Source organism: Parambassis ranga, chromosome 3, assembly GCF_900634625.1.
Source record: "Parambassis ranga chromosome 3, fParRan2.1, whole genome shotgun sequence".
NCBI lineage: Eukaryota > Metazoa > Chordata > Actinopteri > Ambassidae > Parambassis > Parambassis ranga.
In genome coordinates, this window is record NC_041024.1 from 6,192,204 (window position 1) to 6,264,292 (window position 72,089).

At 41.6% G+C, this 72,089-nt stretch overlaps 1 protein-coding gene and 1 long non-coding RNA gene across 14 annotated transcripts; one reads left to right on the plus strand and one right to left on the minus strand.

Annotated features, from left to right (window-relative positions):
* The first annotated feature begins 25,426 nt into the window (after nucleotides 1-25,426).
* LOC114433926 (uncharacterized) lies at nucleotides 25,427-32,184 on the plus strand. Of its 2 annotated transcripts, XR_003670422.1 has the most exons (5): nucleotides 25,427-25,563; nucleotides 26,791-26,912; nucleotides 31,119-31,202; nucleotides 31,305-31,396; nucleotides 32,053-32,184. It is a non-coding gene; the product is annotated as an uncharacterized LOC114433926 (long non-coding RNA). The 2 variants fall into 2 exon arrangements; XR_003670423.1 differs by lacking the exons at nucleotides 31,119-31,202; nucleotides 31,305-31,396; nucleotides 32,053-32,184 and adding an exon at nucleotides 27,485-28,117.
* tle3b (TLE family member 3, transcriptional corepressor b) lies at nucleotides 25,452-51,039 on the minus strand. Of its 12 annotated transcripts, none has more exons than XM_028402731.1 (22): nucleotides 50,586-51,039; nucleotides 49,831-50,048; nucleotides 49,117-49,217; nucleotides 48,794-48,857; nucleotides 47,149-47,193; nucleotides 41,273-41,335; nucleotides 40,918-40,992; nucleotides 38,298-38,336; nucleotides 35,949-36,153; nucleotides 35,274-35,332; nucleotides 32,912-33,034; nucleotides 32,639-32,689; nucleotides 32,077-32,232; nucleotides 31,086-31,221; nucleotides 30,810-30,982; nucleotides 30,103-30,179; nucleotides 29,742-29,991; nucleotides 28,716-28,963; nucleotides 28,399-28,546; nucleotides 28,115-28,265; nucleotides 26,795-26,871; nucleotides 25,452-26,248 (listed from the first exon to the last, which is right to left on the minus strand). In XM_028402731.1, exons 2-22 carry the CDS (start codon nucleotides 49,852-49,854, stop codon nucleotides 26,141-26,143), a joined length of 2,373 nt encoding a protein of 790 aa, XP_028258532.1. In that variant the 5' UTR covers nucleotides 49,855-50,048; nucleotides 50,586-51,039; the 3' UTR covers nucleotides 25,452-26,140. The 12 variants fall into 12 exon arrangements, with proteins under 12 accessions (XP_028258532.1, XP_028258529.1, XP_028258534.1 ...); XM_028402728.1 differs by lacking the exon at nucleotides 38,298-38,336 and adding an exon at nucleotides 39,318-39,368; XM_028402733.1 differs by having other exon boundaries at nucleotides 35,274-35,290; nucleotides 40,888-40,992.
* Nucleotides 51,040-72,089: the final 21,050 nt, after the last annotated feature.

Here is a 72,089-nt window from a genome sequence, read left to right on the forward strand (position 1 = left end):
GATACTGATCTCTTTGAATGCATTGTATGAGCGTCATCGTAGACATGTTTACAGTATCACTCCAAGATATACACGTAGAAACTGTCAGAGCCAGATATAAGCAGATTACTTATAAGCTGTGAGAGTTAATGGCCAAGAGAGGGAGTGTGTGCAAGCTATGTGGACTTGTGAACTTGTCACTGAGAAGTTCTACAGAGCTATTGGGCTAAGAGGATTGCAGGCCACTAATCCAAATCAAAAGACATACCATGTGAATTATTACATTCTGAGACAGATTATTTTACCCCCAGATTAAGGGTCGATGCCAGCCAAATCTTCTCATGTCTTGCCTGATGAGGAGTGGAATATGCACATTTGGAAAGTCGGACAACCTTTTTACGTAAGTCGTCGCCGTCGTTACAGTGTTTGAGGTCAGCGCACTTACAGTGATCCCTGTAATAACGCCATGATACAACTTCTCCACATTCTGGGAGAAAGGTCAGACACACACACACGCATGCACATACACACACACAGAGGCTGTGACACAGTTGTGTTATTTTATGAGTCACTTGTCTGGTTCTTACTGTGGTAAAGGTTACAGCAACACATTTACAAATGTCCAACCAACCCAAATAACCTCCAAGTTAGAAATCATTTTTGCAATATTTTTTTTAAACTGGCCATAAAAAAGAATCCAAAGGCTGTAATTCTTCAAATGGCCACCTGAAGCTGGCTTCAAAATACATGGATGTCCAACTTTACAGCAGAAATAATCTTGGCACAAAACCTTCTCTGGTCTCTATAGGTCATTTCCCATTCATGCTTGTAGGGAGGTGAATGTTTCATATAGCTCACCCATTTTTAATCTTCATTCTACATAATTAAGGAAGTGGTTGCTGTCTGGCTAAACCTGCCGCATCAACTCCACTTCACACTCCACTGCTTTGCTCATAGTCGGGTTAGCCAGAAGTTAAATACACTCTTTCAATGAGTGTGTGCTTCAGCTGCTTCACACAGTCTGTATTTTTGCATAAATATGCATACTTTTATAAATGAGTTTATCATATGGAATGTAACTAAGTATTTGTACTTTGTTACTGTACTTAAGTACATTTTTATGTATTTGTACTTTACTTAAGTGCATACTTTATACTTTTACTCCATTACACTTTGCAGCTATTTTCTGTAATTTCTACTCCACTACAAATTTTCCAATGTCTGTAGTTACAAGTACGTTTATGAATACAGTTGTGTTCATACAGCTGTGCTGGACTGATGTGAGGTCAGACTCTGCATGGAGGTGGTGTCACGCTGCCAGCTGTGTTTCTATAATGAGCCTCAGTCATGATGCCGGTGCTCTGGTTAGCTGACTAGTTAGCTGCTGTCTGCTAACACAGGTCCATCCATTAATGTCTGATTAACATGAATCATAACATGAATCTACAGCAGGAATACTGACACAGTAAAAATGCTGAATGCCTGTTTTTTTATCAGCAGCCTCTAAGTTCACTTAATGCCCACAGCCTGCCTCTATTATTTTAACCTGTTCAGATATTCTTTGCAATGGAAATCAATAATATATATTCGGCGTGTGAGTAGTTTTACTTTTAATACTTTAAGTACATTTAAAATTACTTAAGACTTTTACTTAAGTAGGATTGTTGATGTAGCACTTCTACTTTTACTTAGTATATATGAGTATATATTTTTCTGGGTATTTGTACTTATACTTAAGTACGAAGCTTCAGTACTTCCTCCACCACTGATCATAACATTGTGCCTTTACCATTTGACTGCATCTCTGTATTTATGGGGGTGGGACTTGTTACTATAGTAGCAAAAAAGGTTTAATGTGATGAATGCATTATTTTAAGACAAACCATGATCTTAAACTAACACCTTAACCTGTTTTCTAATGGCTAACCCTAGTTTCCACTGCCTAACCCCAACTGTGAGTGGAAACAAAACAGCATGAGGTGTTTAGAGCAAACCCCAGAACCCTGAGTAAAGGTCTGCTGCACTGCCTTCACCACCACCTTACCTAACAATGACTTTTGCAACTATATGTCCTTAATCAGCATAAACATAACCATGCGTCATATCTGTGGGCTGTCATTATGACCAAATGTTGACATTTATATAATAATGACAAAATGATTGGTGCTATCTTTCTTTTTACAGACATTTACTTTGAGCTCATGTAGATACACTATGTTGATGTTTTTTTCTGTTTAATTAATCAGTGTTGTAAAGTAGCTTCCTCTGTGTAGATGATTATGAGCCAGAAAACCCTTTAAAGCATGGCTGACAAACATCAAAAGACATCCATTTTTATAGTCTCTAATATTTAGTATTGAATTATTTATTTTCACTAGCACTGAATTTTCCTACTGTTTGAGAGGTTTTGTCACAAAATAGTCCAAAAACAATGGATTAGAGACTGCAGAAAACAGCCCTCTGCATCAAAACATCTAGGTGACCAGGATATGCCTTATAGATATATAGATATAGGAGCACTAACTCCTACTATTTTCAAGAAATGTTATTATTTTACAGGAAAAACTCAAATAACATACCATACCTTAAAAATGAAACATGTATGAATAACTTACTCATGGTCATAATTCTCCCTCTGTGTACCACCAAATGACTCTTTGTTCGAGGATAAAAACTAAGCTGTTTTTCTCTTTCTAAACTTTGGAGATGTGAGATTTTTTTCCCCCGACAGCGACAGCATCGTGGTTACATGAATGATGCAGCTGTACAATAGAGAGTGACTGCAGGCCAAAGAAGGTATTTTTGGCAGTCTGTGGAGAGGGAAGTAATCCCCATGATGATTCACTCTGTCTCTCACTTTGTAGACAAGAGAAGTCTGCAGGAGACTGGAAAAAACAGGGTAGTGAAACACACCGAGGCTGTCAGACAGGGACAGAGTACTCTCACTCTCAAATCGTTGGATATTCTCTGTCCAGTGTCTGGACTACACATCTTGATCTTGTCCTTTGTCCCTTCTCCTGGTCAGTGGTTTCCTACAATGTGGATGAAAGTGCCTACAGATATGCAGGCTGTCTGTGAGTGATTAGCTGCTGAGAGGATTTACTGTAGCTGCACTGTCAGGTCCACTGACCCAGGTCTAGTCTTTGTTTACCGGATGTCAGGTCAGCTGGTCACCCTTTGGTGATGTCTCTGTTTTTGTTTTTTTAGATTTGGTCTTTTCCCACTGCAGAAACATATTCACACATTATTGAACTTGCAGAACCCACACACATTGCTCTGTCTCTACACACACACACACACACATGCACTCTGCTGCAGAGAGGTGGAAATTGAGTGACAGTTCAATTCTTTTCCTCTTTCCCTTCCTGAGCCATCATACTTAATTTACAGCCTGATAAATGAAAGTCAAATTGAACGTGATCCTTTTTTTTTTTTTTTTTGTATATCTAAACCACGGGATGTGAAGAGAGGCTGTGTTGTTGTGGCTTAGGGAAAGTGGTTTTAGGATGTCACTATCATGTTGAGGACAAAGTCAGAATAACCTCAGACGAACCCCATGACAGACAGAGTGCCTGCTGTTGTTTGTCAGCTAAATTTTCATTCACCATTACTGTTTTATTATTTGTTTCTTAAATTGATATTTGTTCAGGTCGGTGGGGACACAGCATGAGAGCGACTGCAAAGTAGAAGTAGTATGCACTCAGAAGGTTTAACAGGTCTACGTGAGATGCGTTGAGATGATGCTACTCTGGTTGCCATGGTAACTAAGCAACCAGCCAATCCTCTGGGTGGACCCTGCGCGGAGTATTGGCTGGTTGTCACTCTCTTCCTGCTCTGCGCCCACCAGAGACGTACGTGCATGATTGCCGAAGTCACAGCTCGTCTTCAGGTAATGCGCGTTCATGTGATTGGAGGCATGGCTTCAGGGTGAGCTCTGAGAGAAAGGGGCATGTGTTTACTTTTGAAATCTGGCGGACTCTCAAAATCTCCTACCCTACCTTTAAGAGGGCCACTATGATAAATGACCCCTTGAATTTGTTATTGAAAATAGAGTGAATACATGCAGCTAATATTTAAAGTAGAAAATGCAAATATACCTGAGACTTGCTCATATATGCAAGTGATACAATACAACTGGTACATATTTACATATTTGCTGTGATCTGCTCATCCCCTTCTGATTAGTGAGTCAGATGACATTGGTTTCAAATTTTTTAGTTTGTCTGTATAAAGTCGGTGTGAACACAAAGTAAACCCATTCTAGAAGGCAACAATGTCTTTAGTCCTGCCCAAACTGATCAAACAAATGATGCTTGTAACAGTTCTGGTGTCTGTCACAAGGAGCCAAGTATGCAAATGATTCTGAGGTTGGTTGTTTCTAAAGTGCCAGAAGGAAAAACATAAATGAATGAATAACATGCAGCTGCTGATCACAAAAAAGACAATTCAGTGGTATAGAAGGAGCATATCAACTGGTAAACAGTCTAATAATAATCCATTCAAATCCACTCAAACTCCTTCCTTATTTTCACAGATCTAGCACCTGCTGTTGGGTTAATTTGGGTTATAAAGATACTGTTGTATCCCGGCTTATCTTATCATCATGGAGCTATTTCCATGAAATACCACACCCCTGCTGCCCCCTTAGAATGTTCACACATGTGCTCTGTCCTCTCACACAAACACACAACACGCTGTTTAAACAAAAATAACTTTCAGAGTCTAAAAGTAAAAGATTTATTGCAGGTCGTTCGTCATTGGAATGCAGTGCATTGCACAGCTGGGGGCTCAATAAGCTTTGTGTCTCTAATGGCCAGAACCAATAACCAGTGTGTTAATCTACTGGAGACACTGTGTCATCTAACTTTCCAAACATCATTTGCATCTTCTATTTGGATGGCAGTTACAACGGGTGCAACAGTCACTCCTATGTACACACACCCCGCCCCCTCATTCCCAGCGTGCCCAGACCTGCCTGTCAAATTATCTGTTGCAGTTTTTAGTATCTTATTCCATAAGAGGAACTCTAACATGCTTATCTCCAGCTGTGTGTGTGTGCAGTTTAATTCATGGCTGTCGTCGTTTCGCTGATCGTGTGGGACATTCGTTTATGACGTCACGCTTGTTTGATCACTGACAGGCCAAATGCAAACAAAGTGCTTTGAATGCAAAATGAAAAAGGTGCTGCTGGCCTTGTATTTGCATAGATAGCAGATGACAGATGGCTGCTAGTAGATTTTCACATAAACGGCCACTAAATACAGCGGGATGTAGCTGACACTGTTACAGGAACAGACGGGAAGTATAGCAAATAAACATTTCACAGCTACATGATCGCACACGGACACACACATACACACACAGACATGAGCAAACGCAGTAGGAACCTCAGACTTTGAGAGCACACTGACAAGTGCAGTGTCTTTCATCGTGTACACAGACCACACAATACCCCCGCTAACAGTCATTCATGTCAGCCATTTTCTGTTGTTGGTTCAACTTTTTGTCTCTCGTTTCCATGGCTCCCACAGAGGCCTGTCAATCATGTACAGTTTCCTCTGTGGGAGTTAGCTGGCACAACTACTCTCTAACAGACGGCTCAGTGAGTGTGTATGTTGTTGTAGTGTTTGGTGTGTGGGTGAGTCAAAACACTGTGACCAGTGTCAGTACTTATGCACATAGTTTTACACTTGCACGGAAAAAGTGTGGATGATGATGATTTGATGTTTTGGATTTTTGCTCTACATAATTATTCAGATTCTCAACTGTCATTGATAAATTGGCTGCTTGCAGGAACATTTAGAGAGAGATGACATAGTGGAGATTTGTTTATGACTGAACTTTTATCTGCATTATCTTTGTTGTTTATTAGCACTGGGGATTGCATGACTGACACATGTTATCTTAAACCACAGGCGTCCAATCATTTTAGAGTTCGGTTCTCATTTTTAACCCTCAAGCAGTTTTTGGGCAGTTTTCACTACTGTCATTTTATTGGTCCCTGTGGGCTCATTTATTCACTGGAATATAAAGTGCTGCACCCCTATGGAAACATCACAATCATGGCTAGAAGGAGAGTGGAATAACATATAAATATTTTTTTTAAAAAGAAAGAAAAAACAAGGGTTTTGTTAGAATAGAGATTTACGGAAATTAAAATAAAATGAATTAGCATATCTGGTATAGGTGTATACCAGAAATAAAAAGCCACAAGCTATATGTATTTTGTATTTTTACATCTTTCTTCACATCAACTGCTGAAAGCCTGTAGAGCAACCAATAACATATGAATTGTAGTTATTCTTGGCCTCTCTGTTGCTCTGAGGAGTGAGTGTTTATTTACAGACAACAGTTTGTTTAATGCAGATTTTTAATGAAAGGCTTCGACTTGATACAATATCACTGTTTGATTGTATTTTTTGATGGAAAATTCAACTCTGCCTGTCTTTAAAGTTTCTTTCTGTGATTAGTGGTGTAATTTTCCAGCCTTCTGCATACATGTCCATAATCTGCTGTTTGAAGTACAGTCTGATCCCATAAAAACACTGCAGTGAGGGCTTTAACCAGCACTTTGTGTGGTGGCCCCGCCTCGGCCTCTAGTGTCACTTAGTTTAATCATGGTGCCTGTCTGTGCTGCTTAATTACCAGGACCAGCGTGGTGTCCACAAGGTGAAACCAGCGTGGAGCTGTGGCCGACGGCCAGGCACAGGGATTTGGCCGTGGCACTCTCCCCTGTTTCATCGCAAAGTCTTTGTTTATGTAAAAACAGTAGTGAGCCTTTTACCCCCAGATTACTCCCTGCTGGGAGGATAAAGATACACACACACAGCCTGGGAACGGGCCCTGGGCCAGGGCCAGCTCAGTCCAGGGATAAAGAGATTGAGGCAGAGAGACAAGAGGCTTGACTGCAAAACATCTACACTTTGCCACAAGGTTGCACTTGTTTGCTCTCAGTGAATACAGTGAAACAGTCTGCATGCTATGAAGCACTTATGAAGGCTGGAGTCAACCGTGAAATGAGTCATTTTCACATTATCAATCACTGCATGCCTATAATAAAAATCCTCCCCTTTTTTACCCTATTTTGAGGAAATCATGTTTATGCTGACACAGTGTCAAATAATAAAACATTTCTACTGAGCCACAAGCAACATCCGCCTGTCCCAGTAAGGCATCACATTACACAACGTTTACTGACATTACTCATTAGTCAGTTAGGCTCGTTCTTCAGGAGCTTTTTGATGGATGGCTTTTGGCTTGTGTCCTGACAACACATGTGTGCTGAGGGACAAAGTAAATTTGCTGAAGTCATGGCTTCTGCATAAGCTCCTCTTTCAGCACCTTGGACAGTGCCTGTTTTCCTGAGTGCAGGGAGGAAGCAGCAGTGTGTCCTCTGAAGCCCTGACTGTAACCCTAACCCTAAACCCTAACTAAACTGTAACTAAATAAACATAAAATAACACAATCATTTATAACCTATTGTGTGTACATGGCGTGTTTGTCCAAGCCAAGTTTATTTTCAACACATACTGCTGTGGGATTTAGCTAAAAGGGACAGCAAATCTAGTCATTCAGAGAAGAGCATGGACTATCTAACCAACCATATTGATTACTAGCTAATTGTTTTTTTGCAGTATGAAAATACAAGAAATTGTCAAGTGGACAGAGAGAGCCACACCTACTTTAGTAAAATCTCGAAATCACTCACTTAATCCCTAGTCCCTACTCCCCATATGGGGAGTTCAATGTATGGCACCATGTAGTGAACTCATTGTGAAAGCATTTTTGGACATTTCGGACACTACCTCCGTGATTTTCGGTCGCCGTTAATGACGTCATTGCTGTCGCAAATTAAACGAGACGATCTCTGCCGCCTTAACAATCTCTGTTGTTAGCAGTTATAATTTGTGCCGTTATAGCCCAATAAACGTTTTATGGCAAAACATGAATAAAGCAAACACAGCCGGTATCATTATATTTATAAGACAGGTGACGTAATGTCCGTTCTTGTACTTTTAGCCGGTCTGCGCAATGCATGATGGTATATATTGTTAAAAATAGTGACCATCGGATGGACACTACTTTTCAAGATGCATTGTGGGATACATTGAGGGCCCGATCTATAATTTCTCACTTAGAATTCGGACAGCACTACAAAATGGCGAAGGCACTATATAGGGCCCTATATAGTGATTAGGGAGTGATTTAGAACACAGCCTCAGTCTCAGAGAGGTGGGATGGCTGATTGATTGATTTAAAATGATTTTCCACATTATAGTAATTACAGTGTCTAAACAAAAAAAGCAGTTCGCAAATACATTTATGAGACAGATGTGCTTGGGACTGAGGCAGATGGATTTGTGAGATCACAAACTCACACAATTCCATCTTTCTGGGCTTAAAGCCTGTGACTGAACCGCAGGTGGTGTGTTCCATTCAGGATGTACTGGCAGACTCATGTGACAGCAGCTAGTTTTAATATATACATATATTAATGTGTTCATTACAAAGTTGGCAAAAATCACCTTCTGTCACACTGATGATTACTTTCCAACCTTCAAATATCCTCTGCGGCCTGTGTCACATCTGCTTCAGATCACAGCGACACCTCGTTGGAGTCTTTTTAGGAGGTTCAGTGCTGTGAAGTGTTACTAAATTATTGTTCTGTTTTAATGTTGCATAAAGGTCAGAAACAACATGTCAGCTCACCATCACCGCAGTTTCAGTAATGAGTGACACTGACTATAAAAAAAATCGTTAACTGTTAATTGTTGAAGAAAATATGGCTCCAGACTAATCCATCATTTTCACAAAGTTGCTCTGTCAGGCTGACAGCATTTAATTATGATTTCTGATGGATCAACACATAAGCACCAGCCTTTCATTTTGCTTGAAGAAAAAAAGGAATCAGTGAGATATGAATCTCTGTTCACCTCCTCAACTTCCAGCCATGCATGAAGATGATTTCAGCAGGTCTGATAGGTTTTAATTCACAATTTTCATGAGCGGTAACACAGCCGCTGCGCTTTCACTTAATTTTAAACGGTAAATGTGAAGGATGAGGAGACAAATGAAAAGTAAAGCCCAGAGAACTGCAGTGTGACTTTGTTTTCTGCTCTGGTGTTTTGTGGCAGTTAGGATGAGAAATGATTTTTCTCAGCAGCTCAGAGACTTTAATTAATTGATTTAAATTTACAGAAGTCTTTAACAACATTTAAATGTAAATATATAAGAGCTATAGGGCTGTGCTGCACATAAATAGCTTACAGAAGCAAGGCGTTTTATACTAACTGTTTCAGCAGATAATTATATTTAATGGGAAAATGTATCTGTGCTAATTAATATGATACAGTTAATGATGATGAGAATGATGAGGCATCATTTCTGTGTACCTAATGAATGCTTTTCCCCAAAAGACAAGTTGTTTCATGACATGTGTGGGAGGTTTAAGAGAAACAAATCACATTTAGAATTCTGTCATACCATAACTATGTGAGGTCTTATCTGACTAGATAATGTACTTTTGTACATCAAATGCAGTAGAAAAACCATAGTTTGTATTTAGTGTAACAGTCTAATAGATTGATTGATAAATTTAGATATACGCTTTGTGACAAATCAGTGATTTGTGTTGGCTTTAGTTGGTTAAGGCTTATGCCAATAAATCAATAAACTGCATAAAGGTCAGTGTGGACATGTTCACAATATGACAAATTATGGACTGAATTTCCTCAAACTGTCAGATCGTTGTGCCCGAGCAGCCATTTGTGACTGAACTGCTACCAGTGGTCATTTGTGTATTAAACCTGAAGCTCCAAGCAGAAGCATGTGTGGTCGGAAGTCGTAGTTCATCTCTGGCCTAACATCCTAGATCTTTAAAACCTGCCTTCCTCTCTTCACTTCATCTCTCGCTAAACTTCCAGCTAATCTGCAGCCGACTGCTTTATTGTCTCTACTCCTCCATCTAACAGCATCTTGTTTAATTCCGGATAGACAAGCAGTGCGACCCGACCTCCCCATACTTCTCTGAAACAACAAAGCTAGTCCATTTGGTCTCCACTCTTAATCCACCGGGATGATTACAAACGGCCCTCCTCTTGGACATCCTCACAGCAAACACACAGAGGAGGCTGGAGGTGGGTGGTGGCAGGAATCAGATTAGGATTCCTCACAGCTCATCAAGTTTTTTTCTCTATCAGAGTCCAGATAGACTTTGCTTGTACTCTGACACACTCACACTCCAAAGCTCACATCTCCATCTAGGTATGGACCAGAGAAGGTCCTGAGAAGTGACCTGCATAAATGATCTGAAATTGCCATTCTCTGAGATCACATTGGCCATGAACTTTAACCTTTCACCACCTTTTTCCTATTAATCCTTGAGCTCAATTTAAGTTTTTGAGATATCACTTTCAGGAGGCATGTACAGATGGAAAACTGACAATCAACAGACATATTGCCTCCTTGCCCCAGTCTGTCACCGCTGTGAAGGTGTAGCTGCTGTTCAGTCTGAAACAATATAAACTAGACAATAGATGAAGGAGTTAAACTGTTCAGTGTCATGCTGACAGTTTGATGATGGTTGTCATCAGCGCTGATTGACTGATAAGTGCATGCAAATGAAAACCTTTTTCTGACTACAGTTTTAAATGCTGTTTATCTCTCCCACTGGGATTGAGCGATGGAAGGACGGTTCCCAGTCACCCACCCATCCATGCTTGAAGCCTCTGGAGGGAACAGAAAAAAGAGGGGGGAGGCTAAAGTAAACAGAAGAGAACAAATGAGCTCTGTGACAGCTCAGCAAGCACTGCCTCCCTCCTTGCCTGTCTGAATGCCTGTTCTTTGTTGACGTCTGAATAGGAGGCTAAATATCCCTTGAAATCAGAGCCAGAGCCACCTCTCTGGATGCTTTATTCTGAGGCTCAAGCTTTTCATATGCAAAAAGTAACGGGGTTAGGACCGGTTGTACCCCAGTGGTCGGTGTGCTGCAAAGGACATCACATTTGGGATCAGAGGATCAGTAATAGGACCATATTTGTGCTTCTTATCTTCAGTGAGCTTTTGGTGTCTTTGATTGTCCTTTTAGATTTTAGCATTGTGTGTGTTCTCCCACTGGTTTGACAAGATCTGTGTTTATGTTTTTGAAGGGACAAGACCAGATGTCACGGTGTCCCATGAACTGGTGGTTAGTATAGCAGAAAGGAAGGTTTGTGGTGTGAGTAATGCTTAGTTACAGTTCACTGAGGGATTAGTGTGTGTGTGTGTGCATGTGTGTGTTTGATGAGGACTGATCTATGTGTGTATGTGTGCCATGGCAACCCATTCATCAGGACCTAAATCACCAACTAATACCCTCTATACTAGCTAAATGGATTGGATCCAAGCATCAACCTTCGGGGCTTAAAAATGAAGCAAATGCTCAAATGCCAACAACTGCAGTGGCCATTTCAGGCATGCTTCAAAAGTGAGTCGATGCCTTCATAAACATTTTCTGCAGTCTCTTCTCCTTTTCATTCAAAAAGAAAGAAGGTTAAAGTCATTGGCATGCAGCTGATTGACAGCAGCATGAACACACAAAGCTGTAAAGCTGCCACTTATATTGGTGCAATATATTTCTTTCCTATAGTCATCTATAAAAATAGCAGCAATATGTCAATACAGGTCTTTTTGAATGGTAAAAACTCATAATATCTTCAGATTGGTAGTTGTCATGAAAAATAGAGAGAGCCTTACAATTTTCTGCAGCCTTGAAGACTCCTTCAGTGACACTCAACAGTTTACATAAGAGCAGTCAGAACACTGGCTTTTGTCTGCAGCAGAAATGAGGACAATTACCTGTGTCTCTTATAATGCTCCCTGTCTTGCTGTGGAGTGGCTGAAAAAATGAAGGGTTACTGAAGTGTATCTCCATCAAGACATGAAGCAGGTTTTTTTTGGTTCCAGCAGATTATAGAGATCAAGCTGACCACAACTGGGCATTGAAACATGGAGGATTTAGTTTTGTGCTTTTGTCATCAGTGCATGGAGGTGTTGACCTTTTAGCACATATGTAGAACATACAACATGTTCTGCTGTTAGCAGTAATTTACCAGTTCCCCTACACTGGTGCACATGTACATGGCAGAAGTTTTCTCCAGCCTCAGTTCTTCTGTGGATAATGTTTGTCTTCATACTGTTACATATAGAACGATTACATATAAAATGATGTTATCTTTGACCATCTCTGTTTCATATAGTTCCAAATGTATTATCTTGTCATCTGTGTGCTCTCAGTAACTCAGTCATTTGATGTGTCATGCTTCAGAGGATTGTGGGTCAGCATGGACAGACAAGCAGTGGTACTTTTGGCATACCTGTGTGGAGATCAGGCCTCTGTGCAGGTCAGCCTTACCTTCTTCTTCTATTGTCTGGCTGTTTTCATGCCATGCAGTAGAGGGAATTTTGGGAAAACCACACAGCTTGTACTGCATGTTGTTTTTGGGTTTCGAACCACGGTAAATAATATAGCTCCTTCAAAACGTCCTCTGAGCCAATCAACCATTTCTTCAAAATATTGTTACGGCATGAATACCTCAGAATAACTATAACATCCAATATTGTGTGTCTTACAGTCCAGTCCAGGGTGAAAATATATTACTGTCATCATGAGCAGATTCAAGCAGCATCATTATTCTTAATTAAGAATAATTTTCCACTGTGTAGAAAATCTGAACACTCTTGTTTTCACATTCTCCTGAGTGTGTTAATGTGAGTGAGTTTGTGCATTTAGTAGATCGAGAATCTTAACCCTCATGCGTTGTTCGGGACATTTTTGTCCTCTGAGAGAAATTTTTCTGTTTATTTTGGCCATAACTTTGTCAATATGTGGACAAATTGAATCATTTTTCCTCAATAAGCTTAATTTTACATAAATTTTGTTAATATGATTTTAAAATTTTTCATAGGTCAACGGTACACTGTGGGCAAATTTTACCCCCTAATGTGTTGTTCGGGGACAAAAACGTCCCCTAACTTTAACGGTTTTAAAAATATATTAGATAAATATTTTTTTGAAATTTTTTTGCATAGACCTTTTAATTAACTTCAGTTCTAATCAACAGTAGTGAAAAAATCATTTTCCCCCAGGATTTTAACCCTTTAATCACCAATTTTATAAGGGGTGGTGCTGAAAATTGAAAAAAAAACACACAAAATGGCTCATTTTTAATAGAAAAGGTGAATGTGGACTGGATTCTTTTTAACCTTTATTATAGTCTTGGTCATGTCAAACATCAGTAAAAAAATTGACTTTATTGCATTATTAGTTTTTGCACAGCACTGGATTTTCTTTTTTTCTCCCATTTTGTCCCATAGACTTACATTATAAACACACTTTTTTTGACTGCACAGCCATGGCACTAAATAATCATGCATTCTTGATTGTTGGTGGTTTACCCTGTTGGTAGGAGGTAACATTTGTGATTTTTACAGTTAACAACTTAATTACCATATTAACCCTTTACCTGCAGGCCTGTGCTCATGTACTGTAGTTTCTGGCTTGTATATGGAGTTATAGGGAGTATTTTAGCACATAATTGTGTGTCTACACACTGTGTGTGTATGTTAGAGAGGAAGAGAGCCATTTGCACACTGTCAGGGAAGGAAAGTCAGGAAAATAAAGTTACTAAGTAAGTGAAGTGTACCTAATTCAGACGTACAACGGCAATGCATAAGCATGTAAAATGAAAACATCCAGGAGTTCTGGCGTCTGAAGTTGTGGATGGGTAAAATAGCTGTTTTTTTTTTTTTTTTTAGCTTTCGGAAAACACGTCCTCCAGTAGAGTGACTTTACTTTTAGGTTAGTGTCTCAGTTGAGATCACTGAATTAGTCTAAGTGAGGTCTAAGTGCCCCTTTTCCATGGTGTGTTGCGCTCCACACGACCATACGTACATGTGCATGTTACTAAATAGACACCATAGATAGATAACTTGATAACATAATAAATAATCATTGACTAACCAAATCTAATCTACAGTTTAGTCCCCTACTAAAATTAGTATTAAAAGTAGTTTAGTAAAGTAAAGTAAAGTAAATTTGTTGCAGCCCTAAAAGTAAGTGCCGGGCCCTTTGATGCTGAGAGGTTCAGACTAAACAAAACAAAAACACTAGTGGACTTGCATGCATCCTCCTGGTCATTTAATGGTGACAAGAGCAGCAAGCAGCATGAAGAGAGGATTCACCTGTGCATGAGTGAAGGATTCACTTGTGAACGAATGAAGGATTCGCTTGTGAACAAGTGACGGATCTACTTGTGCAGCCTTCACAGCTTCACAGCCTGGCCCTTCATAGAGCCAGGCTGCACAATCATTTCCAGAGATTGTGCACAAGTGAATCCTCTCTTCATGTTGCTTTCTGCTCTTCTCACCATCAAATGACCACAAGGTCACATGTAAGACCACTTGCCTTTTTGTTTTGTTTAGTCTGCACCTGTAGACATCAAAGGGCCACACGTGCATAGCAACACTTTCTTTGTTTTTGTTTACTATGAAGACTCTGTGGTTGTGTGTACTCACAGACAACAAGATCAGTGTGCAAATGGCTCTCTTCCTCTCTAACATACACACACAATTATGTGCTAAAATACTCCCTATAACTCCATATACAAGCCAGAAACTACACTACATGAGCACAGGCCTGCAGGTAAAGGGTTAATATGGTAATTAAGTTGTTAACTGTAAAAATCACAAATGTTACCTCCTACCAACAGGGTAAACCACCAACAATCAAGAATGCATGATTATGTAGTGCCATGGCTGTGCAGTCAAAAAAAGTGTGTTTATAATGTAAGTCTATGGGACAAAATGGGAGAAAAAAAGAAAATCCAGTGCTGTGCAAAAACTAATAATGCAATAAAGTCAATTTTTTTACTGATGTTTGACATGACCAAGACTGTAATAAAGGTTCAAAAGAATCCAGTCCACATTCACCTTTTCTATTAAAAATTAGCCATTTTGTGTGTTTTTTTTCAATTTTCAGCACCACCCCTTATAAAATTGGTGATTAAAGGGTTAAAATCCTGGGTGAAAATGATTTTTTCACTACTGTTGATTAGAACTGAAGTTAATTAAAAGGTCTATGCAAAAAAATTTCAAAAAAATATTTATCTAATATATTTTTAAAACCGTTAAAGTTAGGGGACGTTTTTGTCCCCGAACAACACATTAGGGAGAAAAAAAGAAAATCCAGTGCTGTGCAAAAACTAATAATGCAATCAAGTCAATTTTTTTACTGATGTTTGACATGACCAAGACTGTAATAAAGGTTCAAAAGAATCCAGTCCACATTCACCTTTTCTATTAAAAATGAGCCATTTTGTGTTTTTTTTTTTCAATTTTCAGCACCACCCCTCATAAAATTGGTGATTAAAGGGTTAAAATCCTGGGGGAAAATGATTTTTTCACTACTGTTGATTAGAACTGAAGTTAATTAAAAGGTCTATGCAAAAAAATTTCAAAAAAATATTTATCTAATATATTTTTAAAACCGTTAAAGTTAGGGGACGTTTTTGTCCCCGAACAACACATTAGGGTAGTGTTTGCGAACAATGCATGAGGGTTAACTGTAGCACCGAAAGCATAAAAGCATTAAAACATCTCAGTCTGTTGCTATATCTCATTCTGCCTCTTAATTAGAGTTGAGTGGCAGATTTGAATTCATTTGCATTCTGAGTGAAGGAAACAGGAGACAGAGATAAACACACATTGACATGAGATGACACGCAGCAGAGTCTTTTTTAAACACCTCACACTGTTCACTGTCAAATGTAATTCAAGTCATAATGTAATTTGTACACATGCATATATTATACACAGCTGCTCATCCACACACACCGAAATGAAACACATTAGTTGTGTGCGTTATTGATTTGATGTGTAGTGATTGATCAAAGTTTATTTATGTCACCTGACAAACCATCTCTGATTAAGACCACTGACTAGTGTGATCTCCCACAACTGGAAGTTTCACTGTGCCCCATGTCATCCTGTCTAATTATGTCATAATTAGTCTCTTAACTGGTATCATTTGTAATGAATAATTGTTCTAACACAGATTTGTGTGATTTACTTTCAATTGGTATCTACTATACATAGTGTGGCAATCATACACTCATTGCAGCAACACCATTTTAAATGTAAATTACTTGAAGATTGAACATTTGTCTTTGGCTTTTGATGATACTAAATCACAATCGTTAATTAATTATTCTCACACTCCACCTCTGTGCCTGAATATAGATTAAATGGCATGTTGATCTCTGATCCCATCCCCACAGAGCATTCCTGGATGTATGCTGTGTTCTGGGTCAGATGCAGATGACTTCCTTTATTACTCACTCCTGTTGGATGACTCTACACTGCAAGAACATAGTATTAAAATGAGGGATATATTTCGTAAAGTAAGCAAACCTATCTTCCAATAAAACAGGAAAATCTGACTTAGTCAGTCTTAGGGTTAGAGTTAGGAAGGTTACAGAGTTGTGGTTCAATGTTTAATACATTCGGCTCACTGAGACCATTACAGAAATATCTCGCTTGAGGCTCTACGCCTCATGATGGCCAAGATGCTCACCCTAGCTCTGCATTAGGGTTAGGGTTTCAGCTCTGGTTAGGGTTAGTGTCAAACCAGGGTTAGGGTTAGGGTTAGTGTCAATGTTCAATGTTTAATACATTTGGCTCTCTGAGACCATTACAGAAATGTCTCACTTGAGGCTCTTCGCCTCACGACGGCTGAGAACCTAATGGTCTCAATGAGCCGAATGTATTAAACATTGAACCACAACTCTGTGACCTTCCTAACCCTAACCCTAGTTGTAACCCTAACCCTAGCTGTAACCCTAAGTAAGTAACCAAGTAAGTCAAATGCTCTAACATAAAAAATGCATTGTAAGAAGAATGATCTTGACAGAAAAAAAATAAGTAAAAGTAATATTTTGCTTTGATTTAAGATATGTCATCTTAGCTTAGATTCCAGTGTTTGCAGTGTAACCCCCGGCAACGTGTGTGTCTGGGGTCAGAAACCTTTGATGGTCAAACATAAAGGCATACTTTCATGAATTTTGGTGTGGAAGAACACTGCCAGACTTGGGCCATGTCAAATATTTGGGATGAACTGGATCATGAGCTTTTGGCCGGGTATTATGGCTTCACATCACTGGCCAACCTCAGTCATTCTCTTTCAGGTGATTGAGAGAAAATCTCTGCAGAAGGTTGTGAAAGCTTCAGAAAAGCCAAAACTAGAAGACAGTATGTGGTGTTCATATGCTTTAGTGACGTAGTTAATATAGCTGGACTGTGGTCAAAGCTGGTTTGATTCGTGTGGAGAGAGAGGGTTGGCGGGCTGAGAGGTTTGTCAAGAGATGTTTGTGTGAGTGGAAAACTACCTTAACCCCCAACACACACACACACACACACACACACACACACACACACACACACACACACACATACATACATACATACACTCTCTTTGCTGTGCTCTGACACACACACACAACTTGTCTCTCACGCTTTGCTTTTCTGTGACACACAGACACACAAAACCCTTTTCACTCTTCCTGAGGACAATAGCTGTGCAGTGAGGTGAGACTGCAGGAGGAAAAGCATTTATCCTGGCGGAGTAGTGCTGATGACCCTCCCTGCTGGCTCGTCTCCTGCTCTCTTTCTCCCTCTGGGTGAACACAGGAAGCTTTTGTGTCGACTGGAAGGATGGAGTCAGGGTTGGTGGTGGAGGATGCAGGGCTAGTGGCAGGAGGACTGCTGTCACACCACACACAGCTTTTTCAGGACACGGGCTGTACTTTTGACATGTGTCTACTGACATTACCCATGATGCTGGCCCTCCTCCCCCTAACCCCTGGTGAGGGTTGTCTCCTCGCCTCACAGGGGTAATGGTGTGTGAGACAGGTCGGGAGAGGGAATATGCTGCGTGTGTGTGTGTCAGGGAAAAACTCAGGGAAACAGGGTAGACACAGAGTGGAAGTATGTTCGCAGTTGTAGAAATGACCAGTTTACTTGTTTCCTGCAGCAATTTTCTCACAAGCAGAGCTGACTATTTTATTCACATGTCCGTACATATTTATAACAATCAGCACCGTATGTCACCTTTCCTGAGTGCTTCTGCCATGTCCTCATGGACCACCTTGTTGAAGCGCTGCATAACTCATCTCTGTTTATCTTAGGCCACAAAACTTTCGTCACCTCTGATAGCTTCCTTTTCACACACAGCTAAACACTGATATATGTGCAGTCGCACACGTCCATACACCTTCATCCGGGTTGGATACCTGAGCTCGTAGCAAATGTGCTGAGTAATGATATTTCTGTTTCTGCATGCCAGACATTCCTGTTCAGCTTGTGGTGTTTTAATACTGGTTGGTAGAAAAATATTCAGTCAATCATCAGTAGCTGAGCTGGCTGATTATTTGATTCACCCCCCCCCCCCTGAGTAAATCCAGCTTTCAAAGCAGTATTACATTCAGTGTGGTCTTGTGGCTGCTGCTTTGAATTCCTGCTGGTTGGAGTCTCCGTCCTCCGCTCTGCTGCCACACTGACGTCCACACTGAATGGGCAGTCTCCCCTTTCGCCTCTCGCTTTGCATAAAGCCCATAGAAATCCCAGGAACCAGCTCACACTCATTTGCCTGTCACATTAACTTGGCACCTCGCTTTCCTCTGGCCCTTTAACCACTGTGACCCACCCAAACAAATGACCTGTTCATACACAGCACAAAGCACCCCTCCTCTTCTGTCAGGCCTTCCGGCCTTGTTTCACTTCTCTTCTAACCTCTTCTAACCTTTCCTTCCTCCTCTTTTTTCCCCCTTTACTTTCATTTAACTGTCAGTTACCACAGTGTTTGACTTAAACCAGTTATATATAGTTCAACAACTATTTAAAATACTTATTAACTTAGCTGGAAAAACTGCTGCGTGTGGTCTAGTGTGCATTACAAAGATAGACATAAACAAACAAACAGGTGCAAGTTATAGCTGAACCACCGGACTACATGGACTTCCTAGTTAGAACTGTGTTTAATGGGTTTAATGTGTGACTAACACCTGACAGCCACCACTGCTTGTTGAAATGTGGAGTGCAGGTGCAGCGCAGGCTGTGTGTTTACTTTATTTACTTGGAATGCAAAGACTGTCTGTGTTGTGTTAAAGTGCTGAAGGGATTAATTGTTGTGAAGGATCAAGGTTTACACATGGAGCCTGTCTGTAAACTCCTGCTCCATATGATTTAATTATTATAGCATTTTGTGTGCTTCATTTTGTTAGTTAACGATTATCTTAAATACACATTCTCAGGGAGCGTTAAAGTACTGAACTGCTGATAGTTTAGCCTAATCTCAGACCACAGTGAAAAGTTTTACAGTTTTCACTTGAAAAATTATTTAAAAAAATAATTGCCAGTTTGTGATGTCAAAGGAAGTGAACAAGCTGTTTTTGGTGAGTTAAACTGCATTTAAAAGCCTACATACGTGCAACAATGTTATAAATAAAGTCCTGACATGGACAGACATGCAGGAATCTGTTCATCTCGTGGTTGTCTGTCAGACTCCTCATAAAGTCCTGCATGAACTCATCTTTTTGTTCTGCTTTGGTCTCCTCCAGCTGAGGACAAACCTGTGAAACTCATAGCTCAGCTGTAAAGTCAGTGCTGCCTGAGGTTGGTGGTTGGTGGTCGAGTCTCCAACTTTCAGTCAGAGCAGCTGGAATCACAGTAAATGTTAATTGTGGGTTCAATTCTGAGTTCGGCTCTCAGAAACCTTTTCATAAAATAAGGTGCAATTTAAACAAGTGTTAATATATGAAATGCTGCTCCTGATTATGTGAAATTAACAATTAAGTTTGGTAAAGAGTTCATGTGGTGCTTTACTGAGCAGTCTCCCTCAGAGTTTCCCCTAAGTGGCACTTTTGCCCTGTGATCCTAATTATCTCTGAGGACCTCCTCATTACAGCTCCAACTGATGGAGGAGGAAGGAAGGAAGTTTATAATCATGTTCAATTAGCGCTCCTTCACATTTTATCTGAGCCCTTCCACTGTGCTAATGACTTATTTGTACCAATTATTTGCTTTGCTGAGCCTGTTAACCCCTGTGTTCACCTTGGCAGTTAAAGCGATTGCTATGAGGAGCGTTTCTCAGTTTCCTTTTTACAGGTCCCATGAAACACAGACATGATTTCTCTGCTGTTGCTGTGTGCCTGTGAGTCATTCAGCTGTGGTTTGTTACTGTACTAACTATTGCTGTGTTCTTATTAGTCGACACTCAGATCTGCAATGAACATTTAGAGTCTTGGTCAACCATTGACCAAAATTGGTCTTGATTAAGTTCCTAAATCTTCCTTGTGCTGCCTAGCCTGGCTAGCCGTACGCACTCACGTTGTTAATCGTATCTGAAATGGTGCAGGCGTTATGTGAGGACTTGCTGCTTGCTGCACTGCACATGTTTTGGATGGTTGTTGCTCTGCCATCGTCACATGCTTTGTTTGTCTGATTGGTTTTGTGTCTTGCCACATGCCTCCAGAGGAAGTTTTCTCTGCATTCATTAGTACTGCCCCCTGGGATTCTAACTCAAATGCACAGAGACCAGACTGCTGTGTTCTATAGAAAAGAAAAATAATTAGGATGGCTGACCAGGCTAAATGTTGCCTTTAATATGCAAGGCTTACTTGAAGCATGACTGGTGGTTCACAAACAAAACGAAGAACACATCATGTTCCTCCCCCTCATTGTTTTTTCCACCTCTCCAGTAAAAGTGGGTGATGGAGGACTTCAATGATCCCCTTAAGTCAGGGTTTTTTGGGGGGAGCTTTATGTGTCCACCTAATACTAACAGAAGCTTCACAGACCAGGTTTTAGGAACATTTCGGAAAACCTAGATTTTGTGGGGCGTATAGATCCCTTCTTTTTCATCACTACTGTGAAAATGAGGAGCTGTGAGGAGGAGGCGGTCTGCAGGTGACGAGTCAGCTGAATATGGCAGCGGTTGGACACTCAGGGCCTGTGCTCCTGATGTTCAGTATGTCAGGGTGCCATTAGCTGACAGCCACTGTTACTTTTTTTGTTTTCTTTTTAGCTAAATAGCTTTCAAATCCTCCTCCAGTCACTACTTGACAAAAAAAAGAGAAGAAAATCCAGTTTAAGTATAGCTCTCACCACTCTGTGTGATCAAAGATCAAGGGAAAGTCTTTTATAACAGTAAAAGCATTGAATTATACAGAACAATGTGAAAACTCACACATGCACAGATATACACACAAAACCTTCCTCTAATTTGAGACGCTGATCCTGAGTGGGCTCTTGTGTCCTGCAGAGACTGATGAAAGCTTCTCATCTTAAGGACAGGTCACAGAAGAAGGAGCGAGGCCTGAATGCTTTCAAAGGGACCTAAATGACCTCTGGGAGCTGAAGCACCAGCACTCTCTGCCTCTACACAAGCTCCCTTTAATCTCCCCCTGCTCTCTGCAAGCACTTGGTTATTATTCAGCAAGAGAGAAAAAAAGAAGAGAGCTCTTGTATTTTTTTTTCATCTGTTGTCTCGTACATACAGTTTTTCCTCAGGCAACTTGGTTCAGCCCAATCGATGTGCTGACAGGACCTGCCAACACAGAGGAACAGACGTGAAGACACAGAAACGAAAGCTGTGCAGGGATGTTACTGCCGAGAAGATGAGGAAGAAGAGGCAGTGGAAGTGGAAGATGAAAACATAAAAGGCTGTCTCGGTGATGGAAAAAGAGAGAAAAGACTCATCATTTTGTTCTCCATTTCATCTCACCGTGCTATAAAAGAGAGATGAAATCAGGAGGCTGTCAGGTAAAGGGGAGTAAAAAACCTTTGCCTCCCCGCTGAAATGGACCGAGGAGAGAAATGGTGAGGAGAGAGGCAGAACGACCTGCATCACAAGAAAAGCTCTCAACTGTCAAGAGAACAAAAACACCTTGAATCAGGACGGTGCCGACAAAAGCCTTTCAAAGTGGCTAGAAGCTCTAACTGGAGCAGAGTCAGCTTTTAGGGAAAAGTTTTTTTTTATGAATCGAGTGAAATGGTTCTTGAATGGATTTTTTTTTAAATGTAATGCACCTTAATTTATGCCAACAACAAAACACAGACGAGTTATCTTGACATCTCTCGTACACCTCAGAGGTTAAAATCTGTTGACCCCGTATGAACCACCATCACAGCGAGGCGGACCTGAGAGCGCTGTAGCCTTCCATATCAGGTTACATTATGTTACTGCCTTTAGTAGGCACATTGTTTATTTCAGTTTGCACGTAGCATGCAGATAGAGGAGACTTTTCACCAGCCAATCCCTGATGACGATGAGAAGATGAGTTGCTTCTCTTATACATGTGCAGGTCAAGTCTTTTAGTGACTATGCACAAAGTCCATAGCAGGATTTGTATTTCTGTTTTTGGTCATTTGACTGAAAAATGGACAACACTGACTTGGTGCCATCATCCTCTACCTTGCCCTCAAGTGGTTATTACATTGAGGTCCATGAAGACACGGACTCAACTCTATGGAGTGCAGTCTTTCTTGTAGCTTGGCAAAGAAATAGGCTGCTGAAATTAAACAGGGCAGAGAGTGCCTGGAAGTTGACCCCGGTCAAAACCAGAAAGGCATGTGACCGTCACTGTGTAGTTATTCACAACAAATTCCAGATGAGTCCAAAAGTGTCAGCTGGTTGTGTCCTGGAGAGGCCAGGTATGAAGGAACAGTGTGGTCTGTTTTATTTATTCTGAGGAATTTGCAGGAAATCTGTTCAGTAGAACTTCATCAGCAGCAAACAAATGTGTGCTTTGGCAAAAGCTTGTGTGAAGTCAAAGTCTAGACTTTTTCTTTGCACAAAATATCGATTGAAATTTATAACATATAAATAGCAGGCCAGGTTACTAAAGGTTAATGCCAGCTGGTAACTGACATGACATTATTTGAACAAAATATGTCCATGTATCCAGGCATAGCTCAGCCATATGTACAGCACCTTCAGCCCACACGCTGACTGAAATCACCCCACATCACATCCCTCACCAACCCGTCTCTACCCCCCAACTCTCTCACATGCACAGTCAGAAATCACAGCCTTACAGCCAGCACCCCCACAAAAGTGAAAATGAATGTACTCACCACCTGTGGTGGGAGCAAAGCAAGGGAGTGGGAGAGGAAGACAGAAAGGAGACGAGGAAGAGACAGGCCAACTGTTCACCGAGTCAGTCCAGCAGGCTTCTCAGACATATCGTGTATATATACATATCAGTTTAATCCTATGGAAGCCTGCTCACAACAAAATACAGAAGAGTTATAGTTTTACAATCATACACTGGTTGGGATTTACTGTGTGAGACTACAAATCCAGTTACACAATCGTCTCTGATATCAGCACGAAGCCACACATTCTCAAAGTAGCTTTTCTTTTTCTTAGGTGTGTGTGTGTGGGAGTGTGTGAAATGTGTGACTGAATGTGTCTCTGCTGGTTCTGTGATTCAAGTGAAGCAACAGCACAGTTACTTGCTCTGTGTGTGTGTGTGTTGTCAGACCACACAGGGCTGAGTGTGTGTCTCATCCCTCCCATCATTACTCCTGTCAGCAGGCCTGAAACCACAAACCATCCTGTCTGGAAACAAAGCCATTAAGTCACAACAACCGTCTCCGTCTCCTCCACCTTTTACTTCAGTTTAGAGCCACTCGCTCCGTCACACTCCACTGGCTTCATATCAGTGTGTGTGTGTGTGTGTGTGTGACGAATATATTAGAAATCTGTGTAGAGCAGCCAACATTTAACTGCTCCTATTACCAAAAATTACTCATGTGTATTGTGTCTCTGTCAGAAGTGTAATTTGTTTCCAATTTTTTTTCCATCACACCATTTAAAGGAAAAAACAGTGCTAACAACACTAATATTTCTCATTCTGTCTGTCTTCTTCTTTAAACAGAGACCAACATGGAACTCAAGAATACATACAAGGTTTCACCTCAAACGCTGCATCACACAGAAACAAGCCAAGAGCCTGGTCACAGTGGATTCGCCACACTGAGGTGAGCCAAAACTTATTACTCACAGTCACTTACTCTAAATTATCTGTCTTGAAATGTCACAGTCGTATGATGATGTTAGAAGAGGAGTTCACATTTACAAGCACACTAATGTTCTACTGAACAGTTTGGATTTTACCAAATTATAGTGTTTACCTAGTAAAGTGTGGCCAATGCTGGTATTATTTAAATTTTAGTAGCAGTCTGCAGGCCTGGAATACAGACGTATTTCTTAAAAGGAAAGCCTTCAGGATGAAAAGAGAAACACACCTACTTCTGAACATCAAGTATTGCTGAGTATCCACAGCTACATGTAAACAGGAAATCCTCACAGAAACAAAAGTCATCAGAGTTTTAAACATTTTTTTTTCAATTATATTTAAATTTAGTTTTCTTCACTGTGAAGGAATGTCTTTAGTTTGATGGACCAAAATCTAAATGTACTACACCTAACCTTTTTACTGGAATAATTCAACCTCTTGTTGAAAATTCAATAATTTCATTCAACAAGAGGTAAAAATCCCCAAAACAATTGTAAATACAAGAATAACCTGTTTTTAATGGAGGACTACATTAGTACCAGTCCACAGTCCATTAACCTTACAACAGATTAGCTGGTTTGAAACTTGGGCTTTGGCACAAATAAAACAAGTCAGAATTTGTTGCTATACTGTGTACCATCTTTATGCTAAGCTAACTATGTTTTAGCTATAGGTTTACATTTAGCAACCTAAAAAAAAAGCGCTATATTTGATGGCAACAACTAAAACGTCAGTTCAATGACAAAGAACTGGGCAATTCTAGAAAAACAGTTTTATTGATTTATTAACAACTGTACATTTCTTTTCAGTGCTGACAGCATTTGCTACATACTTTGGTGTGATTCAGAAGGACCGCTGCATTTCGCCCCTTTAATTCTAGTTTGGAAATGCTGACAGGAGCACAGTGTACAAACCAGAATTCTTTACTGTCATCTGGAGTATTTCCATTGTCTTTAGATTTAAGTGCCTTTCCCTCATTCCTCGTGAGCATTTCCAGGCACTGAACATTTCTGTGAAGACACAGGCAGGTCAAACGTGTGTGCCTACCCGTCATGGCCAAACACACATATTCCAGGAATATTGATAAGATACAAGGGGCAGAGGGATTCCAATAGTGCAGATTGGACTGTTTGAGTTTAGTCTGTAGCCAAGAAATCAATGGAGCAATTCAACATCTGTGTTACGTCAAGTTAGCGAAAAGCACGGTGTTACTCAGTTTGTGCCTATTTACTGTGCTTCTGCTGCCAACTGAGGTCCAAAGGTTAGCGTTAGCCTAAGCGTAAACTCTCTCCCAGGCTCTAATAAGGTAAAACAAACAGGGAGAAGGATCGCACAGACAGACTAGTACACTTAGTACACTTTTTCATATATAAGAATTACATTTACATCCATCTCTTTTCCTGAATCATAGTGTCCCGCCCGAGGCCACAGAGGGTCCACAGCAGCTGGGGCTCCATCTTTTCACTTTCAGGTAAGAGCACTGAGACAAAAGGCCATTTTAATCTACCCAAAATGTCCCAGCTTACAAGTTTCGGAAAAGATCAGCCTGCAGAATGTGCTTTAAGAAAAATCAAAGAGTAAAATTGTTAAAAAGTTTCTAATCTATGTTCTGATCTCCCACTCAAATATGTTCATAGGAGAGTGTAGGCCAAAAAAATCATCACAAGTACACCCAGGACATGAAAATATATATATTTTTATAATATATATAAAATGTCTTATTTAATCCATATGTACACTCTGCACAAGTCGTCTGGGCAATGAGTCTCTCAGAAATGAAGCGCTGCTTCACCAGGACACTCCGAAATATTCTCAAAACGGGGAAAAAATTAGAAGTCACAAAAACTGTGCAACAAAAAAAAAACCCTCCACAATAAAATGACAAAAAAGTATCCTCCGGCCGGTGATGCCTTTGATATCCGTGAGTAAAGTTTGAGAAATCTGTAGTTTTGTCTCAACCTGCTGTAGTCCAAAGATGGTTGGTCAGAGAGAGAAAGGAAAAGTCTTCTCAGTACAAGTGCTGAAGCAGAGCGGGAGCCTCTTTTCTCTCAGTAGATGACTTCGTACACGGTGGCCTTCTTGTCACCAGATCCTGTCACAATGTATTTGTCATCTGCTGAGATGTCGCAGCTCAGGACTGAGGACGACTCCTTTGACTGCAGAAGTGAACATGAAAAGCCTTCAGTTAATCATGATCTCATTGTGAGGAAGTTCTAATTTTATGATATATATATATATATGTATATATATATATACACACACATATATACATATGTATATATATATATATATATATGTGTGTGTGTGTGTGTGTATATATATATATATGTCACATATATATATATGTATATATATATGTATATATACATATGTATATATATATATATATATATATATATGTATACATATACATACATATACACACACACATACATATACATACATATACACACACACATATACATATACATACATATACACACACACATATATATATATATATATATATATATATATATATATATATATATATATATATATATATATATATATATATATATATATATATATATATATATACATATATATATATATATATACATATACATATGTATGTATGTATGCAGAAAATGTAGTATTTCTTTAATTTAAATTGTAACATAATGTTCTGTAAATTAACTCTAATTGTGTCTTTCAGTTACCTGGAATATGCTGGCACCATAAGGAGTCCTCCATGCATTCAGCAAGTTGTCCTTTCCTGTGCTCACAAACCATTTACCTGCAAACATCGAACAGACATCTTGAGCATACTACCTGCAGGTATGTGTACTTAGACACACACATACACACACCTGGTGCCCACTGTGTTCCAGACTTACAACTCACAATTACAGAACACATGTGACTGTGTAATAACCTTATCGACGGCCATTAAAAGCTGATGGGGAAAATACAATTACATCAACAATCATAAAATGCACATAATGAAGGGGACTCACACCACTTCCGCTCAGATAATTATTTAAATCACCCTCTGATTAATTACTCGACTGACTAGTTGGCTAATGATTTAATTAGTGACAGCAAGAGCTCTGAAGCAGTTCTGTGGTGGCAGAGATATCAGCCTGTGCTGTGGGGGATCTTCTGAGGAGAAATGAACACTGACATTTCTGGCAAAGAACGTGCTGCAATAGTAAAACCTAATTTGTCTCAGCCTTAAACCAGCTGGTTGGCCCAACAGGCACAAAGAGCTTAACTAAAAAAGGGAAGCAATGACAAATTTCACCAACCAACATGCTTCTGTCGTAGCAGCTTTCTCATTAATTTCTCATTAACTCGTTAAATGTATTCTTGTGCCTAAAATAAGTCTAGTGTCTTTTATCTTTGTTTAGTTGTGTACAAAGTCATGTGAAGGGACCTCGCAAGGTAAGAATTCCATTTCTCAGTGTAACCTCTGCTGTGCATTTGACAATAAACGTCGTACTCACCAGGAGTAAAGAAACAGTGAGTACTGCTAAATTGTAAGATTGTTGAAATTGTAAGTTGAAATGTCAGATTTCTGTTGGTAGGTTGTTACTCATTTACAAACACAGAGAACTTTAGGCCTTTTAGCCAGAGCAGGAGCTGTACACCCAGCCAAACACTGACTACAACTAGACTGCAAAAATCTGACCATCATCAGACAGTGTGCAAAGATGTGAGTTCTGCCTGTCAAATCTATATTCCACCACATTCAACAACAGGCCAGTGGCTGGGATTTTAGGTCAGGAGTCCAAAGTCTTGCAGCAGAACTGCAAAAACCTACAAAAATTACAGACTAGCCAACAACCAACTCCACATATTATTTTTTTTACATCTAACTGTTTAATTATGGCTTCTGTAAATTCTCTTTACATTATCATAGATGACAAAACCTCACCTCCACGGGTTAATGGGACTGTCACTATGAGCTGTACTCACGGTGTTGCAAACTCTCAATAACCATGAATAACATCACCACATCAATCATCTTTGTTACTTACCACAGTAGGCAAACTTCAGCGAGAGGACACAGCTTTCATGCAGGTGCAGCTGGTACTTGTCAGGCTTGGTGTGGTGAAGCACCTCCACATTGCTGCTCTCCATACCCACAGCTAGCCATTCTCCAGTGGGACAATAACCCAATGAGAAGATCTGCAACGAGGACACCCCAAAATCAACATTCCTCTGTGTTACACTGATTTATGAACCACGGTGTAGCTGCTCGAGCTAGAATGAACATAAACGATAAACAGATGAAAATGCATTTGTATTAGCTTCTCCTTACTTGTGAGGTAAAGTCATGTTGCTGGAGTTGTCGACCCTCCCTCAAATCCCAAGAGCGAACAGTGTTGTCCAGCCCCCCGGTCCATAGCTTGGTTCCATCGTGGGAGATGTCGATGCAGCTGGCTCCATCTGTGTGGCCCTGGAACTGCCTGCAAGACGCAGAACATCAAGTCAGGAACAGAGGAGAACACCCTCCTGTTAATGAGGTAGTCCTATGTTGGTGGTCAACTAATACACAACAAGCAGTGTATTAAAAATGCTTGTAGCAAACATCCAGTGAGTTCATTAAAGCTTTCAGTAATTTGCCGTGACACTGACCTGACGAGTGTCTGGTTGTGGAGGTCCCACACAGCGATGTTTCCATCGGAGCAGCAGGAGAAGCAGACCTTGGCATCAGGGCTGATGGCCAGTGCGTAGCAGGCTGGAGCAGAGGAAGTGAGCTCGGCCTTTATGCGGGGAGTCTGTGAGGCCAGGTCCCAGATGGTCAGCGTGCTGGCCTCACCTCCCACGATTAGGGTGCGGCCATCAGGCAACAGCTTGCAGGAGCGGATGTAATTGTCTCTGTTCTAGAGCAGAAACAAAGAAGAGTATCATCACAATCTGGACGACAAAGGTGATATATAGGGTTTTTTTCCCTACATGATGATCAAATGATTTGAAGTTAAAAACAAATTACAGTTCAATTAAGCTATAAAATGCTCAAGAATGTATTTCGGTGAATTCATAGCATATTTACTTGAACCATAGAAGGGTTTGACAAGTGAAGTTTTGCAGTTGACTCTTGTGTTATAGTAAAGATGTGGATGTCAGCTTTAACAAGAGAGGCAGGGAGGGAGAAGAGCTGCAGCTGTTGGCCAGGCTCCAAGAGAGGCAGGATCAATAGTACTGTGGAAGCTCTTGGTCGAATTAAAAGAGCACCCTGATGGCTTCATAAGACACAACTGCACTTGGGACGCACCTTAAGGGTTGTGGAGACCATATGAGTTGAACGGCATGAAGCCACAGTATCAAAATGAGAAACGGGAGGCAGTTGGGAGGAGGTAATGAGCTGGGTAATGGGAGACAGGGTTGGCCAATCAGAACATCATTACTCGGCAGGCTTTTTTCTCACCAAGGATTATTTCAGCACAGCAGTCAGACACTTTGCTGAATTATTCACATCTTTGTCTGTTGGGATCTGGAGGAAAGCTATGATAGGATGCAAAGCCAGGCTACATTTGATGCTCAAGAACACCTCTGATGAAAACCACCATCACAGAGACTTCATGAAACATGAGCACAATATCACCTCTGAAAGCGAAACAACAGATATCTCAATAACATGTAACAACAACAACTAGTTACCAGGCAGTCAAGTTGGGACACTGGGCTCTTGCTGCCTGGCTGGCTGATGTCCCAGATCTTGACACACCCCTTGCCGCCAGTGTAGACGTGACGTGTTGGGTTGCTGATGGTGACAGCACACACCACTTCCCCGTGGCTCAGTGTGTTGATCTGGCGAGCGTGACGCGGGATGCCCGGGCCAATCAGTGCATCTGGAGGGAAGGGCACGGGCTGCATCTGACCATCCGCACTTACATGAAAAGAATAAGCTCTGTAAAGGTAGAAACGATAGTCAGTTTGAGCTGAAAAGCTGATGTTAATTTACATATATTTGTAACACAAACACACAAACATACATGCAAATAAAAATACAAATACGCACGGTTTTCCTCCAGAAATGGAAGTGAGGCTAGCTGGAAGGCCTGGAGCTCTCATGTGAGGATGAGGGTCAAACCCCGCCTGCAAGAGGGAAAAAAAACAACAGGGAACAGTTAAACAACCGTTAACCTACAAAGATAAATTAGACTAAGATAATATTCAAATATCATATGCCTTGCTTTAGGGTGCCAATGCCTGGAGGAACTCTCATACCATCATTTCTAGGCAAATCCCTTGAAAGTCACAATTTGAGCTTTGCTGCATACAGAGCAGCTTTACACAAGGCTACAACATCCCACTTGCTAATGCTAATGAAAGCCTGGGAGATTTTCAAACATGGAGTTGCATTTTGTGGGGCGAGTTTTTTTTTTTTTTAAAGCCTTTAGAATGCTAACTAGCTAACATCAAAGTAAAGGAGCTGTACTTTCTCATTATGTACACACAACAAGCTGCAGCCAGCCAAGCAGAAGTATTCAGAATGGGTTACGAAAACACAGGATGAATGCTTAAGTTTCTCAAAGTGATTTTGCAAACAGACTTCATAACCTACAGCAGCAGTGGGTAATTCTTACAGGAGGGCTTGTTTTGTTAAACTGAAGAATGTGAAGTGCCAAATGAATATATGTGAAAAACGGTTGCATTATTTATTTATATGTGTGAAATGCATCCACACATGTAAAAAAAAATGTAAGTAGAAGTCGGAATAGTTACAATTGGTGAGCGTCCGTAGGCGGCAGCAGCTGCAGCACTCATCTGTGGTGAAATGAGACCTGGGTACACGCCTGGGCTCGTCAGGGATCCATTCATTTCGTGGTGCCCCATCATGGCAAACGGGGTGGCATAAGAACCCGCAATGGACAAAGGGGTACGCAGGGCTGGGGCAGCTGAAGGAAAGAAAGGGGTTTTGAGGATTTTTTGTTATGATATATTTTTCGGGAATTACCAACAATTAATGGGTTATCAAGACCAAAAACTGCTGGCTTTTACCTAATGCTTCCATGCCTGGTGGTTTCCCCATAGTGAGAGGCCGTAGTCCTGGAGTGGTGCTGGTCCCTGGTGTTGGTGCCTCATTCCTCGGCGTAGGTGTGTTGGACTTCAGGCTCGGTGTGGATGACTTGTCATTCTAAAGCAGACATACTTTTTAACCATGAAGTCCTCTTATTCAAAGTTCATTTGCACTCTCTCACACACATAAAAATGTCCTAGTGTCCATAGCAGAGTTCAAAATCCCTGCGTGACTCAAATCCACCCCTGCTGGCAAGGAAATCCAGAGTGACAATCTGAGTGGACGGCCTGAGGTAATCCAATCTAACACTGACACTTCATTACAGCCATAGTGTGTGCTAAGGGTAGGGGTATAAACCTTTGCTTAGAAGTCAAGCTTGTTAGGAATGGCTAGGCGTGCAAGATGGTGGCCCCAACATTTCTCATAATTAATCCATCTCCCTCTGCCTTCGAGTACCGAGTAAGAGAAGTGGGGGTTTAGCCTGATGACACACACTAATGAGGGGTAAAGAGAAGCTGGGTGTCATTAGAGGTGGGGGAGAGTAATGTGGATTATAAATCTATCCTAATCCTAAGTGAAATGGTTTATGTAAAACTAAAAGACTGGGGAAAAAAAAAATCGAGGAAAGATGAGTCGAGGTAAGAAAAGGCAGAGACAGCAGATCCCCCACTGCTGTGTCTCTGGGTTATTTACAGCCCCAGGCTGAGGGAGAAATGACCATTTATTGGGTAAGCCATAAAGGAGATTGAGAGGACTGAGCCATAGGGTTTGATTTCCTGAGAGTGCATCCACCCTCTGCCCCCTCAAGTCCTGCATTGCATCCAACTGCTAAGCCTGCGTATTAGTCTTTCACACAGACACCCACTTCACTTGACAAATGCCCTTTAGACTGTCGGTTCAGCCTTCATCCCCCTCCAGTGTAACCTCCTTATTTCATCTTCTCTCTAGTCTTGCAGTGTCCCTTGCACTTACATGGGCGTGGTCCTTTGCTTTGGAGGACGGCGTGCTGCCTGAGGAGGCGACGGAGGCAGGGCTGTTGGGGGCAGCATCTTTCTTCAGGACTCGTGATTTATCCAGGCCGTTTTCAGGAGGAGAGTGAGCAGGGCTGACTCGAGGGGTGGCTGGGTCCTACAGAGTTAAATGAGACAGACGGAGAGCAAGACTGAGCAAACAGACCGGAGGAAAGCCACTGGCATGTACATGTAGGTCAAACAAACTGGGGCCTCATGTGCAAACACAGATAAATATACTCGTGCATGCTTGTACTCTTTCTCACACACATGCACGCACTTTACATTCACCTGTCACACCCTTTTCTCTTTGTATTCTTTGTCTTACTTTCTGCATGAATAGCAAAAGAAATACAGCAAGTAAGCACACACTCATAGCACACAACCAATATTATGACAGACTTTTTGGCAACACTGCAAAAGGTGTTGAGGCTCTTGCAGACAAAAGAGACCTGTGTTTATTTTCTGTGCAGACGTCACACAAAAGAATGCGGCCGAGCGACTCGGTTTAACACCGGTCTTACCTCATTGGAAACATCCACCACCAAGTCATCACTTTTGTCTCCATCACTGTCCTGAAATGAAGGAGTAACAGGCTTAGCACATTGTGGTAAAATTACTGTCAGTCAATTCTGTGGTGGTGGCAGAATAAAATAACAGAAACAAAATGTTTCCAGCTAAACTTTGGTTTGCTAAAATTAAACTATAAACAAAAATGAGCTACGGTCAATGGCCTGAGAAGAGAGCTGCATTTCTTTTCCAAAACTACAAATAAAGAAACAACTAAACATACTCACATATCTGCTCATACTGTCTTTGTCGTCCACTTTGCGTTTCTTGGAGTCGAGGCCATAGTCTGAAGAGCTGCGGTGCTTTTCACTGGCTGCCCGCAGGCTGTCTGATGGCGACACTGAGTTATTCTGCCAACAACAGACAAACCACATCAATCTCTAGTTCCCTCAGAGTGTGCTATACGTTTTACTGTTAGCATCCGTATAACCAGTATATAAAGTACTAAACCACACAAGAGATATGCTTCACTTCCCAGGAACATGAAACATTACTGTGTACATCTATCTTTAATGGGCTGTACAGCTTAATATACAATATGAAGAGGAAAACTGTATATACCTCGTGCCGGTCTCTTTTGGATTGTACATCCAGACATGCTTACATGACTAATGCAGAACATGACAACACTGATTGTGGATCTAAATTCTGTTCTGATGTATGAGAAAAGGAGGCAGAAAGGATTGTGGGATAGCTAAGCCTTGCTGCGGAGACTAAAGCAATGGAGCATGGATAAAACAGACAAGGCAAATTCAAACACAAGCTGCATTCCTAAGTGTACCATACAATTCAAAACTAAATTAAAACCAGTGTCCAATCTCTTGCTATGTTATGGTCAAACACATGTTGATAACTGTGGCTTCTGTGTGTGTGTGCGTGGCAGGTCATTGACAAAACAGCAGAAAAAGACTGTCAGCAAAGTTCATGAAAATCAACCAGGTTAAAAAAGAGGAAGGAAAGAAAGAGGCCATTGAGAGAACCTGGACAAGAGAGCAATGTGAAGAGACAAAGAGGGTGTTGCCAGCAAAGAAAAGAGCCATGAAAGAGGCAGAGTGAGAAAATGAGGGGGAAAAGAGGAAGAAAGAAAAGAGAGCAAAACAGGAAAGGAACTTGGCAAGCAATGAGAGCATAGCAGTGTGGCAATGAGTTCTCCCCACTAGTGGGAATGCCCGGACAGGCTGGCACTCTCTCAGAAGCTGCAAACAGGGTTTTTGTAGTCTGGGAGCTGGTGTGGTAGGGTGGCACTGCCAAACAGGGCGAAAGGCAGGGAGGAGGGAGGAGGGAGGGGGGGGGGCGGCATTAAGACAAGCAAAGGCTGAGGCCAGCCCACGCTATCAGGGAGCTCAACAAATCCTGCCTTCATCAGAAGCAGATAGACACTGTGAAAGAGGAAGATGTCTGAAATTTTGGCTGGAAATGATGGGAAGAGAAAGAGCACCATTATAGAAAGGTAGAGGCTTGGAAACCTAATGAAAGCATAACATTTGAAAAACTAAGCCAACTGAGCCAGGAGGCAGACTATGAAAAAATACTGTGGTTGAGCAGTTTATTGTAAACAAAGTTGGCTGAAGTCGTGTCAAAAAAATGGAAATTTGCTCAGCTGTTGTTGAAAAGGAGGCCACTAAGAGTTTTAATCTAGCGTGGTGTGAGAATAATGTGACAGAAAAAAATCCTTATATACCACATTACAGTTTGTCTGTGTATCTGAGCCTAAGACCTTTCAAGGATTGCTTAGTCTCAATAACGGTGCACTTGCCTCTAACTGTAGTATCAGATGACCTGAGACAACCGACAGGAAGACTCTGTGTGTGTGTGTGTGTGTGTGTGAGAGAGAGAGAGAGAGAGAGAGAGACAGGGAGAGGAGGGTGGCAAGGAGATCAGGTAAGGTGGTATTGGCAGTCGCCCGTCACCATATGAGAAGGGGGAAGAGTTTGAGTTCCCTTCAGACATGAGTGGACCCTTTCAGGATGGCCAGTCAATAGGAACTCAATCTGGCCAAGCAGATCCAACAGAGCGTTACGCTCCAGCTAACTGAGAGCTTTAAGCCAGTCCAATAAACAAGGACTTTAACATGAGAAGGAGGAGAAAGATAGGGACAGCAAGAGACAGTGGGCTGAGGAAAAGGCAGTGGAGAGGAGTAAATGACTGAGATAAGAAGAGGACAGCAGAAAGTTAAAGTATTTGGAAAAGAAAAAAAAGAATGGTGGATAAGGAGTCAGGTATTGGACACATGCAACAGTAAATCCTTTAGAGAGGTTAGGGAAGAAGAGAAGGAGAGTCAAAGTCGCTTTTAATTGTGCTGAAATTAAAGGAGGTAGCAGACTTCTAATCCTCGTCCAGTGATTGGACTCATTTTCCACCTGGATTAGATGGCACTAGCTTATTTGGCCAGACGTCATTATTTGATTTCAGTCGGCTTAGACCCCCCTGAGTACAAAAATGTGTGTGTTCCTACACAGAGAGCATGAATTTCTATTGAACAGTGGGCTTAACTCTATGTAAAGTACACCTAATCACCAAACACAGTGAACCAGAGACCGGCAAAGTCAAGTCACACAAAGGAGACGGAGAGCTGGAGAGTCAACGTACCGTGCTCGACTCGCGTTCTTTCAGAGGAATGGCCAGAGGCGAGTGAAAAGATGAGGGGCCAGGAGAGAGAAAAGCAAAGGACAAATTAGTATCGGTGTGATCACAAAAAGCACACTCTTGAAGCAGTTTGAATTAATACCAATCACCAATTAATACCACTATCAAACCATAAGATTACTGCAACTTTGCATCAATCAGTAAGTCACCTTACAGTAACACTTTATTATCTATTCAGGATTGATAAATCAGTAATGAGGACACTGTGATAGATTATGAAGAACAAGTAATTTTATCTCTTAATGAACTATAAAGTTATGTCACAAAGCCCAATTTATTGGAAAGTGGTACACCGAATGTCTCGTTGGCCGCTAAACATGAAAACATGTTTATCCTGTACACAAGCAGTAGTACTCAAACTTCTACAAACTCTGTCTTTCCTGTTTTCTAGTGTTAGTATAAACTCTTTTCATGTCAAAATATACCATGGTTGAGGCCAAGAAAATAAAACTAAAGCCTGTATAAATATTTCCTCACACGGTAGTTCTGTACATAAACACTTACATCTAAAAGCATATGTTGACGTGTTTCTATGATAAATATATTTGGCAGGTACAATTATCCATCAGCACCAAAATGCTGGAGGCTGTGTGTGTGTGTGTGGCAGGCTGTGCTCACCTCGGTGCTCCAGGTCGTGGTGGTTCTTTTCGTCCTTTACAGGCAGGTGGGCCTGGCTGCCAAGAGCGCCGAGAGCCAGCAAGCCAGAGCCAGCGCCTGTCACAGGGGGGATGCCGGGTGGCTGCAGGCCTGAAGGGTGAGGGGGCAGCTGGACTGGGGGACCGTGGGCGGCGTGAGAGAGGTGCTGAGCCTGAAGCTGCTGCTGCTGTAAACAAAATGCAGGGAGACAGGAGACAAGACAGAGGACAAGTGTGTTGGCTGGGAAGTGATTCCATGAATGACCACATTCTACATGTGCATTAGAGCTGGCTTTGACAACATTCAGCTCAAAGCCAAATGGTTTATGAATAATAGCAGGCTGACAGGCACTGCCAAAATGCTGATCCAGCGCATTCACTGCTGGATGGAAAAACAGATTTACATAGCTGTAGAATTCAAACAAAATACAAACATGAAACAAAATTCACTATTTGCCAAAATTTTTCTGTTTTTTTAATACTTTATTTACAATACCCAGGGTTTCTAAGATCTGGATCTGCGTCACTGTACAGAGACTGTTTCACATTTCAACAATTTCAAACATTCAAGATTTGTCAGATTAATTACAAACCAAAAAAAAACATTTTCTTGAATGCACTGTGCAGACAGTATAGTGCATAGGAGGCTAGAGAGAGTTTCATTAATCATATTTGAGAAGCTGAAAAACTTATTACCAAAACTGTGGTTGATAAACAGATTCAAGGAAAGGCAGACAGGCTACAGTGGCTCAGAAAAGCTTCTATCGAAATAGGTCTGGTTGTCTTGTCAAATCAAGCTCTGCACCTATTCCAACAGTGATACACTTATCATAGATGCTTTACAAAGTCCTTATTTCTTACTGATGGTACATGACCTTTATCTGACAGCAATGTTCGACAAAACAACACGTCACCTCTGATTGTCAGACATAACACAGAATGCTTTTGCTCGCTCTCAAACCACTGTGATTCAATCATAGATGGGACAGTTAAAAAAAAAAATCAATAGGTCTACACTTGAAAACCTCAAAACCTTTCAACACACTGGAAAACCAAGCAAGCATGCCCTCCTCCAGCAAAATGCTGTTAAGCACAGACACAATGCAGAACACACACGCATCTCCCAAGAGGCCATGAATGTCTGCGAGAGAGGCAGCCAGCGAGTAGATAGACAGGAGTTAAATAGCCACTCAGGCAAGGGGGAAGCAAGTGCTTTAAAACAAGGTTAAATAACACTTAGCACATCCATCAACCTCCTCTCCAAAAAGAAAAAAAACATGATTGCTATTCTGTTTGCTAGATAGAACTTCAATAACCTCATCCGTCCATAGATACGTGGCTGGCCACATTTAAAGGTTTATTTAGCAACTGGCCATTATTCAGTCAGCTCATTATGTTGAGCTGGACCTGAAATTGTACAATGGATCTAAGCAACTAAGGGGCAGCATTGTTAATCGATATTGTGCTAGTGTGCCGAGCAGCCCATTTGTTATGAAAGAGGGGAAGCGAGCGAAAAGATAGAACGGGGCAGCCAGAGCAAAAAAAGGAGGGAGAGGCAGAATCAGAAAATAACAAGAGAATGAAAGAGAGTGAGCGAGGGATTGAGGCAGGGACGTCCCTATTGAGTGTGCCTAATGAGGAAAAGCGTGCAGGGATCATTATCAAGAAGCCTCATTAGCGAGCTATGGCTGAGGAGAGGAGAGGCGAGGGAACGGAATTGTGAGGGGAGGAAAAAGAGAAAAGAGGGGGAAAATTTCTGAAAATAAATTGCTTCCAATTCAATATTCATGGATAAAGAGATGGCTTCCTTTCACACTTATCTTTTTTCATTATGTGTAAATGCTGCAGCAGCTCAGGCAACTTCCACAGGAAACAGGCAATTAAAGTTAACTAGGCAAAGCTGACTCCCTGCAGAACAGTACTGTCAGGTGGAACAAGCATCAACAGCACCAGCACAAACCAGCTGGCAGACTGGCTTAATAAGTCTGGCAATGATCGCCACATTACCCACTTATTCTGTGCTTTACAGCAGTTCCTGGAACTCATCACATTTTCTTCAGCAACAAAGATTACACTACAACCTATTAAAAACAGAACAAAACAGCACCGGAATGGGACTAAGACACAGGGAACAAATTTTAGGTTAGTTGTCAGGACAAAGCAATAAAATTCTGTCAAGTCTGAGTCGTCTGAGCCAGGCAGACAAAGAACACGATGCCAAAATATACAAACACCCAGAATTTGCTTTGACTTCACACAGCATCATCTCCCTTTACAAAGACACACTGCACAGCAAGCAAACAATGGAAAGCATAGCTCCCTGAACACTGACCATGAAGGCAGGGTACATACTATGAGGTGGCTGCTGCTGCTGAGTCACAGGAGAGAGGAAGAAGCAAGATTCAGCCAGAAATTAACAAAACTAGGAATACATATGGGGGTTGCTGTTTTCTCCAAAACCCCAAATAAATGAAAACACCAATATCTTATTTTTAAATAAGATAAAAAACGAGTCAAAAGTCAGACATTCTAGTGTCAAAATGGGCAGACGTTATGTGTCAGTGTACTAATTCTTACTGCAATACCAGAATAACTTATGCAAAAGGAGATCACTGTCACTATGTGAACCAGAGGGACATCAAGACCTGGCAGAGTAAAAGTTTATGTTCCGCAGATTAGCATTTACATGGTACGTGATAAGCAGCACACCATCTGTAACTGACTTGTTAACCATTATCCTGCAATCTTGCGTGATGTTGAAATCAGGGAAATGAGGGTGGGAGTGTACAAATGTGGCACCTCCGACACTTGTCAAATCAATCTCAATCATATGTCACCTCTGGCCAAAATTTATGCATAACAGCAGATAACAGAGGACGGTTTCTAAGGTTTTAGTCCCACTATCAAACTTCAGCCTCCTATTTGTGTTCAATATTAGAGAAGCACAGTTAACGTTTACAAACAGCATCACAGTGTTCATTTCTGATATAATTAGTCCTTTTACATGAGCTCACACATAATTTGTTTTTTTCTCACCTTTCTGCTTTATAAAAAAGTCCTAGTGTTTAATAGGTCATTAAAAAAATATTTGAAATTATTATTGTACATATCCATTTACTTTACTCATTATTTGTGTGTGTGTCTAAACTCCAATGTCATTCCTGATCGGACTGCTTGAGTCTGTTTATCTCAGAGGCTTAAATGACAAGACACCACTGCAGCACCACCTCACACACTGTGGGAACATGGAGATTGATCACCTGTCATGTCTTCACCCCAACAATTAAAGTCTGCTTCCCCTGTGTGTGTGTGTCTGTTTCTGTGTGTGTGTGTTCAGTCTGGCCCTGCCCACCATTAATGAAGGCAGGGTCACTCCTGATGGGGACGGTCTCGCTGAGCTGAGCTGGTAGGGGGAAAAAAGGAAATGGCGAGTAATTACCTTTAAAACTGGGGGTTGTGCTCCTGCCTCATTTACCTTAATCGAATTTCGATATCCGCCTCACATTGGACCTGACCCACCCCACCACTGAGACAAGCTAACCACTGACTAACCTCTGCTACAGGGGCTAATCAAAAAGCTCAGTTATCCATCAGGGGCCAAGCTTGTTATTAAAGGGCTTATACTTTTTAAATAAAAGCAGATGGGAGACCAAATCACGAACAAGTCAATTCGTCCTGAGTGGGCATTTAAGGTTGTGGAAACAATTAAAAGGCCAAATACAAATTTGACTGCAGCGCACTCCCTGTTTCTATTAAAGTCTGGAAACTTTGAACTACGACGAAAAGAAATGCATGATTGGCAACACTTTAGGAGGTATAGTGCTGCATGCACATAATTATTCGGAAATTATTTAGGAGAAGCTGCAGTACAAAAAAAACACAACAGCCCCTGTATAGTAAAATGGCAATAAATGCTGCAAATGCACCATTGATGGCATTTACACATAATAGCCCAGTATTAACTCTATTTAATGTGGATAGTTTTAAAGGAAGTATTTACAGTTTTTAGTGTTACTTATTTATGATGTATTAAAAACATGAAGCACAACACTTGTGTCTTGTTAAATGACGTGACTCAACACTAGCAAGCTGTGCTAACCCTCAGGGAATAATGAGTAAACATACAGGATATTTTCTTGTTCTCCCTATTCTGCCAACACTGCTTGAATGCAGCCTAAATCTTTTATACACTACACCTTGTGAATGTTCAGTACCTGCTAAGTTCATACTGCTGTAATCTCTGTTGCAATCACAATGCTTGTCCTGACCTGACCACTCTAATTCCTCCTGCTATTGGGTCAGAGGTAGGGGTAAGCCTGTTGGCTGGAACCTTTTATCTAATTAAAGTGCAGCCAAAGTGAAATGTGAGAAACACCATGATCTGATCTCTGTCTGGACTGTGTTGCTATATATCAGATGTTCTTTGACTCTGCCTTAGAGGAGAAAAACCGAGCAGGGACTGCACCGCGCGTGCTGACAGGTCATGGTTAACCAACAATGTCAGAAATTACAGCAGTCGACACCTTATTGACAGCACATTGCAAACATTGTAAACTCCAAAACATAATAAACCACTGGAGACCAGGACAAGTCTGCACACATTAAAAGGACATAGCATAACCAGGCTGTGTTCAGTCTGGACATTCAAATGCCACAGACAGGAGGAAAAAAAATGATCATAGATTAATACGCTAAGCTACTTTTCACCCCAATTTTCCTCTTGAATTTATTGCCCTTTCCCAGGTTATCCTTGACATACAATACTTCAGCTGAAGTGCAGAAAGGTGAAATAAACCCACCAGCATTATGTAGTATGCTTGAATAGCCTGTATGTGTATATCAGAGTGCAGGTCATCCTCTATATGTGCAGTTTTGTCCCTGGCCTCAGGTCAAATGAAGGAAGAAGAAGGGGGTATACACACAGTGAGAGGCAGATTGGGAAGTCCACGTACCCCGATGATAGCATTCAGCTCGGTCATTGTCACCTGCTTGGCCCGCTCAACAGCCTGAGCCACCTGCTGTTGATGCTATGGGACACACAGACAGAAAATAATACATCCTGCACTGATGTTTCACGTACACAACAACACAAATTTTCACATTAGCTGAGAAAATGCTTCACGGTGCACAGAAATTACTTTAATAATACTGTGCAATAATTATACTTCTGTAGTTATCAGTGATGTGTAACTGTCAAACAGTCTCATCCATTTTGTTTGGCTATTCATTAAACAAGAGGTGAAAAACTATCAGTACCACTTTTTATGTAATAAGTGATTAAAATAATCATGCTGGGTTGACACTCACCTCTTGTGACAAGAATGGCATTATCTGAGCCAGGATTGCATTGAGGCGTTTGGCAATCTCAGTCTGCAGAAGAAGAGAAAGAAAATATTAGAAAGGCAGTTGTGCAATATAGAATGGAATATACTTTATTAATCCCTTTGGGAAGGTCCCTCTGGGAAATTTGGGTATATATTGCATGTCATGGACAACACAAGAATGGAGCAGTTACATTACCTATAAAACTATACTAATGTCTGCAGCATCCATCAGGGCAAACCATGTATTTCTTAACTAAACTAGGACCGCCTTAGAACAAATTTACTTCCCCCTTTCTCCAGCCTCCATTAGGCTCAGGCCTTATTTCATTAGGAGGCTGAAATATGCTAATACCATCTGGCTGGAGAGAGCCTAATGAGGTCCATACTTCATAATTACGGCCCATACAGAGGGGGGCAGGGCACGCCAAAGCAGACAGGTTAACTCTCTGGCCCTATCTATCAGAGGCATCTTTGGTATCGACCACAGAATATTAGCTGGCAGAGTAAGATGATACTGCAGCGCTGGACGTACATAGAGCACTTTGCAGTGCTACATTTAGACAAATGGATATGCTGCGGTGCCTGCCGACCGCACTTGAAGGTCCCAAGACATTTCACCCAAACCTATTTCCTTTTTTAAAAATCTGCACTTTCCACAGAGAGAGTGGAGGAGATGAGGACCATGAGGAGAAGAAGAAAGCAGAATAAAGCAGGGGTATGTGTGGGGGTGATGAATGGTGAAGTAAAGCCCTCTGATTTGACACTAAGGTAATGTGGTTTGACTGAACTGGGGGAGGTGAACTAATTGATTCTGAGAGATTAGGGGTGGAGGCCCAGCAGGTGTGTGTGGGTTGAAGAGGTCCTTCCCGCCATTTTATACGCTGCTGCATTCCACTCATTTTCTCCTTTAACCTTGTTTGACTGTGAAAAGGGGAGGGAGGAGAGAGGAGGGAAAAGAAAGGGGAAAGGGGGACAAGAAGTGCCAGTAGCTTTCTGCACAACCTCTGTGTCACTCTTTTCATTTTGAAGGAGGAGGCGAAAGACCTTTGCTGGCCTGTCAGGAATTATCTCACAACCCCCGTCTGACCTCAGACACACTGTGCTTTCTCCCCTCCCTCCACTTCCAAATGCTTCTTCACACCCCTTCATGCTAATCTCCCCTACTCTCCTCAGTGCTCCCTCCTTCCTCTTCCTCTATCATCTTCCCCCTCTTCTGTTGCTGGGGCAACGCTATCTGGCACGGCTGATCGTTATGTAAATTGGGCTGGGGCTCTGACCAGAACAGCCTGTAAAATCATATTAGGCGCAGCACAGAGGCAGGTCATTAAATTGAATTTTCGGCCTGTCGATCTGATCGGCACGGGAAATTAATGAGGGATAACTGGGATTGGGGAGGCAGGGAGGGGGCTGCACGGGAGGGAGGCTGATATAGAGAGTGGGGGAGAAAGGGAGGGAGCTCTTTGGAGACTCATAAACCATCATCATTAGCGGAGGCTGGATACAATGACACATGGTAGGCTAAGAGTGTTCCAGTATCACATCACTTCTCTGAAAATGGCTGCAAGGGGAGCAACATGGGGCTTGTAGAAACAGCGGTATGCTGATATACTTAGCTATTAGAACGACTACATTACAAACCCTCACTCACACCAAAAGGCATCAATTTGTTCACAGCAAATCACCACTTCAGAGCCATCATTTGAAGCCAAAAACATTCATGGAATTCAGGTGCACTCTGGCTTTTTTGTTGAATTGTGTGCTGTGCTAAAAAAGACAGGTTTCATTCTGAAAAGGCATGCTGGAGCACCAGGTGCTATAAGAGCTGAGATCACACTGAACTATATTTTTAAGTTAAATGTTCCCAAACCCAAAGCTTCCTTTAAAATCTACCCAAAGCTTAAATATGACTTTGGGACAGGAAATAAAACAATGGAACAGACTTCCTTTACATCGATTTTTGCTTTTCTTTTTGTGATCCATTTATTGCATAACTCAGCTACAATTTCAGAGAATGTGAGGACAAGCGTGAGTCACACATCAACCTGAGAAATGTACCGCTGCTATCGGCTAAATCTTATCCTTCCTTTTCAAATTCAGTCACTCCACTCTTTTCAGACAGAGTTCACACATGTTAAGGAGGGCAAATGGGTACATAGTGTATTTGCACAACTTTTTGACAGCCATTCTGAAGGGGAAAAACACTGATAGCACATCCAATGACTCGCAGTACTCATAACGACTCCCACTTTACTTTGGGCGCACTATTTTCCACAGAGCTTTTAGCGGCAGGGACAGGTACTGGAAAGAGTTTATTGTCACTTAAAGCCACTGAAAACAGAAGCCTTTGAGCCAGCAGAAGCTTTTCACTGCAGCTCCACAATTACAGGTACTCAGGGTTGTCTAGTAGCACCAGAGCTTGGAGAGGCTCTCTCTCCATTGCATCCCACTGTCAATGGTGCGTTGAAAGCCATTTGGCTGTTTGTCGCTCCAGGCATTAGCCCCCAAGTGGAGAGCAGAGTCTCTGATGAGGATTCAATTGGCGAGGAAAACAAGTGGCATATGATGGGGGGAGTAGGGAAGGCGGCATAGATGGCTGTTTGGGAATTATCTTCTGAACCAGAGCAGAGGAAGAAAGAGGTACTTAGAGGTATCTTGTTCATTACAAATGCATTAAAAATATTTCGCGTGCATGTATTATTCTATTTTGAGCTCACACACACAAAAAGAAAGTGAAGTCCTTCTGAGGGGGAACATGTGAAAAAGAGTTGTTTTCTGACAGATTAAACCGGATTTCATTAGAGCTCAATTCAGCATGTGGGCAATATTTTTTTTACTTCCCACTTATACTCATGCATACTCACAAAGTAGACAAGCAGGCACCCAACTGTTAATTGTATAACACCGTTCTACCAGCCCTTCCAGCTTGGCCATCAAAAGAAAGCATGTCTCCCAGCCCCTGGTAACCTCTTCAACCTCCCTTGAGAGACAGTGTGTGTGTTCTCGTAGTCAGTTTGTTTTGGCTTTGAGACAGATCGGCCATCATCACCTTGGCAAACAATTCCAGGAATCCTGTATAAATTATTCATTTGCACAAGCTCTCTTTCTCGCTCCTCGTTTCACCCTCTTCCTCCAGGAAACGGACTCTCCTTGATAAAGCACTTTCTCTGTTTCCCTTCATTCATTCAACAAGTGTGGAAATGGATACGTACAACTGATTCACAAAATGGCTACCTCAGGAGAAACAAAGCAGCCAAATATAACAGCAAGGAGTAGATTACTAATAGTTTAATTTTTAATTTTTTAGTTTTAAATTTTTATCTTCTATTCATGTTGCTTTCAATTTATCAAAGAGAGAATGAAATCCAAACGTAAGCAGGCGTACATGAGAGATAAACTGGGACCACAACAGAGAACAGAGGTAGTGGAAAACAAAGCAACCCCCACCACACCCACACCACAAAGTCAGCAGGGCACGTTGCTGAGGCAGCCTAATGAGCTGCGCTAATTAAAATCACTTATTGACAGCAAGCGAGGGTGATTACCTCCACCCTGCACTCTTTGCCATCATAAGAGACACTGTCAAAACAAATTACCCCCCAGCAGCCACGCAGATCCCTTTCATAGCAACCATTCAGCTCAGCAGCAGTGTAGGGGAAGATGTGTGTCTGCAGGAACTTGAATCACAGTGTGTTTGTGTGTAAAAACAACACTGGTGTTACTGTGTAAGTGATGCAAGTATTTATTTATATGCATATGTGTGTGTATGGTTGTGCCTATTCCCTTTCTTTTCAGCGCTTATAGTAGCGCTAATAACACAAAGTAAGTTGATCACATCTTTTTCACAACTTAATAAATCTTCAACACAAGCAATGTAACAGGCCTGCCTGCATTCAATAATGCAGCCCCCCCTTCGTTCGTACCAATAACAGGGACAGCTAAGGGCCGTCTGTTTAGCTCACGCTGATGTCATCACAAACACTCGTTCACCAGGGACGGGAGAAGGGAGTGAGGGGAAGGGAGGTGGCAGGAATCATGCATTATTCAGAGAGCTCCGTCGACTCCACCAGGCTTATTGATAAACAAAGGAGATGCACAGGAGAGGACAAGTCGATTAACCCATTTACCCTGAAGCCTCTCACTCCTTTTCTTCACCCCCCCCCTTTTTGCCCCCATTTTTTTGTCCACTGCCACCAACATCCACCCACAACAGCCAGCTCCACCCCTAACCCTGCATCACTTCAACCTCCTTGTTGGTGATAAGTGCCTGACAGAAAATGTGGAGGAGGTGGGCAGGTTTAGCTCCTTGATAAACAGAAAACGCACCTAGTTAGCGCATGCACACAAACACACACACACACACACCACATGCCTACAAAAAACATCTCTGCCTGATGAATTGCATAGTGTGCCGCTGTTCCAACTGGGCTACCCTCCCACTGATGCCATTAACCTTCTGGATCTGAGGGCCATGAAGCCTCCACCCCACCTCCCCATCTCTCTCTTCTTACTCCCGCTCTCATACATCATATCACACAGCTAATGACACAAGGGCCATCATTCACATCACACCGTCAGGGTGACAGGGTTAGCGGTGGTGGGGGTGGGGGGCACAGAAAGACATAGGGGCACAAAAAGGAGGTGGAAAAGGATAACTTAGAAGGCAAAGACGACTGAGGGGAAGCAGAAGGAACGTCTAAATCAGAGAAAATGGATATGTAAGTGTAGAAAGATAAGAGAGGGGCATGTGGAGATCATGTTAATCTTTTTAAGTGAACAGAATAAAACATGCTGATGTGGGTTTCACAGAGTTGAATAAAAGGCCTCAGATTACATCTTTGTGGAGTTGTTTAACAACGTGACTTGACTTTTAGATATGGGAGGTATTACATTTATGATTTTGGTGTCTACAATAGGGGTGAGATCAGCAGATCAGCAGGCACATCAAAAGTTATCAATCAGATTAACACTAAGACAACAGCATGCATACTTCTGGGTCTTGTGCACAGGCCTTATACTAAAGATCAGATGCTCAAAATACTGTACCTCCAGACATCTCACAGATTGGGCCATTATTTAATCAGCAAATCCTGAACTAAATCCCAATGTCTCGTCAACGGATAACAATCTGTATTTTTATTAATTAGATCTAACTAATCCAACTATATTAGATATTTTTTGTCTTACCCTTAAGCAAGCATAAATTAATAAGAGGTACTTTTTCCACAATCACAACATGAACCTGCTTTTAATAGTCTTCAAATGACAGAGCAAAGATCAACTGAAAGCTATCAATGAAGCCAAATGTAAAATGTGGCCACTATTTCAAAGCTGAGATGATTCTCATGTATCTGTTCCCTGCCTTTCTTCACTTCTCCATCCTACTGTGATGGCTCCTTGATTGGTATAGAAGGAAACTTCTGATATTTTGACCCTGTTCAGCTGTAGAAGTCTTTCTTCTGCAGCATGGTGCCCAGTGCTGGGTGGCAGCTGAACTAATGGGCTTTTAGCCCAAATGGCACTGGGGAGGCAGATAAAGAACAGTGCAGGCACGTATGTACGTACTCACACACACACACAGAAGGGCAAACCACACAAAAACACATCCTCTCAGACTGCCTGCCAAATACTTCACTTTAATCTTATCAAACCATCCCCATCAGGCAGTGTGCCCTTCGTGTTGTTTAGCCTGTCAGCATTTTCACTACAGGAAGCCAGTATGTGTATGCCTCCTAGAGGCATTTAAGGATGAGGGTAGAAACTAAGGTCAGGTGTGTGTGTGCGTTTATGTTCCTCAATCACAAGGGAAAAAAACAACAGTGTTTTGGCTGTACACAGACCATTTCTGATATGGCTACATACCTGTTTGTGCATCTCAATGTTGAGCCCATAGGACATCTCATAGTACTGTCAAATAAAGAAGACAAAACATTAAAATCTCATGTGTCACTGGCTTTTTATACATTTCATCAAATACATTTTTAGGAGTGTACCCCTGATAAAATTCAATATTTTTTAAATTGTGCACAACAATCCCTGATGATGTTCTAAATGTTTCTCAACTGAGGAACCAAAAAATTATTTGTGCAACTAAGCTATGAAAAACTAACTTAAGACTCATATAGCATTTTATCAGTTCTCTGACATTAAGAGATAAGTTAATATATGCAGAGCAGGGCTGATCATTAAAAATGCATAAATATTAACCACCAAAGTTAACAAATTCATGCACTTTTTTGCAGCCACAGCACAGATAACTGGCTGATCTTCCTGTTTATTTCTTGTGGGCACAAACACCATCTACAGCTTTAAAAATGAAGGAGAAATCCAGCACTATTAGTGAAAAAAAATCTGCTGTTGATTGCTAAAAGTTTGTGAGCCCACCAACAGATACAAAACTAAAGCCTGGCAGTTTGCATGCTTTGTTGAACAAATACACCGCAAACAGGTTCGATTTATTATAGCTACTCCCACTGCTTTCTGGTTCCGCACAGGGAAAATAATGTTTAACAAACGTACTGTTGCGTTTGGTTAAAGCCATTCCTGTCATGTACAAATAAGATAAGCATACACAGCCTAAGAGTGTGAGGTTGAGGTTACATCACATGTCAGATAAAGAGTGTGCTTTTTTTCCCATGCACACAAGTTTTTTTCCAGTATTAGCAAGAACCATTGAGCTTATTTGTCCTTACAGAGAAGTTTATTGTCTGTTTTATTGTCAAGGAAGCTCTTAAATAAGTGTAATATGATTTAATTTGCACCATTCTATCTGCTAAGCATTGAGCTAGACTACTGTATGTCTTAGTTGTACTGTAGTGTATTTCAAAATTTGCATTCAAAATGTTAAAAATGACAAAAAGCCAACCTTAAATTGCATGTTTGCCCGAAAGAATTCAAAATCTAAACTTGATTTTAAAAATCATAAATGACAAACACACGTCTTAAATATATGTGCTGTAAAAGTTATGTAAGTTATATATAGTCTAAGAACTTATAACAGGGTGATGAGTTCATAAACAAATATTTCCTTGACAAGTAGTCTATTATCTTCACGGTTGAAGAAAAACACACACTTCCCATATCTGAGAAAACCCCCTGGGTGTGACCCCCATGATTCACTTTGGGAGGGTTAAAAAGTTAAAAAAAAGAACACAGGAAGCCCTCTGATTCATGCACAAAGCCAGCAGACCAGTCATTAACCCCCAGTGGGTCATGATGGGTGTGTTAGGGAGGGGTGGTGGAGGGTCATAAAGAGGACCCCAGAGCAATACAGGAGGGGGGGGTCGTCACACCCCACAATCAATAGCTGGACATTTGACCCCTGGTAGAGTTTCAATTGCTCCTACAATCACCCCCACCCTGCACCGTCTTAGCCAATGAAAACACCAGCATGAGTCAACAATCTAACATGGCCTTTTGCAAAACACCACCTGTGACTGTTCACCTGGGGCAAAAGGGAGGATGCAGCATTAAATTAGATTCACAGCTTTACAATTATTGTCCTTACCATGACGTAGTGACGCTGCATCTCCGTCTTTTCATTGGCCAGTTTATCGTACTCCACTTTTAGACTTAGGAAAGAGAAGAAGAAAAGAATACATCTTTTGTAATGATAGTTAAGAACACTTGTCACATACATTCAACAACAAATACCCTAATTCTAGGGTGTATGACAAAAACAAATATTAGTCACATAGCCTAGGTATTCTGTCTGGCACATTGGTTTAGACTTGCTGCATAAAGCTAAAAGCAATAGAACAAAACACTAGCAGCTTCCTCTTCCTACTGTTTCCAGGAAGCAAATACTGTTTGCAGTAGACCCGTCATTACCTGTGGTACTGGGCCTGCAGGAACTGAAATTCATCTTTGATCCTATCACAGGACTCTGCCACTGTGAACTTGAAGCCAGGCTGCCCTGGCTGGTGAGGTGCCTGAAAAAAAAAGGTTAGAGAAAACCGCAGGTGTAAATAACATCATCACTGGTCTCATCTCTCTCTTGCCACATCTTCCTCCCTTTTTTTCTTGATAAACTGTTTTTCCCCTCCTCCTCTCTTCATGGTCTGTCTTCTCATGTCCCCTGAGCTCTGACAGGCAGAGGGGAGAGTCAGTTTCACTCAGCATGTACAGTGACAGAGGTGGATCACTTAATCCTTCTGCAAAGTAGTGCTACATAGTATATGCAGAGGGTGATGAGGGGGGGATAAAAAAGAATATACAAATACTTGTGGGATCTCAGAGCACAACTAACTCTTTGGCACAATAAAAAATGCAACTACAACAAACTGCAATGAGAATATGAGTCACTTTACAGAAGGAGGTGATGATCTACTTTACTGAGTTCAACAAAAATCTCAGATCATGTTGCCAATAAACACCATCTCTCAGCCTCTCGCCTGGCAGAGTGAAGCGCCTCAGCAGCACCGATGCAGACCATAAATAGTAAGGTGTGGATCACCAGCTCCACTCTGACGAGCTAATTAGGCTATTTTAAAGGTTTGTGCATTTGCATCAATTTACAAATAATGACCAAGCCTGCTTACTTACCGGATGCCGGCCTTGTGGGTACATGTTGAGTCCTCTACACAAGGGAATCGGTGTGTTTTCTCTCCGTAATCCCGAATGAAGGTGCGGTAAATCACCGCCACCCCCCTCCCCTATTTACGCAGGATGGCGGCGGACAAAGCCTTGTTCTCGGCTGCGAGGCGCACACTCAAGACCCCGAACCACTGGATGTATCACCTTCCCCGGCCTTTTCTTTGTACCTATACAAACAAAAAAAAGCGAAGGCATACAAGCTGAGGAGCTGGATCACATTCACAGCAGCTAAAACAACGCACATTTAAAGCTTTATTAACTCTGCTCTGCTGTCTGCTACATAGAAATTAGAATAAAGTAGGGTTTGTTCTCTGTCTGACGTTTTGATTAATATTCAAATATTCTCCACTTTGTGTCAGAAATCTAAATCTGTCGCCGGGATTTGCACTACAGTGAGAAAACCTGTGTTTGATCCCGGCGTATCAAATAAATCCCAAAGTTTACACTTGTGAGATCACACCCGCAAACGATGCGATGCTTCGCTTTTCTTGTAAACCTAACGAGTTGTCTTCCATAAAGGTGGAAAAAAAAGAACACACGCAACGGTTGTTTTTGGTGGTCCGGGAAGATCAGAAAACAAGGAGCTGCTGCTGCTGCTGCTTTCAAAGTCGGCTGCCATAAAGCCACACCACCACCACCACCTCCTCCACCTTCAACAACACCACCCGTCTTGTCAGCGGCTCTCTTCATGTAGCCCTTTTTACCTTTGTCTCGATTGATTCCTGCCCTCCTCTGCACAGGTAAAAAAAATAGTATCCACACACACGGCGTAATATCCTTGTAGCTGCCGTGATAAAAGCAGAAATTGTACGTCGTCGTTTCTATTTTTCGTGCACTTCTTCTTCTTCGGCCCCCCCTGAGAGTCCTTTAAAAACCTCCGGTGATCCCGAGGCGGCGGCGAGCGTCGCTCTCGTCCGGTCGGACGTTAGAAACCCCTCGACTGGTAACGAGTTGTTGACCGCAGACAACTTCAAAGAAAGCCTGTGTTAGATCCAGTAGCAGTACATGAATCTTCCAGTAAGTCCATAGATTATTATTTGGCGACTAAACCGGTTATTTTTGTTAAAAAAAATATCGGCCGTTGTGAAATACACCGCCAGCCTGCCGTTGGGTACCCAGTTCCTCCGCCGCGCGCTGTACCACACACAGACTGTGCACTGACACGAGGACCCGACTGCCGAGAGAGGGGCCCGCGCTGACCAATCAGCATCTCCGGCGGAGTTAGACACTCTGAGCCAATCACAGCGCAGTACCCCCACGTGGGGGTGTTCAGGAGCCCAGCGTTCTGATTAGTCCGCCCGTAAGTGACATCACATGTTCGCCATTTTGGATTTGAAGTGACATTCAGCGCGTTCAACAACTTGTTCAAAACAAAGGCAATAATTTATATATCCGTGAATTTTACATTGTTGTAGAGTGGATGCCGGTAACTTTTTATCTTTTAAACTCTGTCCACACACACACACTCACATACATATTGCAAGTGTAAACGAAAAAAATCACTACAGAAGCCAAAACACTGATTTGATTGTTTTTACACGCTCTAAATGTGCTTCTCATTTTGAGGGAAGTTACTGTGACCCTGGAAAAGTTTAAAACAGGAAGATCACGCTGCAGACCGAGGCAGCTGTGCCAGGAAAATTAAATGTTACTACGGAGCTCATATAAATTCATTTCAGACTCGAGGTGCGCGGAGGATGTGAACGCCGGTTCATCCACAGCAGAGTGTCCTTTGAGTGACTTGAATTGATCGACCTATTTCTAACGAGACCTCAAGCATCTACAAGCTTTCCTATCAGCAGCAGCAGTAGGTAGAAGCTACAGCACGTCTGCGCATCAGCCTATCACGTGTTGCTCACTATGTCCCGGCCCCACGTGGGTCCTAGCCTCCACCTTCTACTTCACTTCCTTTCACCCAATGGCGCCGCAGCTGTCTTCCTACGCGGTCTGTGATTGGCCGGGCGCTGGAAAAGCTGTCAGTCAGGAGTCTCGGTTGTCAATTAAACCCACGTTGGGTACGGCGCTGACAAATGCCTGTGCTACTCTCCCTCCTGCCTGCGAACAGTGCCTGGAATGGCTGCTTAATTAGCTTCGAATGGCTTTTCCTTTCAGCTCAAACAATCTGTCACTACCATGTGGTAAAAAGAGCCCTGCATAAAACAAAAGCAGGAAAAAAAAGCCAGTAGGGGCTAAATATCAGTTTGATCCCCCTCCCTTCTCTCTCTTCTTCAACCCCTCCTTTATGAAAACATTTGCTGGAAAACAAAGCTTTTACCTCGCTCAAACATTGGCTCCTTTCACTCATCTGTTTCTACCCTCATTTTCTTTTAAAATCATATTTATTTGTTTATCTGGGTGTCCATTTAGTTCCATTCATTGATGGGATTTTTGCAAGTGTGCTAAGCCACAACAGCTTGCCTGATTTATTAAGGTATTGTTAAATGTTGCAGGAGATAGCTTCACCAAAGGGAGAGGTTGTTTTTTAAGTCCTTTAAGCTTACAATAGAATTTTAATTACATTTATCTGACACAACAGCAGCCACATCGAAAACATAGAAAATATTTATGAAATTACTTGCAGCACCTGAAAAAGCTGTCCCAGTTTCAGTTATTTCTGAAATGATTGCAAAAGAAAAAAAGGACCAATCTTACCCCTTTGTCATTCCCAGCACAAGAAAGTCAAGAATTATATAGCAAATTTGAGCCGCAGCTAGCACGCTGCAAGCTTTAGTTGTTGCCTAGCAACAAATGCATCCCTCCTGCAGATGTGGTGACATCAGTTGGGATAATAACTCATGTACTGAGGGCATGTCAGTGAGCGACACACTCACTGGGAGACTTTAAAGAAGGTTTTCACACACAACTTTTCTCCTAATGATGAATAATCTCAGTAGCCCAGTTGTATTCATAGTAGGAACAGACTTTAAACAGCAAACTTTTTGCACTTCTCAAAACTAAAAGCTTCCTGTGGGAACTGCAACTGCTGTTAACAATGACTGATTTGCATTAAGGTGATGCAGAATTTGGGCTTGCGCGGTAAAAACAACCATACTGTCATTAATAGATAAAAATTAGAAATTATAATTCCATGTGTTGCCGTCTGTGTAATAAAACTGTATGCAAATTGAAATGTGGGTTGAAGCTGAAGTGTAGTCAGACATGTTACCCAGCTTAAGGTGAAATACATAATGTGTGAATAATGTTGAACGTACAAGGGATGCACACACATTTGTATGATACTGTGGTGACATGACACAGTTTTACAAATGAGGCTTTTGCCAGCAAAGGTTCGACAAAAGCTAATTATAGATCAAAGCTATAACGTGGTGATTATGCCTTATATTAATTTTTTAAAAGAAAGTGTGAAAAGTTCATTCTTGAGTTATAAAAAAAGTCAAATTATCAGCTAATTTTTCTACAAAATACCAAAAAAGTCCACTGAAGTAATTTCCTGTCTGCCGCTCCGATGTTTGACCTTTGACCTTACACGCATACAAACCGGCTGTATGTGTAAGACAAATGGTGCCAGACAAGAATATAATACGTGAATTCAGGTTTCAGGAGCAATTTAGCCTCCAGTTTTGTGCAACTTGTGTTATTTTGTTTCAGAGTGTGGCAGCACAGGGGATTAGTGGTTCACTTCACCTCACAGACTCTTTCTGTGTGAACTTTGTTTGTGTGTATTTCCACTGCTCGCTCCCGTTTCCTCCCACATTCCACGGACCTGCCAGCCAGGTGTATTACAGGCTTAATTGGCCGTAGGTATGACTGTGAAGGTGCCTCTATCTGCACAAAGTGACCTGCTCTTAGCACTGTGGTATAAATTACTGTAACCCTTGAAATGGTTAAAGTGTGATTATGTGTAATGAATGGTTTTAGGCTTTTAAATGGAAGGGTTTTTTTTATATAACAAAATTGCTTGATTACATATCATACACCGTCACCATCAATATAAAATAATGATCACTTGTTAAGGCACTATCTCAGCTTCTTCTTTCCATGTTACTTTAAAATGTCAGTGAGATGTTTTGAGGAAGTTTGTTTCACGTTTCATGTTTAGAAATTGTCTTCCTCTCAGAATAGGGCTTACTGTCACAAACCACTCACTGTTTATGCTGATTTCTCTTGAATATTTCAAAAATACCGGTGTGTCTACACCAGGAAAACAACATGGTTGACATGTTCAAATGCTTTTGAAACAAGTCGTGACATAACTACACACCCTCCTGTGGCCATGTGAACAAGTGCACATACAGTCTTTCAGTCAGGACTCATGGTACTTTACTACCATGGTAGTAAAGAAAATGGCTGTGATTCCGGGAGCAGATTAATAAAGTTTGCAATATAATGTTGAGTTAATGTAAAGAGATATTCTCTAACACCGGGTATCTCATATATATTGATGATATTGCCCAATGTCATCTGAAAAAGGGACTGATGCAGCTGCAAAAGCCCAAGTACATAGGAAAGAGACAGGCAGAGGATGGCCACGGTACATGGAAGGTAGGCTATTAACCAGCAAAAACTGAGAGTGATGTAAACATCATGCACACATGATAATTTCTCTGCAGCAGATTCCAATTCTAAGCATTCATGCATTACTCAAAACCTTTGTACAGTCTGAAGATAATGAAGTAAAAGATGTAAGACGGTAAACACCACAGTCACTGCCCTCCAGGCTGCTCTCTGTTACTGACCTTGTTTTCCCAGTGTGAATGTCACACTTCATACCGTATGTAGAATGTGGAGCACCTCTACCAAAATACTTTTGCATTACACGTTTAACACATTTATACATAATTATAGTGTAAAAAAGGGTCAAATTGTTTAAGAGTGCCACGTCCTGGTGACTTTGCAGGGACAGGAAAGGTTGAAAGCTATCCAAAATCAACTGTTGGCATATCAGCATCGTCCTGCATTCGTCATATCTGTACTCAAGTGGTCACGTACTGTTGACTTAAGTAGAACTGTTGCTTGGTCGTGCTGATATTTGTCAGTTTGTTCTGCGCTGAGCATCCTGGGATTGGTATGTGTAGGCCTAGTGTAAGGATGTGGGTTATCTGGGAACTGGCAAACACAGTGGTGGTCTCCACAGGCCAGAGACTCTGATTCAAGAACCACATACAAACAGACATTATCGTACGGCTTCATCTGACACATTGAGGACCGTGGATGTGTCTCACACACACTCCCACACAAACACAAACACTCACACAAAGATTCACTTTTCATCCCACTCAATAGAGAGCGGCCTAGATTAAGCGGCAACAAAGGAGTGGGCTTCACCTCTGGGATAAGGGGGAGGCAGTCCACCCTTGTAGACCTCTGCACTGTTTATTTGCACTGGAAACCCAGACGCTGTGAAACTCCCACTCTGAGGCACTGCACAAATATTGAGGCTATTTGCAGAGGTGGTTTTAATTCTTTGCAGAGCAAGGATTGGTTCTTTCCACTCCCATCTCTGCAAGAGCTTCACCAATGGATTCCTTCAGCCTCCTTCGCAGCCCCCTCTCCTTACACCACGAACTCACACCAGCCCTAAAACAAATATAGCTTATGTATATTTTTAATGGCTTTGGTGGCCACTAAAGACTCAAATCTCATTTATTCTGCTTATGATATCACATTCTCTGCTCAAATAAATACTCAGCACCAAAACCACAGTTTCTATAGCGGACCAGTGCTGCTGTCTGCCTCAGCTGTATACACCAGTTTTGATACTTCCTGAGAGGACCAACCATCGCCTTTTGGAGGCCGGCGGCGTGAAAAGAAGGAGGTGTTCTGCAGCAATAAAGCTGTTCACAAGATATTCGGCGTGGCATGTGAAGTTATAAATGAAGAGAGACGGCACACAGCTTCAACTCTGATTAGTGCTTTTCTTCCTCTAGGAGTGTTCTCACCTTTATAAGCATTCATCAGATTAATTACTTCATCCATTCAGCTGCCTCCCTCTTTACAACCATCCCAGTCACTTTTCCTTGAAGGAGTGAAAAATTGGAGCCCATTTCCACAGTGGTCTGGTCGGTGGGATGGTTGCAGCAGTATTGTGAAGCACCCACTGACTCTGGATTATTGACATGCTTTCACAGGCCTTGAAAGGAGACATTCCTTGCCACAAAGGACCCAGTGTGTGTCGCGGGGGCTGCAGACATGAATAGGGCCCCTAAGTGTATCACTGAGACTCGTCAGGCTGTAATCAATGCAAACAAGATGAAAGGGTCTTATCAAAGGACACAAACACAGACGTGAGCACAGGCTGAACAAAAGGTGAAGGCTTTTTCTGGCTTAAGTTTGTCCCATTGGCTGCTGTGTATACACTGTATGTATATGCAGGCACAGACAATGTGAACACATGCAGCCTGCAGAGTTGTGGCATTGTTAAAGCCAGAGGGTACAATATGCTGGCAGAAAACAGGAGTTTTTTTTTTCAAAATTTGCAAATCCTGTCTGGTAATTTGAAAGCAAATTTGCACTCATGCATAAATGATAGGCTGACATTTTTTCCTCATAATATAATATGACAACATAATTGCTTGGATGATTTCCCTGCAGTTTTTGTGTTTTAGGCATCAAAAATACTTGGGCAGGTTCATGATGACATTTTGAATTTCTTAGGGTCATGTAAACAGTATATTCCTTCCTGATATTCCAGTTTGGTGCTGTCAGAGTTAAGGAGTGTGAGAGGAGTAGAAGTACTCAATAGAAGTACTCAATATCCAAAGCTATTCTACATGACTAAATCTGAGTTGTTGACTGAAGGCCTTTGTTAATGCAGGCTAGCTGTAGTGTTATTGTAATCTATGGACCTGTTACCCTGGAATGTAATATTAAGCGCTCATGCAGTTTGAGTGTTTGCTGCACGCACAGTGTCAATTTGAAATGAGTTTACTGTTGTTGATGTCGAAAACATGATTGAGCTTTTTTTTTTAGCCTGCTCTACTGAGCATTAATGAATACCGAATGGCTCTGCCTCTGGTGCTGTCTGTGATTAATAAGCTCATTTAGTCAGCACTTATTGTGACCGGGTCCACAGGCCAGCCTAGTGTGAGGCTCTTTAGTGGGTTGGTGTTATTTTTTGTGATTACCATCGAAGTGGCTGCTGTAAAAAGCAGGTCAACAAAGAGACCTCATCCTGTCCTTCAGCTGGAGAATGAAAGAGAACATAGTGATGACAGTGGGGCCTACTTTGCCACGACTCTGTATGAGTGTGTTTACATGAGTATAACACTTATGATCAGGTTCTGAAGTATGCCATTGTTGTGTTTGGCATCACATTCCATTGCATTTTTGTTGACCTGGAAAAACTCTTATGTTGCATTTGTGAAACTCGATTATGGATACAGGTGCATCGAAACGCCTAATCAGGTCTGTGAATGCTTCTAAATGCATAAACATCACAACTGGGAGCTACTGTTAGCTGCTGTACTTTGTGTATGTATTTCAGTCCTATCCTTCCCACTTAGGCCCCGTTCACACTGGGGAAAAAAATGTGGCTTAAGCAGGATTTGGCCGCATCCAGATCAATCCAGATGTGTTTTTTTCCGAGTGTGAACACCTCCAATCCGGCTGAATCCAGTAATGTGGCTGGTGAATCCGGCTAGCCACATTATTAGCCATATTACGAGGCGCCACCTAGTGGTTTGGAGAACAGCAAACACGCTGTTCACAACTGTGTGCTAGCCAGATTTGAAAATAGGTTTGAACGCATCCAGCTTAAAGGCTGTCTGGGCTCAATCCTACTCTAGCTGGAATGACTTTCTCCAGTGTGAACGGGGCCTTAAGGCTCCAGAAAAAGCAATCTGAAGATGGCTTAATTCCAAACTTGCACATACTGCATGACAGGTGCGTGCACATATAGCAAGCAGTAGTCAATAACCAAGGTATAATCATCTATTTTGTATATGTCATTATCAAAAGAATTCTCAGTTCCATCCATGTACTGAATATGATCACAACAAGGATATGCTTCACAACCATGAAACCATGAAAGGTACCTTTGGCGTATTCTTGGGTTGCAGTGTTTTTAAAAATTAATTAACACTATATGACTATTTGATCTTGCTTTAGCTGCATAATTTGTCACAGTAAATCATATCATTACAATTTTGGAATATCAAATTTTCACCCACAGCTCATCAGAACTACATAAAAACAGTGGGGAATTTTTTTCATTATTACACGTTCATTCTCTCATATTTCTGCACTAATTGTCTTATGTAAACTTATTTCTATGTCTCTTCATTATTATATTATATCTCATACTCTTCTGTTGACTCAGTTTAGCTCATTTTCTCAGAAAATCTAACCCTCATTAGAAAGATGAGGAAAATAAATAAAGGTTAGGCTGCATTGCTGCAGATTTGAAATTCACCATTGTAGGTGATTTGTATTCATCCACGTGCCTTGTTGCTACAACATAAACTATCTGATTAGAAAGGAGCAAAAAATGGAAACAGTACAAAATATGTGAGAGCAGCCTGACATCTTAGTGACATTTCAAATGTCTCCTCAATGTAATGATCTTTTTTTCATCAGTCTCTCAGCAGGCTACTAAAGAACTGAGTTCATTACAGACTAGAGCAAAATGTGGTTTCCAAGGGAACAAGCCCCTACAGGCAGTGCCTCAGGACTTTGGGTGAGGTGAGGTGTTTGCACTCAAGTATACCTCGGGGGGAATTATGTAGCGTTGATGCATGTGTATGAAGAGTAAGCAATACTATGCACAGCCTTGCGTGCTGTTTCTGTGCATGTGAACCCACTCAGCCCTGTGAGATAAATGGAATGAGGTAAATCACCTGGGAGATTGCAGCCAGGCCATTGATTTCATGGGTCATCAGATAACAGCGGGTCTTGCTGAGCACATGCCCTTCAGCACTAGGCGAAGGCTATCATTTAGCCAGATCAATAGCTCTAATTACCCCGCTCCACCCACCACTGTAAATTCAGAATCTGTTATACCATTTTCATGAAACTGGAATGGGAAAATACTGCACTGTAGCACTGACTGCAATCATCACAAAGGAGCAGAGCTGCTCAAGAAAAGCAATTTACTAACTGATCCAATCAGCTACTGTGATTTAATGTCAACATGACATAAACAAATAACAAGCAAATAAATATATATATATATATACACATTTTAGATACTAGAAACCATGTTTAACCAGATCTTTCTGTCAAGACAGCAAGTCCACTGCTGCTTACCTTTAGACCTGCTCACAAAGGCTCAGATTAGCCACTCTAACATGCATTTTCATTTTTAGTGGTACACTAGACCCTTGAATATTTCATTAAGATGTTAAATGTTTGAGGTGATTATGAAATCTGGAATAAGCCTGAGATTCTGTCGCTGCTGTGCATGTCTGTTGACGTGAGAAAGGGAGCTTGCAGTTAAATGCACCTAAAAGCACCACAGGAAGTTTCTAAAGCTGTACCAATCAAAGCAGCGTGTGGTTTTGTAGATGCTGCAAGGGTTACAACATGGAACAGAAAGTTACTGTGAAATAAGTACACCGCTGCAGTTGCTAACGTGGTTTGTGTTGTATGAGACACTTAACCGGATTTGAAACAAAAAGAGCAAACAAAGGCAGCCTAAGACTTTGTGATATAGTTTCACCTTCACTCACTGGTCTATCACAAACACACACACTCAGTCAGTTTACCATCATCATGTGTTAATATCTTCAAGCTCTCCACTTTAAAGTAATGCTATTGTCAGTGTTATGCCCTCCCTCCCTTTGTCCCTCACCTCTAACATGCTGAGTGCTGCCATCTTGCTATCAGGTTTCTCCACAGTCATAGCTTTGCACTGGACCACTTATCACAGAGGCTGGCATGCTGCCCAGTGCCCATCACCTTCTGTCTTTCACTCCCTTGACCAAGGAAACAACTCATGTGTTAGTAATGTTAATGCTCTGCTCAAGGACTGTGCAATATGGCATAAAATGTAAAAACAAAGCAATGATATGAACAGGGTCTCCCATAGAGAGTTACCTACACAGACTTATCTCCTGAATCTGCCTCTTTTCCTGCCCGACTTTCATTGTGTCATTTATGCCACATCAGGCAGAAACAAGGTATTTCTAGGCCAAACGATAGATACACCAACTACTTGGTGAACACAGCTGAGCATTTGACAGTTTAATATGTGCTGGAGTCCAAAATCTGGGCTAAACTACACAGGCTAGAAATATCTGTAAATTGTGTTTATATTTAGCTAAGTTCATAACATTAATGATATATTGGTCACAGCTCATTGCCACCAGATAATGTTGTTTGAAAATGATTATGCAAAAAGATAATGGACAATATATTTAGCTACTATATTGTATATTACTTGTTCAATTTGTGCCCTAATTGTCACTTTCTCTTGGCTGAAAACATCAAAGGTACTTGGTTCGGTTTTGGTAGGAGATAATGGGGTTTACATTTCCTAACCATTTTGATCACCATGGTAACAACTACAGGAGGTCACTATTTATATAAACACTGAATAGTTGACTTGTCTTAAAATATCCTTTCTGTGTGATTACAGGCTGTTCCTTTGAAATAGCATGGTCATCTCTTAAAATTAGTGCAGTGCAGGGCGCAGTATGGATTTGCAAGCATGCATACAAGGGATTTCAGTAAAGCAAATGCCTTCAAGGTATCGTCAGCATAAAATCAAACTATTTTTAATTAATTCTGGCTTCAGTTGTATTGGTTTTCACCCCCATTCAGTTGGTGTGTGTGTGCATGTACTCATCAAGGGTCTATCAAACTGTGCTGCCCCCATGCTGGCAGGCCTTAGCAATGCAGGCTCATATCCAAACACATCCAAACATGCCCAGCAGCTGGCTTCAGGGCCACTGTAGCTGTTTAGCCCATAATAGTGACTGATTAGAATACCAGGGGCGAGAGCTGAACTCAAAGCAGTTGTTGACAAGGGATATTAAGCAAAGTGGGGAGTCCAACCGTGGGGATTTGATGATGCCACTGGGGAAACATGTGCTGGCTCACGCAGCAGTTCTCTTTAACACCATAGCATCCAAACAGCTGATAACTCTATCCAAGAGACGAGAGGACGCTTACACAGTTTCAATCCACAGCCAGGAGAGAGGAAACTGAGAAGCAAATGACTGAGCTGTGTGACATTACAGTGGAGGGTGGACTTGTGTCACCACTTTTCCATTGTGTATTTGCTTTCTTTATTGTTTTCTTGCATGTTTTTTTTATCTTCTCTCTGTTACTCTGACTACAACCACTATATTCGTTAATCATTAATTTGTTTTTCTCTTTTCTCTCTGCATGTTGTTGGAGCCAGTCACTCTTTGTGTCAAACATACAAGACAGAAGCAAGAGCAACACAACAATCCATTTGCACTTTTAATCACGTTTTAGCAGCATGTACCTATATAACCACATGTGGGAGGATGGACTAAAAAAGCAGGTATTTTGTAAGTAGAAGTTTGGTTTGTTTCTCAACTGGAAAAAATACACAAGAGCCAAAGACAAAAAAACACACAGCCCATTTATCTGCTTTCTTTCTGTATTTTGATGTTTCCCCAAACTTGTGAAGGGCTTATCTAATGGTGCAGAAATACTGAAAAAAACTCAATACTTTAGTGTGTTTCATGTTTTAGGATTAATGAGTTTTTAGTCTTTAGGGAAATTTAATATGATTCATTTTGTCATTGACAGAGAGCTGTTAGCACCTTCCACCGTTCCCCCAGAGATCCACTCTCTGCGTTTGACAGTGTTTTACTGCTCTACAAAGTGCCACCTCGGTGTAATGAGTTGTTCATAATTTGTCACCATTCTGCCTCTTTCAACAAAATAACCTTTTGTTCTGCTTTGCTGTCCACTTCATTGCACTCTCGCAGGAAAAGCCTTTTAGAGTCTTCAGAGAGGAAGAGCTGCGTGATGCGTGAAGAAGAAGAAGCACTGAAGACGACATGTCTTTTACTTACATTATTCATGCAGAAAAATGCATTTAGCTCCAGTCTTTTCAAAGTTAATATTATGTTAATAAGGAGACGGAAGATACAGCGCTCTTCGTTAGAGGAAGAACATGTGGCCACAAACATTAAAAAGATGTCTGTTAATGCACCTCGCTGCCTTTTCACATCAGGAATGCTCTACCAGGGCATCCACACGACACTCCTGTGAACAGCAGCGCTAATGCAGGAACAGTCCTTAATGCATAATTACTACATTTCCCATAACAAATACGTCCCTAGCCCTCCCCACAATATGCAATAAAGATGATAAAGGTATTGTCTAAATAACACAAAAACAATTGTTATAAGTTTAACATTTAGTTTTAGTGAAACCTAAAGTGGCAACAGCACCAAATATTAGCCCACCCAATTAATTTTACTGTTTCAGAAGTTATTCTCATAGCGTATGACAATCTCTGATTTATGTACTCCATATACACACACTTCTTCACGCAGGAAGTGTAATTATTCATCCACCTCCCATGTTCAGAGACAGCTGGGGTCATAGACTTCTAAGACAATACTTCCTCCCTTCAGAACATGTCCCCTGCCAGCACCTGTAGATCTGTCTCAGAAGTGGTACATTCAAGCTTTTATCCATAGAAAACAACACATGTTAAGCTTTGAGCTAATCTGATATATATACGGTATATATATTGAATCACATAGTCTTTCTTTCCATGAGAGGAAGAAGGAGCTTCATGATCTATAATTCTAACCTTGTCAATCACGATAATGACCAGGTAGTGATTGAAGTAAACATGATGATTGGCAAAGCTCTTGGCAAGTGCTTGGAGAGCAAAATTTACAACAGACAGCTGGCTAAGGTTTATTTTTGTCCCAGCAGAGATGGGATATGCCCCCTTCCCATTTAAATCATACAGTGTAGCATGGTAGTTTATTCATTATGTAGGTTATTTGTAGTGTTTGGTGATAGCAGGGGTAAGCACTCTGGTGTCCATGTGTGATACACATACACTTTTATGTTAATGTGCCATCCTCAGTGTGCACTGACTTCAGAATTCAGTTGCTTCTAAAAATGTAGATATTCATTTTTTTGTCTAAATTTCATCAGCGATCCCATTTTATCTGCATAAATGTGTTTGTCATCAGAATTCTTTCCAATTATCCACTGTGAAAGTACGAGATACACACTGGCTCTGTGCCTACGAATACACAACTACATAGTCTGCACTCATCCTCTCAGTGGACATATGTTCCACCACTGTACTGTATTCAGTTGTAACTAAATGAATATGCATAAGAGGGCTTTCAGTTAAATCAGGAGCACAGAGCTGTCAAGTAGAGAAGATTGTTGCCAGAGGGGCCTCGCCAAAATTACAATTAAGCTGTCACAGCCAGAGTCAAGAACATCCTCTTCAAGCTTTTCTCTCATTAATTGGGATTTGGGGAGTACCTGGGTCTCCTTGGTAGCGAGGTTCAAGTGGTTGTTAGTGAATGACAGAGCAACCACTTGAGCCATTCTATCTTCCAGGCCAGAGAAGATGAGACTGTTACAAAACGTGATCAACAGCCTCTCAGGGGTCACGATGTGGAGCTTTAGCACCTCCAGGAGTGTGTACTTTAGTTCATGCTCTTTGTAGCATCACTCACAAATATGTTTTAGAAAGTAACTGAAGTGCCTCTCAACAGACATTTCTCTCATTCACTGAACCACACACACACACACACAGCGCCACATTATCCATGGTCAGGCTGTTTCTAAGTGGCTTCGGCAGCTTGTGTCTTTATGATATGTCCGAAGATAAACCACTCTAATGCATAACGATGAGTACTACTGTTCAGTATAAAAATACTGAAACAAGACTACACTTAAATGCTAACAGTAGTATATAAACTCATGCAATACTACTATCACTTTGGGTGTGATGATGAAAACAAGCAGCTGCTTTTGTCTTTGCTAGTATTTTGTATGTGCATATTTTCCATCAAATGGCAGGCTAACTGCTACTCCTTATCTTTTAAAGATCCTCAGTGGCTTCCTCTTTCCTCTTCTGCTCACTCTGTGTCATCATATAATTCATTTATCTGATTGGTTTAAGTTAGCTTATGATAGGCCATGGCCACCAAGTGCTTCATCTAATCAGCTGCTATGTTTGTGTAGGCACCTATCGTCTCCAAGCTACTTCCTTGGTTGACATCTTAGTAACGGACCAGGTTAGGTGAGTGAGAAGTGGAAATAGTCACACAGGTTATTTTTTACTGTGACACAGCAAAGGTCGCAGTTTAAGGCTGGATGCACAGGTTATATTTGGAAATGGAAGGTTTGTCCTTACTGGGTTTGAGAGATTTACAACTGTAGAGTCGTCCCTAAATCACATCATCCAATTGCCTTTAAGTCATCTAGATGTGCTCTCAGTGATAGTGGGTAATGAGATTAAAGAAGCAGCGAGTAGCCAGCTGATGTAGGCGGATGGAGCTGGCTCAGACTGGGAACAGTGAGTGTAGGGTGATGCTTTTATATCAGTGATCCTTCCATATTTCAGTACTCTATTACTGACAAATAAGAAAATCAGGGTGAAAACAGATGTCAGATTTAGTCATCCAGAATGATGAAAAATTTGTCAAGGACCTTTATTTAGAGCTTCATTATATCAGGTTGCATGTTTACATATGAAAAGGATTACTGTTTCCTTTAAAAGGGAATCAAAACTGTTTAAATTTAGTGTTTGTTAGAAGGTCCTCCTAAGGCAATAGTGCCGAAACAAACAAATGTCATTCATAAACTTTACATTTTAAACCTCCAAAGAAGACAGGTCTGCCTTCTTTTTTTTGGGGTATCACCTCTGAGGTTCAATCATGCCACTTGATAACCTAACCTTACTGATATCAACAATCAGCAGAAATCAGCACTTACTTTTCAATCAATGTGAATGCAGCTTGAATGTAAACAGCTGCAAGTTTAGGCTGACAGGACAAGGTTTTGCTAATTCAACCAATGATGCTTCGAAAAATGGAATAAAACCAGTGTGTACTCCCATGTCTCATGTTTACATTACCACAGATCATCATGGAGGACAACACATACCAGAGTTATTTAGCTGATTGTACCAAAGCCAGATGTCAGTGTTGATGAACCCCAAATGAGACCCATGCTAGCACTCATGTGTGAGGGGAACAGCAGTTGTATCCCCAGCTTTGTGTGTGTTGTATGTCCTTCTGGAACTGCAGAGCAGAAACTTACTCCACAGATATTTATTATGTCAAAGCTCTTGTTGAGTTGTTGTCTTGGGGCCCGAAACTTCCTCGTAGCGGCATGATGTGCAGATACATCTGCCTGTAGTACAAAAATCAGAAGTCTGTGCATCTCTGGAGGGACGCCTCTGATACATTTCGAAGTGTCAGTTCCTCAACCTTACTGAGGAGAAAAAAAAAGTCGTCCCTCTCCACTGTTCCTTTGCTTGTTGTTGCCACACAGAGATACAACCCGAAACCCCTCCAGGCGCAAGACCGACTTCACACAAGCCCCTCAGTGCTTGGCAACTGACACAGGGCTCCTAGTTAAAAATACCCTTAGCTTCTTTAGCAGCTTGTACAGCCTGAACAGTGTCTTGTTCCAGCTGACAAATATGAGTGTAAAGAGCTAACTGATGGGAGGAGTAAATACATTAAGGAGCTACGAATATAATCAATAATAGATGAGACTCTTTGTCTTGACTTGGTGAGGAAGAGGAAGCCTTCCTGGCGTCTCTGCTCGCACTCATAAACTAACAGCAGGCATGTCATATATGTGGCCTGAATCAATTCAAGATGTATTCCAGATTCTGACTGATAAAATGTTGATTGCACTGCCTCCCTGCTTCCAATTTAACCCCATTACACATTCAGCTCTCCACTTTAATTATCTGATATCAATATTATAACACCTCGCCTTGCTGAGTGCCAGAGCTGTAAACATCAATGTGATCGGGGCCTGACTCACTCTGAAAGTGATTAAGCAAATCAACATAAATTAATGAAACTAATAAATCACTGCGTGCGGTGGCAATTTTCCTGCTTGTCTACACTGATAAAGATCTCAAATACACGTTCCCTATAGTGCTTGGATAATGTGACTGCATCATTAGAAACCTGTAAAACAGCCTCACTATGATGCTGCCGCTCACCAAACAAACAAAAGCAATTAAGTTATGAAGAAAGCTGGAAACGAGCCTTAGATTGAGTCTGATGAGATCCATTTACTATATATACTATGATTCACTCAACACGCATCACGCTGTGTTCTGTTTCATTCAAACAACTTATTGCACATCAATTAAACTTCTGGATGATCCTTAAAAAACTCCAAGAGCCTTTCAGACCTGGCCCTCAGCCAACACTGACCATCTGTGCTCCACATTTTGAGCAAAGGTTGAAAAAGCCAGAGAGTATCAAGGAGATTTTTTCCCCCTCATGCGCCTAAAGCAGCCAACACATGAAAGGATTGGATGAAGAAGTGCAGGCACAATCTGGATACTATTCAGAAGATAGTTCGATTAAAAGCAGCAGCTGACAAGGCGAACAAGCCAATTCTCCCCACCGTCTCTATAACCCTTCTCTTCACAACAGCATTGACAGGCTGGGCTTGATCATAATTGGAAAAAGAACTGATTACATTAACAGCTGAGTGACAACACACCAGGGGAGGAAATGAAGTCATGAAAGTTTACCCTGTGCAATTTTGTAAATCATTACTCTGAAATACAGCTAAGATCACATGTGCTGGCTCGAAAGCCGAGCCAACTATGCTAAAAACATCCCATTTGGGTAACATAAAGTTAAATCTACAATACAGGAATTCATATTAGTGAGCGTAGCTGGATTTCGTCAAATGATTGTTGAGTTTATGGACAATTTATGAGAGAGAATTTCCTGATTCCAGTGATGAGAAAACAATCGCAGCATGACAGGAATGGTTAGGCTTTTTATGCTCCAGAGAGCTGAAGCAGTGCAGATTGCTAACCTCCTTTCAGATGTCCTCACCAGTACTATAATTTGGTTTCCTTTGAGAGCTGCAGTACTTAGCCCTGTTGCCAAGGCTGAGTGAGCAGCTTCCCCGCTGGACATCTTAATGAGATCTGCACAGGTGTCACTATAGTTTCACAGCTGTCTGGAGGCTCCCGCATAAAAAGACAATGCACAAGGTGGAAAATAATATCAGTACAAAAAAATTCACCAAACAATAGACTGAACCCTGCTTGAATTCAAGAAACAACAGCCTGCAGCTTCTTAGTCATTGTGCATGTATGACTTTATGCCAACTTGTAATAGTATACAGGTTCACAGCTGTCTCGTAAGACTTCAGCTCACCTATCAACACTGAGAGTCTTTAAGCTATGCTAGACTTTCTGTGTGTCAAGACACAGAGCTAAGAGTGTAATGCTTCCAGCTGTTGTGACATTACTTTAGCATGTAAACTAGTATTTGTTATTAGCACTCAAAAAACATGCAGGCTGATAGGAATGTCATCATTTCAGCAGTTATATCATGACTTCAAAAGTTATAATAATTCTTCCTACATGTGTGCACTGCATTTCATAGCAGTCCATTCCATTTCTAGAGAGTAATAGAAAACCACGATTGCTTGAAATGTCTGAATAACAACTAGATGGACTGATAATGGTAAAGCTTTGACAACCAGTATCTCTGAGTAGTTCTAAAATGCCCCAAGAAAATGACAAACTATTAGTCTTTGTAAGCAGCTGAAGCTTATTGTTAATCGGAGCTGTATAATAGCACCAAGCAGAGAATTGTAAGCTTCACTGCATATACAGCTCACTGCCAGTCCCCTCTGTGTACTGTTCAGTCTGTGCTTCACATGAATGAATTCTTTTTAAATAATTCAATATTTCTTTGGCATACAGGCATAATCTTATTGTTGCTCAAGGTTTACAGTTGTTGCAGCGGTCATCTCACCATCTCACACATTCAATAGCAGCACCAGCACCTGTCCATGAAACCTGTATTTGTAAACGAATACGCACATAAAACACCACAGTTGGTTGATAAAACATCCACCATGTATGGAGCAGGATTATGTTTACGCTAACAGAACATACGGACAAATCGCCCTACATATGACATTATGTTTATATTATTCGAACGTCATCCAAACATGGGGCCAATACAGCTGCAAATGTCCAAGGAGGTAGGCTGGGTATGGTGGAGGTATATGTATAATGCAGCAGACCTTCTCTCAGGAGTCCAAGGACTGAGCCCCCCAGACACCATGAGCTGTTTTGTTTTCACCTATTGCTAAGTTTTGCTTTTAATCACGGTTGGATTTGGCATAAAAAAAACTACTGGTTAAGGTTAAGTATAAAAAAAAGGTCCAATGTGTGACTGGATCCTTTCTAAGACAGAAATCTGGACTTTTTGGCAGCTGATATCTGCTGCCATTCCAGGGACATAAAGGAGTGCTAACCTTTGATAAATGTCTCCTTGTTGGTCTCTCTGGTAATGTGTTTTGTCTCTGCAGCAAACAGAGGCTCTCTGTACTTCTGTGCACAAGTTCATCTTTTGTCAGCACTGAAAAGCGTTAAAATCGAAGCGTGCACACCGCTCACCTCTGAGGAAATCAAATGAGCGGAGGCTTCCAATTAGGCCAATATATCCGTGGATCAGAGGGAAGTTGACTCAGTTTGTTTTGTTTTGCCTTGATGGGCATGTTCAGCCCTCCTGTCTCTGTGCACAGAGTGTGTGTCACAGCACTTTTTCCTTTGTGATCTGTCATTCTCTCTCCTTCTCCCTCTGGACTCCTTCCATCACTCGTCCGAGTGAGGGAGTGGCATGACAGTGATGTGATGGGGCTACACAGACTGTCAAGATGGATTGCTACCCTGGGAGACTCGCAAACACACACACATACACACACAATGGAAGTGTGGCACACAGACAAAATCACACATGCATGCATTCAGCCATATTCAAAGACACAATCGCACACATGCATGACCATACAATCACAAAGTCTGCTGCACACACACACACACACACACACACACTAACACGCACACACACGGTCCAGTAAACTCCTGGGCCTGTCAGCCGAAGGTCGCTCAATCTGACACAGTGTTCCAGTTGGAAACAGGCCCAGGGAGGCATCATGGCTTCACTGCCTCCACTCCAGCATGAAACACACGTACACACACACACCTGAACAATTTTTTTTCTGGCTTTCACACATCGATTCAAACATTAAATATGTTTTCAATGTGGCCTCTCTGCCTGTCCTCACCACTCACCATGCAAGCATAAAGTATAGATTAAGTGCTTTTTATTGGTAAATATCGTCCTACTAAACATGCATATCCGTCTGAGCAGAGGAAGTATGGTGGTCACACATGACCCTGTAATCTGATATTTCATGTTTGTAGAGGGCCTGTGTAAAACAGTCACGGATCAAATTGCCCTGCTTCAGACAAACAAACCTCTGTGTCCTTTATACCACACACACACACACACACTCACAGAACAGTCAAGGATGATCAGTGTGAATCCCTGCCAAACAGAGCTTCCTCTCTTCCCTGACGTACACACACAACCAAACACACAAACGCTGAGGCCTAACCCCACAGGACAGCATGTCAGGCAAAGATCTGAGAACACATTTTCGACTTGGCTGAGCAATCGAGCAGCCCGGGGGTCCACCCGGGTGCTGGTCTCTGCCCACCCTCCGTCTGCCCCTCCTTCTGCATCGCCGATCAACAGCGAGCAGCCGATGAGGTCAGCCAGACAGAGATGAATCTATACTCTGCTGGCACGGCCGCCTGTAAGACTCAATTCCTGTTTTTCCTTCTTTATCTGCAGCACACAACACTTTTTTTTCACTTTTTTTTTTACAACAATCTCTTCCAGAGGTTGTGACTTTGGCAGCTGATGTTGACTAGATGGACACTTAAGCAATGATGTTGGGCTTTTTGAGGTCACAGTAAAGCTGCAGCTCTTCCTATAAGCTAGAAAGCAGTGATTATGAATAAAAACATATTTAGAGCCTAAAGTAAACAAAGAAGGAACAACCTCCAGATTAAGCCAAAGTGCCAAACCTGCAGTTCCTTGAGTGGCCACTTGAGGCTGGCTTAGCCTTAAGTTTAGCCTTAAGGCTAATTTACAGGTGACATCACAGACGTACCAATTGCTATCCTTTGCTGCTTAACATATATGAACATGGATCAACAGCTACATAGATTCAAACCCCTGGATACAAGGACTGTGGTTTGACTCTGGAGTCTGGAGTCCAGTGCAAAACCTCAACTCACTACACCATAAACCATCTCTCTATGGCAATGAGTGTAAGAATCAAATGTATATTTTTAAAGATGTTCATTCTAAGTGTATTGTGCTTTAACTTGGGGTTCCCAAGAGGATTTTATATTGACAAATGTATTTTGTAAGGTCACCGTGACCATGAAGTTTCACCTCACCACCAAAATCAAATCAATGACTTCATAAACGTGTGCCTCTAAATGCATGATATTTCCTTAAGGGATTCCTTAGACAAGAACAATGGGACAGCTAAAATGCCTCTGACCATAAAAAGCACATGATGCACTTCACCTATAGTTTTGTATCAAATAACCACTGTAAGTAAAGTAAAATCCTAATGAGGACAGGCTGATTTACCAAAAATATAAACATCAAAGTTTTTCCAGCATTTATGATTGATTAGCACCATGTTAGCTGGAGGCCTAATTAGGCCTCAAGAGTGTGGACTTAGCACACAGTTGTCGCTGTATAGCACAGAGCAGAGCACATTTCCGTCCCACTGCTAGGAGCCAGGTGGCCTTTGTTTGTGAGCTGGAGACGTTCTCAACAGCAATCTTTCCTCTGAAGACCTATCTGCTCTCTGTGCTCCACTTAGACCTCGACTCTGAAAGCCACAGGGGAGATGAAAAACACACACAGACACAGAGAGGAAGTGGTGGGGGAGGTCACTCTAGTACACAGACATCTATGGTACAACACAGACTGCGTCACAGATGAGACTGTGTCAAAACACAGCATCAGAATACCTCAGCCACCACCGGTGCTGCACTCTGTTTGTGAATGTGCATGCAGATGTGTGCATTAGTACCGTGAGAGAAGGAGTCAGTAGCTCACAGTTCCTTGACGTTATTTTTAACCACGACTGTGGTGGTTGAATGGGGAAGTGTGACTGTCTGGTTTTGTGTCTTACTTTAGGCGCACCAATCATCTCTTTCTTCGCCTTTCTCTCTCTCTCTGCTATCTCTGAGAGAAAAAAACAGAAAGAGAGGAAATAAAATGTGTCTTAAAATAAAACGTATACACAAAGCTAAGCTGCTACTAGATGTTTTGATGCTCAGCTGAGCACCACGATGTGTTTAACAGGCTTTTGTATGAAGTCTGTTTCTGTGTGAATGTGTCGAGCAGGAGGCGAAATGAGAGGAAGAGAGAAAGTCTGCTAATGAGCAGTGTGTGTGAGCTCCGTGCTGACAGCAGCTAACCCCTCCACTCCTAGACACACACACACACACAAACACACACACACACTCTAACATGCACACATGTCCTGGGAGACGTGTGGAGAAAGTAGTCCCAGTGTGAGAGTAGTAATTAGACTCCCATCCATTAACACAAGGGGCTGTGGAGGAGGATGAGCAGCAGGTGTGTGGGTGTATGGGTGTGTTTCTGCCAGGGAGTATTTGTGTACGTACGTCTGTGTTTTTCCTGCGTGTGCATGTACATAATAATAATGTGCAAATACTTTGTTAATTGCGGTGACTTTGTGCGTCTGTACAGTGTGCTTGTGAATGTGTAGCTGTGTGCTAACGACAGCGTGCAGGAGTGTGCACGGTGACCCTAAAGCAGGGATGCATCTGTTACAGGAACTCAGCAGCAGGTGTGAACACAGTACAAAGAATTTAAAGCTGAGTTTGTTTACACGTTCACGGTCAATGAGGCGCGAGAGAGGAAAAGCTCAAACTACAGTTTTTCCACTGCACACTGTCAGTTCGCTGTTCTAACCACCTTCACACAACTTACCCAGAATTCTGAATAAACACTCTCAGACATAACAATGTAAACTTATAGTCAAGTAAAGTTAGGAGTATTTTTGCTAACCAGGAGCTAGAAAAAAAGATATAGAAATAAATCTAAAGACTCACACGCTGGCTAGCTCAACGTTTTTGGTCTCTAACTCTCATCTGAGACAACTGTGGACAACATTAGCAGCTAGCTTAGGAGCTGCTGCATACTCTTTTTCCTTTCCAT

Bases quoted from the DNA above. Each gene is read 5' to 3' on its own strand.
- tle3b (XM_028402726.1), bottom strand. From the start codon at position 49,854: ATGTACCCACAAGGCCGGCATCCG. The intron at 30,983-31,085 runs GTAAAAGCCAGC...TCTTTCCTTCAG, and splicing joins ACCAGGCATGGAAGCATTAG to CTGCCCCAGCCCTGCGTACC. The intron at 29,992-30,102 runs GTGCGTATTTGT...CTACCTTTACAG, and splicing joins TCCATTTCTGGAGGAAAACC to AGCTTATTCTTTTCATGTAA.